Source organism: Musca domestica, unplaced genomic scaffold, assembly GCF_030504385.1.
Source record: "Musca domestica strain aabys unplaced genomic scaffold, Musca_domestica.polishedcontigs.V.1.1 35, whole genome shotgun sequence".
Taxonomy (NCBI): Eukaryota; Metazoa; Arthropoda; class Insecta; order Diptera; family Muscidae; genus Musca; species Musca domestica.
In genome coordinates, this window is record NW_026712315.1 from 1432176 (window position 1) to 1504264 (window position 72089).

Consider the following 72089-nt stretch of genomic DNA (forward strand, 5'->3'; position numbering starts at 1 on the left):
ATGTTAAGGTCTGCGGAGTGTTGTCATGTCCAAGGTCAAAATATTTGTGTGCCCAAGAGTTTAATACTTCCTCCAGAATATTTTCGCGATAATATTCGGCATTTATACTGTTGTTATGGTGGTCCACACCATCACCATGGTCGGCGCTTGAGTTTTGGTGGCCAAGCGAAGGTGCATATTTTCAGCTGACCTCTTTGGCAAGTAAACACGATAATTTTGTTTGTTTACAAACTGCTGGACAACGAATGTTTTCTCAACGGAGAAAACCAAATTCGGCAGCAACTCTTTAGCTCTTTTGAGTCTATTTTCTGGTACTTTTTTGGAATTACAATGGCTTTATACCGAGCACATTTTTCAATATTTGCCGAATGGAATATTGCGATATGTTCAGATCACGAGCCATTTTTCGGCCAGTGCGACGCGGGTTTCGATCAAGTCGCTTCTTTACTTTTCGAATCATTTCTGCTGATGTTGCTGTTTTCTTGCGTCCACTTCCTTGACGTCTGGCTTACGGTGTTACTAGACACAAAAGATTTATTTACATTTAAATGCTGGAGTGCTCTAACGATAGCCACTTTTGGTTTTCCAGCCAAATATAAAGAAATCACACTATCACGCTGGAATTGCATAACGAGTAACTTTTTTTCTGGAAAATTCTCACCAAAATGCTTTTGTACGCTTGTAAACAATATAATGATCTGTCACTGGAATAATTTTAACAGCTGTCGGATGAGTGGCTTAAAAATGACAGCATCTTTGTGAATTTTTGATAAATGATATTTTTTTTGAAATATTTGTAGAGTATCATCGGAGCTATAATCGTGGATATGTTAACAGAATTTTTTCAAAGGCAATAAGAAAATATTTTCCAATTGTTCTGGTAATCTTTATCGTGGATTTTTAAACAATATTTGTCGTAAGCCCTTGTTTTGGATTATTACTATTTTTTTTCTAGAACTGCCATAGCCAGAATCGTGATTATTGAGTAAAATAATAATCGCGGAATATTATTGATTTTTTTTTCCAAATTACCGCTTCGTCAAAGTAAGCCTCTACTGTCATGGTATTCTTGTTACTCTCTTAACATATTCTCCTAGGCTCCTTATCAGAGGGCTGCAATGAGTATGATTGAGTAGGCTTGATCACACACAGTGGAAATACAATCAAACTCAATCAGTCGGTCAGATGCAACATGTTCATTCGAGTTACTCAAGTCAAACGAAAAAGTTGTGATCAAACATGTATTGATCGAAGTTTTGTGATCGCAATCAAACAGCTCACATGAGTTATTTGTTTACGAACTTATGTTGAATTGTTCATAACGGGTCGATTATCTATGATGAGTCTGATCGGTTTTATTTATCCTAGTTAAGTGAGTGATTTGATTTGATTAAAACACAAATGTTCGAATTGGAGCGAAATCATGATTGTAATTTTACTAAGGATTTCATAACTAAAAGATGTCCCCATTAAAGAAATTGGTACAAATTATATATAATAAGCATACAATTTTTCATTTTATTTGGGTTTTTGGTATGCTAGACTTCAGTAACTTATTTGAAAAAAAATTAAATTTTTTAATAAAGAAACACATCATTGGTATTTAGAAAACTAAAAATGTTTAAATATTTTTTTTTTTACAATATTGGTCAAGATTTTTCACAAACTTCGACCTTTTCGTTTACCTACACCTGTGTAGTTTCTACTTGCAACAATTTCGGTCGCACTATGACAATATTCTTCCATTTCAAATATTAAAAAAGTCAAAATAAACTGTCCCAACTTGATTAAATGGTTGAATAAACAATGACGCTGAGCGAACTCGATTCAAAGAAGACAATCACGGTTGTGATTGCTCATTTACATTCATGTGTTCGATCAACTCATGTTGCTGAACACATCAAACCGTCTCGAACGCTCATGTTTAATTGTGAGTGAAGTGATTCAAACTGAGCGCTCGATTCGATCCGAAGCGAAAACGGTCATTTCATTCAGATCAAACTAAATGACTGCATCAACAAAAATCATGTAAGAAACCGAGTGTGCTTGAAATTTTGCATACTCGTTGCAGCCCTCTGCTCCTTATATTTAAAGAACAGGATTCACCACCTTTCTCATTCAAAATATGTGAAATGCCAAACGATTAGATGGACTTTTTTTTTAGAATAAAAACTTTTCTATTTCTGACTCTTGAAATCATTAATTATCTGGACCAAAAATTTACCAATCACATTGTTTCATTCTCCCTAGATAAGGCGATTTTTACGAATGAAGAGTATAAAAATTGTGTTAATTAACAAAAAAGAATTTAAAAGACAAATAAATAATACATCTCTTGATGGGGTTTCTGTTGCCAAAAATATCAACTAATTTCAGGGTATTAACTCGTCTGGGGTTGGTTGGTAAAAATGTTGTTGTTGGGTATTATTTCTAAAGAAATAATACGCAATTGAAATAAAATCGAAATAAATATATACATAGGCAGTTTTAAACAGGGACGTAGGCAGGGTGGTTCCCCTCAAAAATGATTACATTTATTCCTTTATTTTCTTGGATATTTTACATTGAACGTCCCTGGTTTTAAAACATATTAATGAATGCAATTAACTTGGCATTGTGATGGAATGATAAAGAATGTACCAGAATCATTTATATCTTGTCTCTTTTATTGCGGGCAAATTCCATCGAATATATTGTTAGATTTTTATATCCTACACCACAAGGTGGTCAGGGTATTATGTCTTTGTGCATTTGTTTGTAACAGGCAAAGGAAACGAAATAGACCCATAGTTTCTTTTGATGATCTGCATAGAATCACATTCTGAGTCGATTTATGCATGTCCGTCCGTCCATTTGTCTGTTTGTCCGTCTGTCCATGTATTTTTGGAAACAAAGTACAGTTCGCATTTATTGCCCTATCCAGATGAAATTTTGCACAAGGACGAACCCTATTGAAATTGGAGATAATCGGTCAAAAATTAGATATAGCTCCCATATATATCTTTGTCCGATTTGCATTTTATTGTACACCCAACGTGTAATATTAGCCCGAATAGTATGGAATTTTGCACATACAATTATATTAGGTCTGAAAATAAGTATGCCAAGTTTGATCGAAATCGGTTTGGATATAGCTATAGCTCCAATATATATTGTTCATCCGATTTGTTATTTTTGTTCTCCGCAGCCGTAATATGCCCTCCGTAACAACGATATTCAGGGAAATATATCAAATACAGCTCAGAAATAGATTTGCTAAATTTTATCGAGGTCGGTTCAGATATAGTTATAGCTCCCATATATATTGTTCATCCGATTTGTTATTTTTGTCCTCCGCAGCCATAATATACCCTTTTTTAACAACAATATTTGGGGAAATATATCAAATACAGCTCAGAAAGACATTTGCTAAATTTTATCGAGATAGGTTCAGATTTGGATATAGCTCCCACACATAACTTCGTCCGATTTACCTTTTATTGTGCACCAAACGTCTAATATTTGCCCAAATGGGATGGAATTTGGCACATACGACCGAATTGAGTCTAGAAGCTAGTATGCCAAATTTGTTGAAGATCGGTTCAGATATAGCTATAGCTCCCATATATATTCTGCTCATCCGATTTGTTATATTTGTTACCTACAGCCTTAATATGGACTCCGTAACAACGATATTCAGGGAAATATATGAAATACAGCTCAGAAATATCTTTGCCAAATTTTATCAAGATCGGTTCCGATTTGGATTAGCTCCCATATATATGTTTATCCGATTTCAAATTAATTGTGCACCAAATGGGCAATACAAGTCCGATTTTAAAAGATAGAAATGCTTCGGCGTATTTGGTCTTTTGAACTTTAAATTATAATTATAAGCATAGCGTGTATGATTGAATTCTCCCATACAAACTTTTAATTGTTAAGCGGAGCTCTACTAAATTGGCAAAGTGGTGTAGGGTATCATAAAGTCGGCCCCGCCCGACTTTAATACTTTCTTTACTGGTTTTTATTAAATAACCGATCCTATCCCGTGGCGAAATTCATTAATCAACGGAAAAGTCTTTTATTATTTTGTGTTTTTATACCCTCTATCATAGTATGGAGGGTATATAAGCCTTGTCATTCCGCTTGTAGCTCCTCGAAATACTCATGTTAGACCCACGAACGTTTATATATATTCTAGTTCAGTCGAAGTCGATTTAGCGTAGTAAAACCTATTAAAGGTCGAAGTCGATTTAGCGATGTCCGTCTGTTTGTCCGTTCGTCTGCCTATCACGCTATCTTTAGAACGAATTAAGATAGAAGGCTGAAGTTATGCACACATATGTATTTTGCCTGTGGCAAGGATAAGTTCGTAAATCGACCATGTCGGATAGCTGCCATACAATGACACTTCCCTATATTCGGTATTTTTATGATATTCGTATTTAAAGTTCGTAAGCGTATGACACCAAAAAAATTACGTATACAGGCCTACGTCTTCGTATTGACCCCATATAACGATACTTCCCGATATTCGGTGGTTTGATGTTTTTAACGATATTTTCACCGGAATTGTTTCAAAGATTATATTTGAAGTTCGTAATGGCTAATACAAGCTGTGGCAGAAAATCGTCTATGCAGGTGCATTTCTTGGTATCTCCTTTATTCGGTATTTTAATGATATTAGCAACATTATTTACCGGAATTTTTTCCAACATTGCATTTGAAGTACGGAATCGGTACTACAGTCTACAGTACAGACAAGTAAAAAAAGCAGTAAATTTGGCCGTGCCGAACTTTGAATACCCTTTGAATACCATTTGAAAATATTAAAAAAAAAAAATAAATAAATAAATAAAATCTGCTAAAAATTCTGTTAAAATCTTAAAAAATGCCGAATATAGCCGTAATATTGGAATCTATACGAAGATGTGGACCTGCATATGCAACTTTTGTCATAAGTCATTACAAAATATTTATATTCGAAACTTGAAAAAAAGATCCGGTTAATAATGTTGCTAAAATCATCATAATACCGAATATAGGGAGGTAGCCTATACGTTAAATGTAGCCTATACGGCAACCTGGACCTGCATTGGCGATTTTATGTCACAGGAAATTGAAATATTAAATTTCAAACAATTTCGATGAATATTGTTGGGAGGTACTGACATATGAGGCCTATACGAAGACCTGGACCTGCATAGACAATTTTCTGTCATAGGCTGTAGTTCCCATTACTACCATTTAATACGAAACGCTAAAATCATCAAAATAACGAATATTGGTAGGTACCGTCATATAGAGGCTACACGAAGACGTGGGCCTCCATACGCCATTCTTTGTCATAGACTGTAGTACCCATTACGGATTCTAAAGATGAAATTTAAAACAACTCCGTTGAATAATGTCCCTAGAATCGTCAAAATATCGAATATCGGGGTGTACCATTGTATGTGGGCTATACGATGTCGTGGACCTATAAAGACATTTCTCTTGCAGGTTGTAAAATGCTTAGAAAGAACTTCTGGTATGGGTTTTTAGACAAATCCATTTAAAAAAGTACCTCTCGAATATAGGGAGTTACCGTTATGTGAGGGATATACGATATTGTGGGCCTATATACAAAATTCTCTTCGAGTGGGTAAAGCACTCAGACGAAAGTCCTTTTGTGGATTTTAAAACAATTTCATCGAAAATTTGGCTACAATCATCAAAATATCAAATATGGGGGGGGAGCGTTATATGGGGTCTATACTATGAAGTGGGCCGATATAGTCCATCTTCAAATTTGACCTGCCTGTAGACAAAAAAAAAACTGATTTGTGCAAAATTTTAGATTTCTATCTCTATTTGTTTTGACTCTAGCTTGATTATAACAGACGGACGGATGGAAAGGGCTAAATCGCCTTGGAATTTTATGCTGATCAAGAATATATATACTTCGTTGGGTCTTATATGAGTATTTCGAGGAGTTACAAACGGAATGACAAACTCAATATAGCCTCCATACTATATATGGTAGAGGGTATAAAAATTAATTTTGCAGATTCAAGCCATCATATAGCCTCCATATAACTGTTTTCACTCAAAACAATATTTTTCAAAAAAAAAAAAAAAAAAAAAAATAGATTTTTTAAGTTCCTTTCAAATGATGGAGGGTATTGAAAATTAGGTCCGGCTAAAATTAGCAAATTTTTTAACTGTTCAACCATCGATTTAGATAATTTGTTCGTATATGATTTTGAATTTTAGTGCAGATATGCATGTCATTTCAAAACTTCTATAAAACATAAGACCGATATAAGAAAACTAATTTATGTGAACTGCCATAAAGATTTGAAAACTCTCCTATCGACAGATGTTCAATCGAACATCCTGGATTTTCTAGAAGACCTGTATAAAATCAATGGGGCAGGTAATATGTAGAGAAATATTTTAATTATGTTTCCAGTTAATTTATTTATAATTTGTTTATTTAAAAAAATATATATTTAATCTTCTCTCATTTGAATTTAAAGCCTTTCGAAAGGAATACATCTCAAGAATGTAAAAAAAAAACAATAAAATATCATAAAAAATTACATATTTTTTTACAAATTATTTATAAGTATAATTTCATATACATACGTTTTACTGGAAATTTTTCAATATTTTCATTATTTTTTTCATGATGCTCTAGGGTTGCATCATGACGCTATGTCCAATAATTTCTAAAACAAATTGATGATGTGCGTAAATCTTGTAGCCTGTTTTTTTTTTTTTTTTAATTTCACCAAATATTTTATTCCAGAAATTAAACAGATAATATAGAGAAACAGGTCAGGGCCACAAAACGAGTTGGTAAATATTTTGGATAAATTTAAAGCGTATTTAAATCTAACACAAACCGAGAACAGGCAGGTGGGAATAAAATGTAAATCGGACCGGTAATATTCAATCTCATAATACTCGAAATCTTTGCAAATGCATTTAATGAAATAAAATAATTTACTCTGCCTAGTATTTAATATTTTATGAGGAAAAGAGAAAAAAAGTAGGTTCTGAAACATTAAATAGAATTCGAATAGAATAGGAATAATCAGAAGAAGGTTAGAGTATCACAAAAAATGGTTATTTCAAATACACTTCATTAAAACATTCCTACAACGTCAAAAATTGAATATTTAAGAAGTTATGGTTATTTTAAAATATCCCCCCTTTCCTTATAATCATCATAGATCTGGAACCAATAAAAAATATAAAGACATTTCATCAGTTAATTATTATCCGAAAGCTGTCTAAAACTCTAACCTCATAAAAATCCCTGTATATTGGTCCTAAGCTGAAAAATGTATAGCGACTGCAAAATCTAGATCTATTCTGACATTAACCCCACCTTTATTAAAAATTTCATAAAGATCGGGCCATAATTGTGACCTGTAGCATGATTACAATCTAATATAGGCTAACGTACGGACGGACGGATGTATATGTCTAGATCGACTGAGCTTGACGAGATAGAAAGATCCATATATGGTTTCCTATGGCTAGGAATCAAACTTATAATACCGCCAACATATAGTGTTGTAGGGTATGAAAATCAAGGAGCATATGTCAAAATAACCTGGCTATTTTTAAAATTTTTCCAGCCAAATGTTTAGGACTTTCTGACCCAGAATCATGGAATATTTTTAAGATTTCTTACAAAAAATATTGAATTTTAAAGAAACCTTTTTAAACCAAAAATTGTGAAAATTGTGAATATTTTGGTATCACTTTTAAAATTTCTTACTCAAACATTGTTAAATATAACAAGTAAAAAAGCTGTAAGTTGAATACCCTCCACCAAAAAAAAAAAATCTGTTAAAAATTCTTGTAAATTCTTAAAAATACTGAATGTAGCCGTATATTAGAGTATATACGACGACTGGACCTGCATAGGCAACTTTTGTCACAAGCTAAAAAGCTGTTTATAATGTAGCTAAAATCAGCAAAATACCTAATATAGGGAGGTATCATGGGGGTTATAAATGGACCTGCCAAGAAGATTTTCTGTCATAGGCTGTAGTATCCATATCAAATACAAAATTTGAAATAATTCCGGTAAATAATGTCGCTAAAATCATCAAAATACCGAATATCAGGGGGTACCGTTATATGGGGGCTATACGAAGACGTGGACTTGTACAGACAATTTTCTGTCATAGGCTGTAGTATTCGTTACGAACTTCAAATACTAAATTTGAAATAATTCCGGTAAATAATGTCGCTAAAATTACAAAATACCGAATATCGGGAGGTACCGTTATATGGGGGCTATACGACGACGTGGACCTACATGGCTCATTTTTGGTCTTAGGATGTAGTATCTATTACGAACTTCAAATACGAAATTTAAATTAATTCCGGTAAATAATGTCGCTAAAATCATCAAAATATCGAATATCCGGGGTTACCGTTATATGGGGGCTATACGAAGACGTGGATCTGCACAGACAATTTTCTGTCATAGGCTGTAGTATTCATTACGAACTTCAAATACCAAATTTGAAATAATTCCGGTAAATAATGTCGCTAAAATTACAAAATACCGAATATCGGGAGGTACCGTTATATGGGGGCTATACGAAGACGTGGACCTACAAGTTCCATTTTCAATACCAAAAATCTTGCAGACTAATACATATTTAAGTAAAATTTTATCAACCTACTTCATTTTGTTCGGAAGCTAGAGTGATTTCCACAGACGGACAGACGGTCCGTCTAAATCGACATAGAATGTTATGCTGATCAAGAATATATATACTATGTGGGGTCTAAAATGTATATTTCGAGATGTTACAAACGGAATGACAAACTTAATATATCCTTCATACTATGGTGATTTGTATTTCAAGGACATCATGACAAAAAATCCTGGAATCTTTTATCTATATTTTTATACCCTCACGGCCATTTCCAGTCGATCTAACTATGCCTGTTCGTCCGTCTGACTGGCTGGTGTCACGATAACTCTCGAAGGGTGTATCCGATTTGGATCTAAACTTTGTACATGGTAAGATTATTTTCAAATGAGTTCGGAGATGGGCATTATTGGTCCCCTCTTTCGTGTACCTTCCCCGCAAAAGGTCAAAATTTTCAAAATATTGCTTTACTGCACAAAAATATAAAGGATAATCCGATTTGACTGCAATTTTGCAAATCCTAGTATTTGCATCAGTGCAAGGTCAGATGCGAACATAGACAACATCGGCCCACTCCATCAAATCCTCCCCCACAAAGGCTTAACATTTTAAATAATTATAACTCCCATAAAATGTGACATGGAAGTCCCATTGTCTTCAAATTACACAAATCACAATTTTTGTATTAACAGGTATGGTGTGAAGATCAAATTTATATATAGTCTATTCGGCAAATATTTAAAAATGAGCTCGGGGTAAAGCCATTGAATTTGCAAAAAGTGCAAGAACTAACACCGCAACAGAAAGAGAATAGACTCAAAAGAGCTAAAGAGTTGCTTAGCTTGGCCGAAAGTGGTGAACTGTCGAATATTCGTTGGCCAGCAGTTTGTAAACAAACAAAATGTTCGCGTTTACTTGCCTAAGAGGTCAGCTGAGAATGTACACCTTCGCTTGGCCAGTAGAACTCAAGCGCCGGCCATGATGATGGTGGTCGCTCTTTGCTCGCATTAATCGACCGTGGCATCAGAATAAATGACGAATTTTATCGCAACATTTTTTTTAATGGATTTCAAGGAATTCGTGGATTTTTTAGAAATATTTTTTTCAAATTTCTTTGCCAAAAACGAGTATTTAAAACAAGTAAGAAAAGGCTATAGCCGTGCGGGGCCGACCGTGTGATACCCTTCAACACTTCAATATGTTAGAATTCGAAAATCCATTTTACATTTTTAGTTGTTGGTACATCTCTTAATATATTGCGGACATCTTTGAAAACAATAGGCCTAGCCCTTGTAAAAAAAAAATTCGTGAGGATCGAACGATAATTGCATATTATACCCCAACCTGTATTGTAAGTTGAAAAAATATTACAAAATATACACTTCAATATTATAAGTCAAATTGAAAAAATAAAAAATTGTCACAAAATACTACAAAATCTTTATTAACATCATTATTGGCATCTTTTTAAGCGATTTTTGTAGATTTTATACTTTTATGACAAAAGGGCATTCCGGCTAACATCCCTTTCCTTTGTATATATACATTGTATATATTTCGCTATATATATTCGATATATTTACTATTGGCATCTATGTAACGGTCAGAATTGACCTGTTCGTCTATTTGTGTTTTCACCGGGATTAAAAATATTCGCGGTTTAATGGAAAATTTGATTTTTATTTAACACAAATGTTATGATCTATTTCACCCACTAAATATAACCCGATGACCATCAAAATTGGAAGGCTTCTGCCCAGCCATAAGCTATAGCCACATACTAATTTTCCCTTCGATTGGTCTATAATTGCGACCTGTAGAGCAAGTGTAAAATCCGGAAATTTTTCAGTTTTTGGTCCATTTCATCCCCTAAATATCATGCGATCATCTCCAAAAGCAATAGGAGATAGACCTCCATTCTAAATTTATTGAAGATCGGGCCAGACGGACGGACGGACATACATAGCTAGATCGACTCAGCTCGGCGAGATAGGAAGATCCATATATACTTTCCTATGTGTGAAACCAATATTTCGAGGTGTTACATAATTTTTGGCCCAATCAAAATTATAATATTCCCACATGGAGTTGTAGGGTATAAAAATGGTATTCTTATATAAATTCTTAATTCTGAATTCTTACTACTTCCTGGCAATTGTCTATTTTTTTTATTAAAAACATTTTTCAAAGACTTCCCGGTTAAAATTTGTGAATCTTTTCAAATACTCACTGCCTTTTGAGGTCCATAATGTGGGTGTGAACATACATTTAAGAATAATTGTACTGTAAATATTCGTAATTTGAATTGTCCTACAATAAAGGTACAAAAGTACTCAAAGGTACTAAATACTACAACAACTTTTACTTACTGTACATATATTTTCAATACGGAAAATGTGTAACTGGTAGCAAATAGTATTCTAAGCTTGGATGTGGGTTTGATAATGATTAGCTTGGATGATGGGTTTTTAGAAATCAAACTTTCTAGTACCAACAAGTAAAAAAGCTGTAAGTTCGGCCGGGCCGAACTTTGAATACCCTCCACCATTTGGTACAAATTTAACAATTTATAAAAAAATAAAATCCGCTAAAAATTCTGTTAAAATCTTGAAAATACCGAATGTAGCCTTATATTAGGTGCTACACAACGACTTGGATCTGCATAGGCAACTTTTGTCACAAGCCATTATAATATTCAAATGCGAAACTTCAAAAACAAAAAAAAAATCTGCTCGCAATGTAGCTAAAATCATCAAAATACCGAATACAGGGTATCATGGGGGTTATAAAACGGGGGTACCGTTATATGGGGGCTGTGCGAAGACGTGGACCTGCACAGACAATTTTCTGTCATAGGCTGTAGTATTCATTACGAACATCAAATATAAAATTTGTAATAGTTCCGGTAAATAATGTCTCTAAAATCGTTATATGGGGGCTATACGAAGACGTGGACCTACATGGCTCATTTTCTGTCTTAAAATGTAGTATCCATTACGAACTTCAAATATCAAAATTGAAACAATTCCGGTAAATAATGTCGCTAAAATCATCAAAATACCGAATATCGGGAGGTACAGTTATATGGGGGCTATACGAAGACGTGGACCTGTATAGACAATTTTCTGCCATAGGCTGTAGTATCCATTTCGAACTTCAAATGCCAAATATGAAACAATTCCGGTGAATAATGTCGCTAAAATTATCAAAATACCGCATACGGGGAGGTACCGTTATATGGGGGCTATACGAAGACGTGGCTGTAGTATCCTTTTCGAACTTCAAATGCCAAATATGAAACAATTCCGGTGAATAATGTCGCTAAAATCATAAAAACACCGAATATCGGGAGGTACCGTTATATGGGGGCTATATGGAAACGTGGACCTACAAGGACCATTTACGAACTTAACGTGCCTACTGGCAAAATAGACATGTGTGCAAAATTGTAGCCTTCTATCTCAATTCGTTCGAAAGATAGCGGACAGACGGACATCGTCTTAGAATTTTCCGCTGATCAAGAATATATATACTTTGTTGGGGCTAAGATCATTATTTCGATGAGTTCGTCAAAATGAGAATGACAAAATGAATATATGGTGGAGGGTATAAAAATGAACAATTTTGAAAAATGAAGCCTCGAAATATTTTTGTCTGGGTATTAAATGGAAAACGTAACTGTTATTAGTTTAAATGTTTGTTTTTAATTATTACTCCATTACAAAATTGTTTATTACTAATATTAAACAAAAAAATTTGCTTATATTTAACATTTATGTAAAACAACAATAAACAATAGCAAAATAACTTATATTACAAACAATTTATTATTACTTCTTCACATTGGGAAAATGATAATAAAAAAAGATATACTAAACAGGGAAATATATTTTTCAATTCCATTCAGTTGGGACTATGTGGAGCTACCAAAAAGGAAGTCAGCTATAAATTTCCGGTAAATAAAATAGCAAATACCGAAATAGCAGGTATATTTGAAGATCTTGTCCACCCACCACATCCTGAAAACATAGAGAGAGAGAGAGAGTGAGAGAGAAATTAATTGCCATGGCTCTGAGTAAATCCAACAATCAACTTACACTCTCATATGCCTCTTGGCAGCTGGAATTGTGTCATCGGTCTCCTTGAGTATCAGACGACGAGCACACAGCAGACAATTGGTGAAATATTCATACAAATCGACTTCCATCTTTTCAATACAATACGTCATCCGTTCTCGATTGTTCATAATCTGCCGTAGTTTTATCGCCTCCTGATTGTCGAAATTCCAAACGTTATTGGCATAATATTCGAAAACGGAGAAACCGTTCTGAATGCGTTTTTGGACCCGTATTAAACTGCGAAAGGTAAAAGCAAATAACAGACAATTAGTAAAAGTTTTCAGGACTCTGAGCACCTTGAAAATGTCATAAAGATGTCCTCTATAGGCAAAAGACTCTCAAGAGGAGATCTCTTGGAGAACTTCTTTCTATAGATTACCTATTATATGCATTTTATCTATAGAAGACCTCTAGGAGGCCTTCTTTCCTTAGAAGACCTCTTGGAGGTCTTCTTTCTATAAAAAACCTATTGGAGGACTTTTACCGACAGAATACCTATTGGAAGCCATCTATCTATAGAAAATATCTTGAAGGCCTTATATCTATAAAAGACTTCTAGAAGGCCCCTTGGATGCCTTCTATGTAAGGAAGACCTATTGGAGGCCTTATATCTTTAGGAGACCTCTAGGAGGCCTTCTATCTATGTAGACCTCTTGGCGCCTTTCTATCTCTAGTAGACCTCTTGGAGGCCTTCTATCTATAGAAGACCTCTTGGAGGTCTCCTTTCTCTAGGATACCTTCAGTCAATAGAAGACCTCTTGGATGCCTCCTATCTTTAGAAGACCTCTTGGAGGCCTCCTATTTTTAGAAGAGCTCTTGGAGGCCTTCTATCTATAGAAGACTTCTTGGAGGCCTCCTATCTTTAGAAGAGCTCTTGGAGGCCTTCTATCTTTAGAAAACCTCTTGGAGGTTTTCTTTTCTAGGAGACCTTCAGTCAATAGAAGACCCCTTGGAGGCCTTCTATTTAAAGAATACCTCTTGCAGGTCTTCTTTCTCTAGGAGACCTTCAGTCAATCTTGGAGGCCTTCTATCTATGTAGACCACTTGGCGCCTTTCTATCTCTAGTAGACCTCTTAAAGGCCTTCTATCTATAGAAGACCTCTTGGAGGTCTCATTTCTCTAGGATACCTTCAGTCAATAGAAGACCTCTTGGATGCCTCCTATCTTTAGAAGACCTCTTGGAGGCCTCCTATCTTTAGAAGAGCTCTTGGAGGCCTTCTATCTATAGAAGACCTCTTGGAGGCCTCTTATGTATATAAGACCTCTTTTAGGCCTTCTGTCTATAGAAGACCTCTTGGAGGTTGGAGAATCCTTTATCTATAAAAAAAACTCTTGCAAGCCTTATATCTGTAGAAGACCTCTTGGAGGCCTATTATCTATAGAGGGCCTCTTGGAGGCCTTCGAGATTTGGTGGTCTTCTATCTCTGGAAGATACTCTCAAGGTATTCTATCGATCAGCAAGTCCTCTCTGTCTCTTTTCTTTTACTTACACCGGCGGATAGCGAAGCAATACCAACAAGAAGTCCACCAACAATGCCGGTATCCAATGGAACAAGATCAGACATATCCAATGATGAATGTAATTTGATTTCATCGAACCACCCGGATACCATGCCACACCATTCAGAGGTACACGATTTTCAATAACCCAACGACCAATTTCAATAATTTCCGACCACGTGACCTTGATTTCATTCGAGCTGGTCATGTGGGCTACACGATTCTCTTTCAGGCCATATTCGGGTGTCAAGAAACGCCAGGTAGCAACGAGCATGGCATTCACCGCTATATCGACGGGCAGGAAATCACCATAACCACTCTCCTGACAATACATGGTGCGGATGACACCTTTACCGGCTCCGATTAGCAGACCGGTCGGTCCATTTATGTTGTCCGTCCAACCGGGCACCGGTTCACGCCAAATGGGTATGACAATCGATGGTCGGAGGATACAGGTCGGCAACTTGTCAAACGTCTCTGCCACCAATGCCTCGGCCAGGGATTTGGTGTAGGCATAGGTGTTCGGTATGTCACCCAAAATCCTCTTTTGCAGAGCATTGATATCGTCATCACTCAACCACTCACAGACGCTCAAAACGGAATGGGGATCGGCTGGCGGGTCATACGGTTTCTCGTAAAGGGTCTTGACATGCAAATGGCAATAGGCCGTGGAGACATGACAGAATGCGTCAAGCTTTTTAAATGTGGTTGCCAGTTCGAGCATATATTTGGTGCCACGGACATTCATTAAGACGGCACGACGCAAAGGTTCATCAAATCTACGGCGTGGGGAGGAGGAGCATGTTATTATATCGATTGTGAAAGATGGCGGTGAATTAGAACTTACCTTACTGTGGCGGCACAGTGCATTATCACACTAACCTCGTTGCGCAGCTTTTCGGCATCCTCATGCGAGATGCCCAGTTTCGGTAGCATCACATCGCCAGGTATGGCCTCAAGTTTAGTTAGTATCCAGTCCAAGCTACGCAGTTCTTTTAGTTTGTCGAATAGCTGAAAGAAAGGACAATGTAATGTATTTATTGATTGATATTAAGGACAATCAGAATCAGAGGCGTAGATTTTTTTATATTTTTTTCAAGGACTATCTAATCTATAAGCATGGATTTTATTCAAGAGTCTTTTTCAAGGATTATCCCAAAAATAAGCGTGGATTTTGTAAAGATGTTTTAAGGACTATCCCAAAAATAAGCGTGGATTTTTTAAAGATTTTTTAAGGACTATCCCAAAAATAAGCGTGGATTTTTTAAAGATTTTTTAAGGACTATTCCAAAAATAAGCGTGGATTTTTTAAAGATTTTTTAAGGACTATCCCAAAAATAAGCGTGGATTTTTTAAAGATTTTTTAAGGACTATTCCAAAAATAAGCGTGGATTTTTTTAAGATTTTTTAAGGACTATCCCAAAAATAAGCGTGGATTTTTTAAAGATTTTTTAAGGACAATCCCACAACAATGCCTCTTGATTTTAAAAAAAAAAAATTCAAGAACTATCCCAAAAATAAGCCTGGATTTTTTAAAGAACTTTTATTTAAGAACTATCTCAAAATTAAGTCTGGATTTGTTAAAGAATTTTTATTCAAGGACTATCCCAAATGTAAGCCTAGATTTCTTATAGAATTTTTTTCAAGGACTATCCCAAATTTAAGCCTAGATTTTGTATAGATTTTTTTCAAGGACTATCCCAAAAATAAATTTTAATTTTTAAAGAATTTCTTCTAAGGACTATCAGAAAAATAAACTTGAATTTAAAAAAAAAAAAATTTTAAGTCCTTCCCAAAAATAAGTTTGGATTATTAAAAGAATCAAGGACTATCTCGATAGTAAGCGTGGATTTTTGAAAGAATTTTTATTCAAGAGTTTTTTCAAGGACTATCCCAAAAATAAACGTGGATTTTTTTAATTTTTTTAAGGACTATTCCAAAAATATTCCTGGATTTTTTAAAGAACTATTTTTCAAGGACTATCCGAAAATTAGGTCTGGATTTTTTAAAGAATTTTTATTCAAGGACTATCCCAAAATTAAGTCTCGGTTTTTCACAGAATTTTTTCAAGGACTATCCCAAAGAGATATTGTTTTTTTTTAAAGAATTTTTTCGAGGACTAATATAGCTGAAGACGTGGATTTTTTAAATAATATTTTGAAGGACTTCAGGAACTATAAAAATGGATTTTTTAAGAATTTTTTTTAAAGACTATCAGAGTTGTAAGTTGGATTTTTATTTTCTTTTTAAGGACCACCAAAGCTCTAGACTTGAATTTTTATTTTTTTCAAGGACTACAAGAGCTCCAAGCTTGAATTTTTTAAGAATTTTTTCAAGGACTATCAGAGCTCATAGCTTGTGTTTTTAAAGACTTTTTTCTAGGACTATCAGAGTTCCAAGTACGGATTTTTAAAGGACTACCGGTCCTCCAAGCTTTTATTTTTAAAGAATTTTTTTCTCAAGAACTACCAGAGCTTTAGTCGTGAATTTTTTAAGATTTTTTCCAATAATTATAAGGGCTTTAAGCGTGGACTATCAGATCTATATTATTAAAGACTATTTTTTCATGGACTTCCTCAGCTATAATTTTCAAAGACTATTTTAAAGGACTAACAAAGGCTTGGATAACTAGGCTTGGATTTTTTTTTTTAATTTTTTTTGTATGGACTACCAGAGTTCCTAGCTTGTATTTTTAAAGATTTTTTTTTTCAAGAATTACCAGAGCTCTAATCCTAGATTTTTTTAAGTTTTTTTTTCCAGAAACTACCAGAGCTCCAAGTACGGATTTTTAAAGATTTTTTTAAGGACTGCCGGAGCTCGTAGCGTATATTTTTAAAGGACTACCTAGTCGTGAATTTTTAAGACTTTTTTCAATAATTATAAGAGCTTTAAGCGTGGGCTATCAGAGCTATATTATTAAAGACTATTTCTTCGTGGACTTCCTCAGCTATAATTTTCAAATACTATTTTAAAGGACTATCAAAGCTATAATGGATAACTTTAATGGAATATTTTTGCTAGGATTTTTTCAGAATTTATATTCATATAATTCAAAACTATAATTGCAAATTTTTTAAATAATATTTTTTTTTTAGGAATTTATTGTAGATTTTACATGGCATTTTTTAAGGAATATTATTTAAAGTTTTTTAAAAATATTTTTTAATGATTAAAATTGCGGATTTTTGAAAAATATTTTTTTTCAAGGATATTCAAAGCGATGATGAAGTGGAATTTTCAACGAATATTATTTTAGGGACTATCACAGCACTTTTAAAATAATGATCTTTCCTACTCCAAAGAAGATATCCTGCAATGTGTTACAATAACTTATGTACATGTGTTTGTCCAATGCACAGAGGTATACAAGATAATTCGCAATACATTCAGTTAATAAATAGTTTTGACAACATGTATTTATGCTATTTAACTTCATTTGTAATCCGAGACACTAATATCCCCCATAATTCTGCACATAATAATTCTGAAACACGTGTGCGTATAATTAATTTAAAAATTAACATTACTAATACGTAAAATACTCTTTGCGCACACAGACACAGACACACACACACACTTACCACATTATCCAACATCTGTGTGATGCGTTCGATTGGCTCCTTGCCTTTCTTTGGTCTAATCAAAAGATAAATTTTCTTTAAATCTCCACATGACCTAAAATAAGTTGCCATAAGAGAGAGAGAGAGAGAGAGAGGGAGAGAGAGAATAATAAAATTACTAATTTGTAAAGATAAACAATGCTAATGCCCACCTACCTCAAGAGCTTTTCAATCAACACCTTGCCCATGAAACCGGTGCCACCGGTTATGAAAAACGTACGCCCCGCATAACACTCGGCAATGCGATCGACTTCATTCTCATCGTAGGATTCGATTTTAACAAATCCTCCATCCTTTTCGAATTCTAATTTTGGTTTCGCTCTCATTTTGTGTTGGACTTTGCCTGTCTGCGTGTGTCTGTTGGCAGTAGTACTGAAAAAAATAATGAAATACAAAAAGTTATTAAGAATTCAACAAAGTTTTCAATTAATTCATTAAGAATACAATTAACACATGAATGGGCTAAAAGACATACTAATAAAAGAACGGAACAACCTTGGAGAACTGGGTTTTCTGTTCTTCTGTTTTTTTTTTTTTTTGTGTTATTTCCTAATTTGTTACAATTGTTGGTTTTGGTGAGTGCGAAACATGAGTGCAATAGCTTCTAGAATTAAATTTAACAATTGAATTTTAAATTGAAAAAAAAAAAAAAAAACAAACAAATAAAATCTTTACCAAGGGAATTTAATGATATTTCGTGAGTATTCTCGTTATGTGAGGGGTGGGGGCAAGGACGTCTTTTCCACTTTTTGTAAAATATTAGGATTACGATTTCTTGAAATCCTTTCATTTTAGGTTTTTTTTGCTTCTTTTTTTCAAGTCAAAAAATTCTACAAAAGTTTTTGTCATAACTACTACTATAGCTACTGTAGGTCTCGGAATACATCGGAACTCCAAGACTAAGCTGAACGCTATGGGGGATATATGATATCGTGGACAATTCTCCTCCAAAGAGGGGAAAAATACTCAGATGGAGATCCTTGTGTGGATTTTCAGACAATTCTATTGAAAAAATTAGCTATAATCATCTAAATACCGAATAACGGAAGGTATCGTTATATGGGGGATATACGATATCGTGGACCTATAAAGACAATTCTCCTCCAGGCGGTAAAATACTCAAAAGGAACTCCTTGTGTAGAATTTCAGAAAATTCCATTAAGAAATGTGGCTATAATCATCAAAACACCGAATATCTGAGGGTATAGTTTTATGGGGTGCATACGATATAGTGGATCTACATAGACAATTTTCTTCTAGAGGGTAAAGAATTCCTTGTGTAGAATTTCAGACCATACGGATTATCAGGGTACCGTTATATGGGGGCTATACAATATCGTGGACCGATATAATTCTTAATACGTTTTAACTCTAGCGGGATTACAACAGGCAGACAGACAGACAGACGGACAGACAGGGCTAAATCGCCTTAGAATTGTACGATGATCATGAATATATATATTTTGCTAGGTCTAAAATTATTATTTCGATGAGTTACCAACGGAATGAGGAACTTAATATTACTCCCATACCATGTACGGTGGAGGGTATAAAAACAAATTTTAGGCTTAAAACCGTGGCATTATTTATGTAATTTCACTATAGGTCACCGAAGAGAAGGTATTTATATTTTCATCATATAACAAGAAAATAATTCCATCAATGTTGCAAAAAAAGGACCCGAAAATATTACCTAATTTTTTGATCGATTTTTCTTCGGCCTTTTTTCGAGTGGACACCTGAAAGTAGCATAAATCTTTATTTTAGGCAGCTAGTGCCGAAGGAGGAAATATTCTATATTCAAATTTCACTATAAATCTCGGATTAAACTATAGAGGGTGAGATGTAAAAAACTGCAACCAATTTCAGACTGCTGTCATTTTAAAGTCACTCGTCCGACAGTTGTTAGAATTATTCCAGTGACAGCTCATTATATTGTTTACAGGCGTACAAAATCATTTTGGTGAGAATTTTCCAGAAAAAAAGTTATTCGTGATGGAATTCAAGCGTGATAGTGTGATTCCTTTATATTTGGCTGGAAGCCCACAAGTGGCTATCGTTAGAGCACTTCAGCATTTAAATGTGAATAAATCTTTTGTGTCTCGCACTATCGCTCGTTACCGTGATTGGTTACTGGTAGCGTAGCCCGACGTCAAGGAATTGGATGGAAGAAAACAGCAAATCAGTAGGAATGGTTCGAAAAGTAAAGAAGTGACTTAATCGAAACACGCATCGCAGTGGTCGAAAACTGGCTCGTGAGGTGAACATATCGCAATATTCCATTCGGCAAATATTGAAAATTGAGCTCGGGGAAATCCATTGAAATTCCAAAAAGTGCAAGAACTTACACCGCAACAGATAGAAAATAGACTCAAAAGAGCTGCTTCGCTTGGCCGAAAGTGGTGAACTGGCGAATTTGGTTTTCCCCGTCTCCGATGAGAAAACATTCGTTGTCCAGCAGTTTGTATACATACAAAATGATCGTGTTTACTTGCCAAAGAGGCACCTTCGGTTGGCCACTAGAACTCAGGCGCCGCCCATGGTGATGGTGTGGGCTGCCATAATAGCCGATGGTCGTTCTCCGCTCGTATTAATCGACCGTGGCATCAGAATAAACGCTTAATATTATCCCAAAAATATTCGGCACGCAAACATTTTGAACGCAGACCTTGGACATTGCAACGGGACTCCGCATCATCGCACTCAGAACGCGCCACCCAAGAATAGTTACAAAAGGAGGTCCCTCGCTTTATTTCCAGCGCACAATGCCAACCAAAATCTCCGGATACCAATCCGTTGCACTATTGTGTCTGGAGTATTTTGGCAAGGAAGGTTGGCACTAAAAAATACCAAAGTGTTAATCAACTCAAGCAAGCGCTTCGCCGGGAACGGGCCAAAATACCGCAGAGCAACATTCGGTCGGCGTGTGACAGTTTCATTGGCCGTTTGAAGGCCATAATTTGTGCCAAAGATGACCATTTCGAAGAAATCTAAAGTTTTTCTAAAATTTGATGCTATTTCCGACATTTTTACTTTTATTCAATAAAATTAAAAAAAAGAATGTTTTTTTTTAATCTCACCCTGTATGTCCCATATTTTGGAAATTTTTTCATAACCTCAACCATTGTGCTAGACAAATATTTCCAATAAGAATATGTAACACAAAACGTTATTTTGGTATTCGAAACTGATTTTTTTTTCAATCCAGGTTGAATAATAATTGCATTCCCGTTGATTGAATTTAAAAAAAAACGTATTCATTTTCAATTCAGAGCAACAGATATTTAAATTCACACCACTTTAAAAGGTATTAACACTTTAGAACAAACCCGATTTTATCCCATATTTTTGTATTCTTAATCACAACCAATGAAATTAAATATTTTAATTTCTTTTCCAAAACTTTTTCCAATTAATTCGTTCGCATTCATTTCAAATCCAGGCCACAAAACAAAACGGGTTCCATAAAAAGAATAAATTAAAAATTCTTTCAAAATTGTGTCAATTTTCGAATTGATTTAACAAGCCCCGACGGCGGCACGCCGTCATACAAAAACTGAAAGTGATTTGAGCTTGATCTCAGAATATCGTAAAAATTGGCTGCAAAAATATGGAGAAAGAGGGAACAAAACAAAGAAGAAGAAGAAATACTGAACAACAATAATAGTTATGAACATGCGGGTTAACCTGTTGGACCAGTTGATAATATGCCAGTTAGTCAGCCAGCTAGCCAGCCGAACAACCTGGCCATTTAGTTAGACTGTCTGTCAGTCAGTGAAGCGCAGCGTGCCATGCTTCAACGCACATACCCCCATGTGTTTTGATATTATTCTTTGTTGTTGTTGTTGTTGTTTGTTGTCTTAAAAAACAATAAAAAGCGAAAAATGTTTATTTTTTGCTTTCAAGTACTTGTTGCGCAGGCGCAACATGGCTTTGATAGTGGCAACGCCAGCAGCGGCAGCAGCAGCATGGTGGCGGTGGCACATATTTTGGAATTGCATCGAAATATGTTGTTGTTGTTGGTGGTGGCTGGATTGCTAAATATTTGTTCATACCTCAGTTCAGTTACAAGCTCACTATCATGGAACTAGGTCAAATCTTGCGCAGAGCCAAAAGCGGAAAGAGATAAAACGGCAGCAAATGGGTTTGGAACGAAACTTGTAGTCCCCTTCTTCGAGGTAGAAATTTTAGCTGCATGGACGACCTTTGGAAGCAAGACCTGTAAAAGGTCCACTTACTTCTGACAATCTTTAAATGGTCTTCTAACAATTAATGGTATCTGGAGAGTAGACCATATCTAAAAGACCTCTAGATGATTTTGCAACAATGGAAAGTCTCTAGAAGTAATTCCAATTATAGCAATTTTTTTAAGCACCCAGATATATTTTTATTCCCCTACACCATATGGAGGGTATATTAAGTTCGCCATTCAGTTTGTTACTCATCGAAATAATCATTTTAGACCCAATAAAGTATATATATTCTTGATCAGCGTTAAAATCTAAGACGATTAAGCCATGCGCGTTCGTCCGTCTGCATATCCTTGTAAACACACTAACTTCAAAACAAATTAAGATAGGAGGCTAAAACTTTGGATAGATCTGTCTGTGCCTTCAAAAAATTAAAGCCCTGAAAAATTACAAAAGTTTTTAAAATAAAAAAATTAAAATAAAAAATCTATTTTGCGTGCAGGTAGGTAAAGTTCGAAGATGGACTATATCGGCCCAGGAATGCGTATCGGGGAGGGTACCTTATAACGGTACCCTCCCCGATATTCGATATTTTGATGGCTTTAGTCACATTTTCCAATGGAATTGACTGAAATTCTACGCGAGGAGTTCCTTCTGAATACTTTACACCTTGTAAGAGAATTGTCTATATGGGTCCACGATATCGTATATCCCCCATGTAACGTTATTCAGTATTTTCATGATTTTTGTCAAATTTTTCAATAGAATTGTCTGAAAAACAACACCAGGTGTTCTTTCTGAATACCTTACCCTGGTAAAGAATTGTCTATGTATATAGGTCCACTATATCGTATATCTCCCATATAATGGTACCCCCTTTAATCGATTTTTTTCATGATATTAGCGACATTATTTCACTGAATTGTTTTAAATGTCGTATTTGAAAGTTGGAATCGCTACTATAGCCTATGCAGGTTTACGTCTTTGTATAGCCCCCATGTAACGGCTGTCATTTAAGCAGTATTTTCGACGGATTTTTTTTTTTGAAAATTTTCAAGATCCTTCAAAATGGTGGAAAGCTGCTCTTTTATTTATTAAAGAAATATGTAACGGTTTTAGACCTTAGGTCTCTTTGCACCAAATTTGTTTCAGGACATTTGGAGTCGATCTAGGGATGTCCGTCCGTCCGTCCGTCCGTCTGGCTGTTGCGCACGATAACTCTCGAAGAGAGTATCCGATTTGCTCTGAACTTGGAACATCGTAATATTATTGTCCAACTTAGATCGAGTTCAGAGATGGGCAACATCGTTCAACTTCTTCTAGTACCTCCATTTCAACATTTTCAAGAAAAATAATTCACCTCAATGAAAGAGAAAGGATCATCCAATTTTATGCAAACTTTGCAAATATAAATATGCTTATCAGTACTGGGTGAAGTGCGGAAAAGGAACAATATCGACCCAATCCATCCAGTACCTTTTCCATAAAGGGTCAAAATTTGGAATAATTGTAATTCTTATAAAATGTGAAATTAGACTCCAATTGTCTTGAAATTTCGTACATCCCAATATTTCTACCAACACAAGATTTGGTACGAATACGGAATATATCGGACCACTCCATTAAGTACCTCCCCCACAAAGGGTCAAAATTTGGAATAATTATAATTTTTATAAAATGTGAAATGAGATTAGGATTGTCTGCAAAGGTCACACATTCCAATATTTTTTAATAACACACGATCTGGTGTGAAGGTAGGATATGTCGGTTTACTCCTTCAGATACCTCCCTACAACGAATAATAATTTTGAATAACCATGAAGTTTGTAAAACGCGAAATGATCATCCAATTTTTTCAAATTCCAAAAAAAAAAAATAAATAAATAAATAAAAATAAGCTTAAGATTCTCTTCTCTTCCGATATTTATGCTAAAGCAAGTTCCGATAAGAAAATGATAGATATTAACCAAAAAATCTGTGAATAATGTAGCTAAAATCATAAATATAGGGAGATACTATTATATGGGGGCTGTACCAAAATGTGGACCTGCACAGATAATTTTCTCCCTTAGGCTGCAGTACTTCAAATACCAAATTCCGGTTAATAATGTCGCTAAAATCTTCAAAATACCGAATATCGGGAGGTACCGTTATATTTTGTCTATACGAAGAATTGGACATACAATTTTTTGTCTTAGGCTGTAGTATTCATTTCGAACTTTAAATACCAAATTCGAAACAATTCTGGTTAATATTGTCGCTAAAATCAACAAAGTATCTAAAGGGGGGGGGGGTACCGTTATATGGGGGCTATACGAAGACGTGGACTTGCACCGACAATTTTTTGTCTTAGGCTGTATTATTCATTTCGAACTTTAAATGCCAAATTTGAAACAATTTCGGTGAATTATGTCGCTAAAATGATCAAAATACCGAATATCGGGAGGTACCGTTATATAGGGGCTACACCAAAACGTGTAACTACATGGCCCATTTTCAATACCAAAAGTTCTGCAGACATAATATACATTTGGGTAAAATTTTTTCAATCTACTTTATTTCCTTCGGAAGCTAGAGTGATTTCCACCGACGGACAGACGGACGGACATCGCTAAATCGACATAAAATTTTATGCAGATCAATATATGCTTTGTGGGGTATAAAATGTATATTTCGAGGTGTTACAAACGGAATGACCAACTTAATATACCCTCCACACTACGGTGGAGGGTATAACAATTATTCCCAAAATATTAGTCATAGATGTCTGATTTGTTTTCCGAATAAACAAATCACATATCTCATAACGTGATATTCGATATCGTTTAAATCCGGCACGTGGTAATATATATATCATACAAACGGTATGACAAACCTAACACACTCCTGCAGGCTATACCGTCTGCCACGACGGAAATATCACACACACTGTCTGCCAATCGGATCATTGAAGTGAACAATCTAGACTTGACCAAAAATCAACGCCACAACAACAATGGAGTTGCAGTTGCTGGCATGAGAATGCCATGATTGATGTTGCAACATCATTTGCGCTTACAACTGCAGTTTATCGGCTTCTAGCATTTGCGCCTCGGATTTGTTTTGCTCAAAATGCCGAAGCGATGCAACATTATTTTTCAAAATGGACATGCCTTTGCCAAAACCGCAACGAAACTTGACGGCCACAATACTAGCCGCAGCATTTGCGATACGATGGTTGACCACTAAACGGGCGGAATGACGTTGAGGAAAAATTTTGCACAATCAGCATAGATTGTGGTTTGGAAACAAAACAGAAAGTGAATGTGTGTGGTGGTGGCTACTTGCGTGGTAGAAATACCCTACAGCCTGTCGTTAATTAGATAGAACAGTGATATTAGAGGAAAGCGGATCCAGCGAGACTAAGTGAATATTTTTCAAGGACCCAGGGAGGCATAAGCGTGGATTTTTAAAGAATATTTTTCAAGGACCCAGGGAGGCATAAGCGTGGATTTTTAAAGAATATTTTTCAAGGACCCAGGGAGACAAAAACGTGGATTTTTAAAGAATTATTTTCAAGGACCCAGGGTGGATTTTTGAAGAATATTTTTCAAGGACCCAGGGAGGCATAAGCGTGGACTTTTAAAGAATATTTTTCAAGGACCCAGGGAGGCATAAGCGTGGATTTTTAAAGAATATTTTTCAAGGACCCAGGGAGGCATAAGCGTGGATTTTTAAAGAATATTTTTCAAGGACCCAGGGAGACATAAGCGTGAATTTTTAAAGAATATTTTTCAAGGACCCAGGGAGACATAGGCGTGGATTTTTAAAGAATATTTTTCAAGGACCCAGGGAGACATAAGCGTGGATTTTTAAAGAATATTTTTCAAGGACCCAGGGAGGCAAGCGTGGATTTTTAAAGAATATTTTTCAAGGACCCAGGGAGGCAAGCGTGGATTTTTAAAGAATATTTTTTAAGGACCCAGGGAGGCAAGCGTGGATTTTTAAAGAATATTTTTTAAGGACCCAGGGAGGCATAAGCGTGGATTTTTAAAGAATATTTTTCAAGGACCCAGGCGTGGATTTTTAAAGAATATTTTTCAAGGACCCAGGCGTGGATTTTTAAAGAATATTTTTCAAGGATCCAGGGAGGCATAAGCGTGGATTTGTAAAGAATATTTTTCAAGGACCCAGGGAGGCAAGCGTGGATTTTTAAAGAATATGTTTCAAGGACCCAGGAAGGGAAGCGTGGATTTTTAAAAGAATATTTTTTAAGGACCCAGGGAGGCATAAGCGTGGATTTTTAAAGAATATTTTTCAAGGACCCAGGGAGACAAAAACGTGGATTTTTAAAGAATTATTTTCAAGGACCCAGGGTGGATATTTGAAGAATATTTTTCAAGGACCCAGGGAGACAAAAACGTGGATTTTTAAAGAATTATTTTCAAGGACCCAGGGTGGATATTTGAAGAATATTTTTCAAGGACCCAGGGAGACATAAGCGTGGATTTTTAAAGAATATTTTTCAAGGACCCAGGGAGACATAAGCGTGGATTTTTAAAAAATATTTTTCAAGGACCTAGGGAGACATAAGCGTGGATTTTTAAAAAATATTTTTCAAGGACCCAGGGAGACATAAGCGTGGATTTTTAAAGAATATTTTTCAAGGACCCAGGGAGACATAAGCGTGGATTTTTAAAGAATATTTTTCAAGGACCCAGGGAGACATAAGCGTGGATTTTTAAAAAATATTTTTCAAGGACCCAGGGAGACATAAGCGTGGATTTTTAAAAAATATTTTTCAAGGACCCAGGGAGACATAAGCGTGGATTTTTAAAAAATATTTTTCAAGGACCCAGGGAGACATAAGAGTGGATTTTTAAAAAATATTTTTCAAGGACCCAGGGAGACATAGGCGTGGATTTTTAAAAAATATTTTTCAAGGATCCAGGGAGACATAAGCGTGGATTTTTAAAAAATATTTTTCAAGGACCCAGGGAGACATAAGAGTGGATTTTTAAAAAATATTTTTCAAGGACCTAGGGAGGCATAAGCGTGGATTTTTAAAGAATATTTTTCAAGGACCCAGGGAGGCATAAGCGTGGATTTTTAAAGAATATTTTTCAAGGACCCAGGGAGGCATAAGCGTGGATTTTTAAAGAATATTTTTCAAGGACCCAGGGAGACAAAAACGTGGATTTTTAAAGAATTATTTTCAAGGACCCAGGGTGGATTTTTGAAGAATATTTTTCAAGGACCCAGGGAGGCATAAGCGTGGACTTTTAAAGAATATTTTTCAAGGACCCAGGGAGGTATAAGCGTGGATTTTTAAAGAATATTTTTCAAGGACCCAGGGAGGCATAAGCGTGGATTATTAAAGAATATTTTTCAAGGACCCAGGGAGACATAAGCGTGAATTTTTAAAGAATATTTTTCAAGGACCCAGGGAGACATAGGCGTGGATTTTTAAAGAATATTTTTCAAGGACCCAGGCGTGGATTTTTAAAGAATATTTTTCAAGGACCCAGGCGTGGATTTTTAAAGAATATTTTTCAAGGACCCAGGCGTGGATTTTTAAAGAATATTTTTCAAGGACCCAGGCGTGGATTTTTAAAGAATATTTTTCAAGGATCCAGGGAGGCATAAGCGTGGATTTGTAAAGAATATTTTTCAAGGACCCAGGGAGGCAAGCGTGGATTTTTAAAGAATATTTTTCAAGGACCCAGGGAGGCAAGCGTGGATTTTTAAAGAATATTTTTTAAGGACCCAGGGAGGCATAAGCGTGGATTTTTAAAGAATATTTTTCAAGGACCCAGGGAGACAAAAACGTGGATTTTTAAAGAATTATTTTCAAGGACCCAGGGTGGATTTTTGAAGAAAATTTTTCAAGGACCCAGGGAGACATAAGCGTGGATTTTTAAAGAATATTTTTCAAGGACCCAGGGAGACATAAGCGTGGATTTTTAAAAAAATATTTTTCAAGGACCTAGGGAGACATAAGCGTGGATTTTTAAAAAATATTTTTCAAGGACCCAGGGAGACATAAGCGTGGATTTTTAAAGAATATTTTTCAAGGACCCAGGGAGACATAAGCGTGGATTTTTAAAGAATATTTTTCAAGGACCCAGGGAGACATAAGCGTGGATTTTTAAAAAATATTTTTCAAGGACCCAGGGAGACATAAGCGTGGATTTTTAAAAAATATTTTTCAAGGACCCAGGGAGACGTAAGCGTGGATTTTTAAAAAATATTTTTCAAGGACCCAGGGAGACATAGGCGTGGATTTTTAAAAAATATTTTCAAGGACCCAGGGAGACATAAGCGTGGATTTTTAAAAAATATTTTTCAAGGACCCAGGGAGACATAAGCCTGGATTTTTAAAAAATATTTTTCAAGGACCCAGGGAGACATAAGCCTGGATTTTTAAAAAATATTTTTCAAGGACCCAGGGAGACATAAGCCTGGATTTTTAAAAAATATTTTCAAGGACCCAGGGAGACATAAGCCTGGATTTTTAAAAAATATTTTTCAAGGACCCAGGGAGACATAAGCCTGGATTTTTAAAAATATTTTTCAAGGACCCAGGGAGACATAAGCCTGGATTTTTAAAAAATATTTTTCAAGGACCCAGGGAGACATAAGCCTGGATTTTTAAAAAATATTTTTCAAGGACCCAGGGAGACATAAGCCTGGATTTTTAAAAAATATTTTTCAAGAACCCAGGGAGAAGTAATTGTGGATTTTTAAAGAATATTTTTCAAGGACTCAAGGAGAATATTTTTCAAGAACCCAGGGAGTAGTAATTGTGGATTTTTAAAGAATATTTTTCAAGGACCCAAAGACATAAGCGTGGATTTTTAAAGAATATTTTTTCCTCTCTCTTTCTGTGCAGTCCAATATTTTCTTTGAATAGTTCGACCTTTTTGGGGGGACGTACCAGAAGGAGTGGACCGATATTGGCCTAATTGTTAATTTTTGAAGATATTGTAAGGACTATCAATTTTTTTTTAGAAGTACCATCTAATTTTAATAATTATGTATTTGAAGGACTACCAGTCTACCAATTCTGTTCTGTGTAGAGTAGTTTCAAAACGACCAAAGCCACTCTCCTTAATTTTCAAACTCAATCACTGTAATTGGCTCAGCTAGAAACGGCAACCCATAAATTTGTGTTGTTTTCATTTTATGTCGAAACCGAGTGACTTTGGAATTCCTAAATGAGGGGGGATTTTCCTAAGCACCAATTTCAAATGTTTGCCGTGTTTGTTTGTCGCTTTTGGTTTTTCTTTTTGCAAACCCGCAACATGGCAAAATTGATTTAATTGTGGTTTTCTCGATGTATGCAATTGGAGTTTGGTTTTTTTCTTTTGCCATTAAAAGTCAAGATAATTACAGGAGTTATGATGTAACAACCCCATCGCACCAGCTATACACTTGGGCTGGGGAGGTACACACATGGAGACATGTCTTTGGTTGTCGGGAACTGAACACTCTCGGGGGCCAAGATCACCATCAAAATTTTATGGAATTAAACTTGATGTTGTTATTATTGTTGTTGTTGTAGTTATTGCTGCTGATGATGATGGCTGTGACGTGTTTGTTGGGGGGATTTCATAATTTCTGTTGCCCATTTCCACGGAAACGGGTTAATGTGTTAAGTGTTTACAATGTACTTATAGTCGTATGGATGTATATCTGTAGGTTTATGCGCATGTGCAGCTGCGTCATCATAACCTACTAAGGAGTTTGTTGGTCTCTGATCAAGTGGTTGGTAGCTGAACTAAGTCTACATAATATCTGGCTACATTTTTTGTGTCAAAATACTTGAAAAAAAAGGTTGGCAAAGTGATATCAAATGTTTACTCTGACTTGAGTTTAATTGAGGTTGTATGACATACAAACATATGCACGAGTTTGAGTCGTTGTTATGATAATTGTACGTGAATTCAGAGGCGGAGAATACTGTCTGTATTTTATGATGTTAATTAAGTCATTATATTTTTTATTAACATACATTGTTATGAAAAAAAAATTTATATTTTTTTCTTTAATAAATTTAGAAAATGTAATTCATGTAGAGGTTAAGGTTGACTACAGCCAATTTTATTTTAAAGACCTTTGTAACATGGGTATTGGTTTAGAGCAAAATGTTCATGTACACATGTCTATGACTTAATTTTTTCGGAATGGATTTTATGAAGTAGCTGAATTTAGTCTTTTACGAGTTTGAAAGTTTCAGACGGATTCAGGCTACCATTTGTATGCAAGCATGCCCACGTTTATGTTATGAGGTAATAATTTGGAAAAAAATCTAAATTTTTGCCCAGAAGTTTTTAAAAATATATTTTTTCATAAGAAAAGAGTTTTTGAAAAGAATTTCAAAAGAAAATGTTTTTGCAAGGGAATAATACATTTGTTAAAAAAATATGAAAATAGGTTTTTTAAAAATTTCTAACAAAATATTATTTTGTGTCCAGTTTGTCCTGAAGAGTTAATACGATGGTTTTGGCACGGAACGGAATTTGGTACAATTCCGTTTTGTGTGCTACAAGTATACGAAAAGTACTAAAGGGTGAGATAAAAAAAACTGCAACAAAGTCAAACGTCAGAATTTTTACATTTTTTTTTTTTTTAATTTTATTGAATGAAAGCAATATTTGTCGGAAATAGCATCACATTTTAGAATAACTTTAGATTTGTTCGAATTGGTCACCTTTGGCACGGATTATGGCCTTCAAACGGCCACGCTGCCCGAATGTTGCTCTGCGGTATTTTGGCCCATTTCTGGCGAAGCGCTTGCTTGAGGTGATCGATACATTGATATTTTTTAGTCCAACGGATTGGTATCCACAGATTTTGGTGGCCATTGTGCGCTGGAAACCTCATTTTGTAACCATTCTTGGGTGCCGCGTGCTAAGTGCGATGGTGCTGAGTCCTGTTGGAATGTCCAAGGTCTGCGGACAAAATGTTTCCGTGCCTCCAGAATATTTTCGCAATAATATTCGGAAACTATTCTGATGCCACAGTCGATTAATACGAGCGGAGAGCGACTGTTATAGCGGCCCACACCATCACGATGGCCGGCGCTTGAGTTCTGGTGGCCAACCGAAGGTGCACATTTTCATCTGACCTTTTTTATTTACAAACTGCTGGACTACAAATGTTTTATCATCAAAGAAAACCAAATTCGGCAGTTCTCTTTTGAGTCTATTTTCTTTCTGTTGCGGTGTAAGTTCTTGCACTTTTTGGAATTTCAAAGTCTCATGACTACACCGAGCTCATTTTTCAATATTTGCCGAATGGAATATTACAATAAGTTCAGCTCACGAGCCATTTTTCAGCCACTGCGACGCAATCGATCAAGTCGCTTCTTTACTTTTCGAATCATTTCTGCTGATGTTTATGTTTTCTTCCCTCCACTTGACGTTGGGCTACGCTACCAGTATCATGGTTACGAGCGATGGTACGAGACACAAAAGATTTATTCACATTTAAATGCTGGAGTGCTCCAACAATAGCCACTTGTGGTTTTCCAGCCAAATATAAAGAAATCACACTATCACGCTTGAATTCCATCACGAATAACTTCTTTTCTAGGAAATTCCCACCAAAATGCTTTTGTACGCTTGTAAACAATATAATGAGCTGTCACTGGAATAATTTTAACAGCTGTCGGGCGAGTGGCTTAGAAATGACAGCAGTCTGAAGTTGGTTGCAATTTTTTCATCTCGCCCTGTATATTTGGTACAATTTGATATGGGGTGAACAGATAATGCTTGAAATCTGAAATTTTGCATTTGGATCGTTGATCAGGTGTAACCTTTACATATGGAGGTGGTATTCGAAAAGTACTAAATGGTACTAAATTTGATATTGCGTAAAAAGGTAGCGATACAATTCTGAAATTTGATATTTAGATTAGCGAGGGTAGCTGTGTTTGAGACTTGGCGATGCTTTGGATATGCTTCCATAATTTGTACGAAAAGTACTAAATGGATCTAAATTTGGTATTGACTGAAGAGCTAAGGCTGGAATCCCCGAAACTGATATTGTGGTATAGGTAAAATTATAAGAAAATCGAATATGAAATTTAAAGAGAGTTGAACGCTTATTTCGCTTTCTTATAGCGTTTTGTTTTTCAAAATCTTGAATCCTATGTGGAGGAGGTACCAGAATAAATGGTCCGACCTCTACTATCTTTATAACAGGTCCTGTGTTGAAGGGAATATTGAGATGTACCAAGTCTGGAATGGAATCGGATGTTAAATTCACGTGTTACGACCTTCGTTGATATTCAAAAATCATATCCTTTGTGGGTGAGGTACTAGAAGGAGTGGACCGATATATTCCACCTTCACACCAGAACTTAGTTTAATAAAAGTATTGTGATTTGTGTAGAACGTGGATATATATGGCCATTTTCAATGCCAAAAATCCTGCGGTTTCATATACTCCCGCCTGTCTGACCATCCGTCAGTCTGTTGTAATTACGCTAAAGTAAAAACGAAAGAAGACAGGAAGCTAAAATGTTGCACAGGTCAATCTTTTGTTTATAGGCAGGTCAAGTTCACGATATCGTGTAGCCCCCATAAAACGGAACCCCTCCCCAAAGTACCTACATTTTCAATGGAATTGCCTGAAATTCTACACAAGGACTTCTTTATGAGTACTTTACCCTCTGAAAGAGAATTGTCTATATGGGTCTACGATGTAGTATAGCCACCATATTGCCGAATTTTTCAAATGTATTGTCTGAAAATCCACACAAGGAGTTCCTTCTGAGTACTTTACACCCTTTAAGAGATTTGTCCATATATGTCCACGATATCGAATAGCCCCCATACAACGATACTCCCATTATTAGCAATTTAGATTTTTAGCGGCATTTTTTTATCGAAATTGTTTCAAATTTCAAATCTAAAGTTGGTAATCGGAACTAAAATGTATAAGGGAAAATTGTCTATGTAGGTCCACGTCCTCATATAGCCGGGCATACCACTTTTTTCGGTATTTTGATGAATTGTTTCAAATTTCGTATTTAAAGTTCGTAATGGGTACTACAGCCTTTAACAAACAAAAAAAAAAAAAAAAAAAAAAAAAAGTAAAAAAACATTAATTTCGGCCGGGCCAAACTTTTAATACCCTCCACCTTAGGGTAAAAGAAACATTAGAAGAAATGTGGCAAAAACCATTAAAATTTCGAATATCGGGAGGTACCGTTATATGGGGACTACACCAAAAGGTGGACCTATAATTACAATGTTTTGCCACACGAACTAGAACCCATTATGACCCACAAATACCAATACAAAGACAAATCAGTGAAAAAATGTGGCAAAAACCATCAAAATACCGAATATCGGGAGGTACCGTTATATGGGGGCTATATCAAATCATGGACCCATGCATGCAATATTTCGCCACCGCTGGAACCCATTATGACCAACAAATACCAATTTTCAGACAAATCCGTGAAAAAATGTGGCAAAAATTATCCAATTACCGAATATCGGGAGGTACCGTTATAAGGGGGCTTTACCAAAATGTGGACCTACACATGCAATGTTTTGCCACACGCTCAGGGACCCATTATGACCCACAAATACCAATTTTTAGACAAATCAGTGAACAAATGTGGCAAAAACCATCAAAATACCGAATATCGGGAGGTACCGTTATATGGGGGCTATACCAAATCATGGGCCCATACATGCAATGTTTCGCCACCGGAGCTGGAAACCATTATGACCCACATATACCAATTTTTAGACAAATCCGTGAAAAAATGTGGCAAAAAAAAAATAAAATACCGAATATCGGGAGGTACCTTTATATGGGGGCTATACCACAACGTGGACCTATACATGCAATGTTTTGCCACACGCTCAGGGACCCGTTATGACCTACAAATACCAATTTTCAGACAAATCCGTGAAAAAATGTGGCATAAATCATCAAAATACCGAATATCGGAAGGTACCGTTATATGGGGACTATACCAGAACGTGGACCGATATATCTCATTTTCAATACCAACCATCCTAGACACAATGCAAATAGCTCTGCTAAATTTTGGCCCTCTACGTCAAATAATGTGGGCTGTATCGTGATTTCAACAGACAGACAGACGGACAGACAGACAGACAGACGGACATCGTTAAATCGACTTAGAATTTTATGCTGATTATGAATATATATACTTTATGGGGTCTACGACGAATATTTAAGGATGTTACAAACGGAATGACAAAGTTAATATACCCTCCTTTCCAAGGTGGAGGGTATAAAAATACTTATGCAGGACCACGTCGTTGTATAGCTCGTAATATGGGTTTATTTGAGCGGAATTTGTTGACGGGATTTTTTTTTTTTGAAAATTTTTCATGTCCCTTCAAAATGGTGGAGGATATTAAAATTTCTGCCCGGCCGAACACATCTGTTTTTTTACTTGTTCTATATAAGAGTCCTGTAGGCACCAAAGAGGAGCATCCATAATTTAATGAAACTTTTACTTATCGAAGACTTATTTGTCTTCTTCTTTCTATAAAAGATCTGCAAAACTATTACCATTAATAAAATTTAAAAAAATGTTAGAGTAACATTAAAACCAAAACCCCTCAACCCACTTACTGTAGGATACACCCTGTTTATACCCTTAGCAGTATGACCACAGAGGGTATATATCATTAAATTCGGCCAAAACGTGCCTCAACGAAATAAGGGTTTTACACCCAAGACCTCTTTGGACCAAATCCATTTCAGGACATTTGGAGTCGATCTAAGGGTCTCTATTTTTAATAATTATATGTTTCCTAACTTCGAAACAAATCAGCAATGGTATTGAAACATGATATATCTAAATATTTCTCTCCACAAGAGATCTGATGATAATCTGGAATTCATCGGCCCACTCCTACCTGTGCCTCCCTTACAAAAATTTTTAAAAATCTAATTTTGAACCATTTCCATTAAATAGGAAATAAGTGATTGCTTTTATTTAGATTTACACATCCCAACATTTTGATCAGTGCAGGATGAAGTGTGAAAAGGGGAATACTTCGATCCACTATATCTGGTAACCTAACGCACATTTCAACATTTTCCAAAAATTATCACATATCTCACACAAAGAAAGTGGTCAATATGGCCCAAGTGTGGCACGATGTGCACGATGTACATCTGGTCAAACACCATACAGACAACATTGGCTCACTCCTCTCATAAAAGGTCAATATTTGAATAATCAAAACGCAAATCGAAATATATTTAAATTAACGGATATTGGCTGAGGGTATACATCGGTCGGCAACGGCAACGATCCACACGTTTTAACTTGTTTCCTTCACAATTAAAACATAACAAATAAATTAATTTGTCAGCAGAGAGCAGAACTGTGTTTTTTTTTTTTCTTTTTTCTCCTCCCTAAGTTACATACAAATCATTACGTTTACATGGCCCGTTTCATGTATTGTTTCGCTTCACTATCTTCATATATTCTCCCCTTCCTTATTCCCTTCCTTAACAACTGTAGCTCGTTAGTACTTCGTGTATGATTCGTGATGTAGCTATTAAACGATTTATGTAAAAGCGGTAGCATTTTTAATGGGAAATCCGATTAACACTTAACAATCGTTGTTAACTACACTCAGCTACGGCTATAGGAAATAGTGTTTATAAGAACTTATATTTATTTTTGCGGAGATTTTGAAATAGAAATAACAAGTAAGAAAAGGCTATAGTCGTGCGGGGCCTACTATGTTATATCCTACAACACAACAATACGTTAGAAGCCCCCTTATGTCCACATCCATATTGGAAGATTTCGATTTCGAAATTAGGATTTTGACTAGGGACATTTGCCCAATATTTTTGCACTCCGCCGAGCTGTTAGTTGTTGTAGTCCATTTTACAGCTAAATATAATCCAATGGTCATCCAAAATGCTAGAATTCTTCCCTGTCCTTACCTCTCTTCTCAAGCGTGTCGATTGGCTTCAAATGTGTAATCAGAAAATTGTTTCTGTTGTTTGCAATCATCTGTATTTTGTAATCATCTCCAAAAGCAAGAAGTCCCTTTGTATCTCCAAATTTAGACCCTTTATATGATTTGCCTACGATATTTGGCTAAAATCGTCAACGAAGTCAGCATAAAAACCTAGAAATCAGCTTTTATGTATTTCGGATATCGCCTGTAAGTAATGCTGGTATTTTTTTTTACACAAAATTAGTGTTCCATTGTACCCGTTGTCCTCTACTCTAACTTTATGCGAGATTTCGTGTCCTTTAGTTTCTATTTGTGACTTTTATAACAGCTGCAAAATCAGGAAAATTTTTAGTTGTTGGCCCATTTCAACCCCCTAATATATTGCGGACATCTTTGAAAACAATAGGCCTAGCCCATTTGAACCCAACCCTTGTGAAAATGTTCGTAAGGATCGGACGATATTTGCAATACTTATATAATATCCCCAACTTGTGTTGTGAGGTGAAAAAATATTACAAAATATACACTTCAATATCATGAGCCAAATTGAAAAAATCGCATGCGATAAAAAGATATGGAAAAATAAAAAAAAAATCACAAAATACTACAAAATCTATATTAACATCTTTATTGGCTTATTTTTCTGAGATTTTTTTAGATTTTATACTTTTATGTCAAGAGGGCATTCTGAATTGACAAAATTTGTCAAAATCGGTCCAGCCATTCTAACTAACATCCCCTTCCTTTGTATATACACATAGTATATATTCCGCTATATATAACCGATATATTTTTGCTATCGGCATGCACGTAACGGTCAGAATTGACCTGTTCGTCTATTTGTGATTTCGCCGGGATTAAAAATATTCGCGATTTAATGGAAAATTTGACTTTTATTTAACACAATTGTTGTGGCCTATTTCACCCACTAAATATTACCCGATGACCATCAAAATTGGAAGGCTTCTGCCAGCCCTAAGCTTTAGCCCCATGCTAACTTCCGCTTTGATTGGTCTATAATTGCGACCTGTAGAGCAACTGCAAAATCAGGAATTTTTTCAGTTTTTGGTCCATTTCAGTCCCTAAATATCATGCGATCATCTCCAAAAGACATAGGGTTCTATTCTGACCCTAGCCCCACCTCCATTCTAAATTTCGTGAAGATCGGGCCATAATTGCGACCTGTGGAGTGATTACAAATTAACATGGACAGTAAAGTACTCTATGGGGTAAAGTACTCAGATGGAACTCCTTGTGTGGATTTTCAGACTAATCCATTGGAAAAATGTGTCTAAAATCATCAAAATACGGAATATCGAGGGACACCATTGTATGGGGGCTATACGTTATCGTGGACCTTTATAGAAAATTCTCTTTCAGGGGTTAAAGTACTCACAGAGAACACCGTTTGTAGAATTTCAGACAAAGCCATTGAAAAATATGACTAAAATCATCAAAACATCGAATGTCGGGAGCCACAGTTATATGGGGGATATACGAAATCGTGGATCTATATGGACAATTCTTTTTAAGGTGGCAAAATATGCAGAAGGATCTCCTGTGTAAGCCAATTCCATTGAAAAATGTGGCTATAATCATCAAAATACCCAATATCGGGGGACATCCCTGTATGTGGGCGATACGACAACGTGGACCTATATAGATAATTGTTTTTTGGAGAGTAAAGTAGTCACGAAGAATTCCTTAGTAGAATATCAGACAATTCCCTTGAAAAATGTGGCAAAATCTCAGCATCAAAGAATATAATTTTAGAATATTTTTAGATTTGTTCGAATTGGTCACCTTTGGCACGAATTATGGCCTTCAAACGGCAAATGAAACTGTCACACGTTGCCCGAATGTTGATCTGCGGCATTTTGACCCATTCCCGGCGAAGCACTTGCTTGGGGTGATCGACACTTTGATATTTTTTGCTTTCCAAAATACTCCAGACATAATAGTCCGACGGATTGGTATCCGGAGATTTTGGTGGTCATTGTGTGCTGTAATTGAAGCGAGCAACCTCATTTTGTAAGCATTTTTGGGTGGCGCGTGCTGAGTGCTATGGTGCTGTGTCCTGTTGGAATGTTCAAGAACTACGGCCAAAACGTTTGCGTGCCCAAAGCTTTAATACACCCTCCAGAATATTTTTGCCATAATATTCGGCATTTTACTGATGCCACGGTCGATTGGCTGTTATGGCGGCCCACACTATCACCATGGCCGCCGCTTGAGTTCTGGTGGCCAACCGAAGATACACATTTTCAGCTGACCTCTTTGGCAAATAAACACGATCATTTTGTTTGTTTACAAACTGCTGGACAATGTTTGCGTGCCCAAAGCAGTTCACCACTTTCGGCCAAGCGAAGCAACTCTTTAGCTCTTTTGAGTCTATTTTCTTTCTGTTGCGGTGTAAGTTCTTGCACTTTTTGGAATTTCAGCGGCTTTACCCCGAGCCCATTTTTCAAAATTATCCGAATGGAATATTGCGATATGTTCAGTTCACAAGCCATTTTTCGGCCACTGCGACGCAGGTTTCGATCAATTCGCTTCTTTACTTTTCGAACCATTTCTGCTGATGTTGCTGTTTTCTTCTGTTCACTTCCTGAACGTCTGGCTAGCGGTGTTACGGGACATAAAATATTTATTCACATTTAAATGCTGGAGTGCTCTAACGAAAGCCACTCGTGGCTTTCCAACCAAATATAAAGATATCACACTATCACGCTTGAATTCCATCACCAATAACTTCTTTTGTGGAAAATTCTCACCAAAATGCTTTTGTACGCTTGTAAACAATATTATGGAATAATTTTAATAGCTGTCGGACGAGTGGCTTAAAAATGACAGCAGTCTGACGATGGTTGCAGTTTTTTCATCTCACCATGTATATACTTTGTTAGGACTACAATTTTTATTTTGATGAGTTACAAACGATATGGCGAACTTAATATAACCTCCATACTATGTGTGATGGAGGGTATGAAAATTGGAGACGAAAAAAAAAAAAGATTTGGTATTAACTGTTTTAATTCCCATTTTTTTTAATGCACCTATAATTGCTAATCAGTTTTAAAAAATAGTGTCGATTTAAATATTTTGAAATATTAATTTTTTGTTTGCTATTCTGTTAGGAACGTTTTAAATTAGCCGTATAATATTCCAGTTACCGTGCTGTTTTCTGGATGATTGATACTATGTGTTATAATTTAAAACAATAATAGAATAATTAATTTTTGATTGTCTATTTACAACGGAACTCTATGGGGTATGGAAATATATGTTTTTTTTTTCTCAGTTGTAATGCGAAAACAAGGTCATAAGTTATTATTAGATAGTATTTTGTGATATAATCTATAATTATTTTGTATATTATCGTATTCTTTAAAGTACATACACATGTATGTATGTCAGGTCTCGTCTACCTTGGCTGAAACGATTCATGTATGGAAATCGAAATTAAACGGTAAATACCCTTGGTGAAAATAGATTGTAAATGAAATCGTCATATACGACGACCCATTATTTGGTCCAATATGTTAAGAAAATATTATTAAAACTTAGTGAAAGGGACTTGATTTTTCTCAATTCAAAAAATGTATATATATATATATGTGTGTCTAGGATATCGTAAGCCCCCCATAAAACGGTACCTCCCGATATTTGGTATTTCGATGATTTTAGTCACAATTTTTAATAGCATTGTCTGAAATTCTACACCAGGAGTTTTTTCTGCGTTCCCCTTGGCCCCATATAACGGTACCCCCCGATTTTTGGTACTGATGATGATTTTAGCGACATTTTTTACCGGAATTATCTTAAATTTTGTATTAAAAGTTTGAAGCTCGTTATGAGTAATACAACCTATGAAGGAAAATTATCTATGCAGGTCCACGTCTTCGTATAGCCTACAAAAAAAATTGGTATTTGTAGGTCCGGTTTTGTATAGCCCCCATATAACGGTACCTCCCGATATTCGGTGTTTTGTTGATTTTTGCCTCATTTTCCCATGGATTTTTACTTTTACATAAAAATGTTTTCTTTTCCTAAGGGTGGGGGGTAGTGAAAGTTCGGCCCTGCCGAATTGATGTTTTTTTTTTTTTTGAAGGCAAATTCGAATTTTTTTTAATATCACTTAGTAGCCACACAAGCTCGATTGAACTTTTTTTCAACAGATTGCATAATCGAAGTTAGAGAGATGTAAATCTTTAGTACTTGTAAATGCACCTGTAATACACATTTCTATACCCACCTCTATATAACGAGCCTATCACCAAAAGGGACCCCAATACATAATTTTGAAATGCCAACTTCATCCGTTCGCCCTAAACCAAACTGTACCAAATTTAGTGCACTTAGTAGCATTTAGTACTTTTCGTCCACATAAGTACAAATTTCGAAATATTCCTCCGTATATCTATCCTCCACACTCTGCCAGTACTAAATTTCAGGATTCCAGCTCCCCTCCTACAAGTTAAATTTGTACTAAACTTCTATTCTACATCGACTCTACTCCTCAACCTTGATTTCCATTCCAAATTCCAAATCTTTATCTCTAACATGATACGAAATGATACCAAATGTAGTACATTTTAGTACTTTTTGTACATTTACATTGTGGATTTCCATATTTCTGAATACTTTTCGTACATTTCCAAAAATGCTACCTTATCTGAGCTTTTCAAACCAAGAGTGAACCTCACCCATAATTTCAAGATTCTAGCTTTAGTCGTTTCGTCTGGGCATTGTCAAAGGATCAGGGGTTAAAATTGTGAACATTCATGAAGCTCATAAAACAGACAATTAACATGCGATTCCATTCAGAATGAGTACTTCTCAATATTTCTATCAACACAAGATCTGTTATAAAAATTATAGAGATCGGATCATTCCTTGTGTTACCTCACCCACAGATGGTCAAAATTGTTAATAACCAAAATGATTATCAAATCCAAAATAAGTATCCGGTTCTCTTCAAATTACTCATATCACAAAATTTTTACTAACTTAAGGTCTGGTGTGAAGATGGGATATATCGGTCCACTAATTCTGGTATCTCTCCCACAAAGGGTCAACATTTTTAATATCCATGAAGCACATAAAACGCGAAATTACCATACAATACCATTCAGACTTGACACATTTTAATATTTTTTATCAACACAAGCTCTGTTTTAAAGATGTTAGAGATCGGACCATTCCTTCTGGTATCTCCCTTGCAAAGGGTCGAGGTTTTTGAATAACCAAAACGATCATAAAATCCGAAATAAGCATCTGGCTTTATTCGAATTACACACGTCACATCTCAATATTTCCCTCAACACCTATAAAGATGATACAGATCGGATCATTTGTTCTGGTACCTCCCCCACATAGGGTTCAAGATTTTTAAAAAATAAAACGCTCAAAGAAAGCGAACTAAGAGTCCGACTCTTTTCACATTTCACACACACACAAACATTTTTGTTAACACAAGATCTGTTGTGAAGATGCTATATATCTGCCAACCCCTTCTAGTACCTCACCCACAAAAGGCTCACAATTCCAATACTTATATCTGTCATAGCTTGCGAAACAAGATGGCGATTCTTCACAACTTGCTATATCTAAATATTACTCTTACCCAGAAATCTGATATGAATATAGAATTTATAATTTCGCATAAAATTAATATTTTTTCGGTGTTGAATGAAGTACGAAAGTAGAATACTTTGGTCGACACATATCTCGTATAAAGTGAAGGAAGTAACCAATATTGTCCGAACCTGGCATGTCGCAATATTTTAATCGCATTTATTTAGGTTCGATGCGAAATTGACAATATTGGCCCATTCCTTCGGAACCTACTCCATAGAGGGTCAACAATTTGAATAATCATAATAGAAGTCAAAACATTGTTCTGTTCCCAAACCTGCGCGAATTTACTTTGATTTTGCAATTTTTTCGATGTCATAAAGTTCCATATTCTTGTAGTTCGGAAATAGAGCACATATTTAAATAATCGAACATTGGCTCAGGGTATATATCTGTCGGAAAACCCGACTGATACTTTTTATACCCTCCACCATACTATGGAGGGTATATTAACTTTGTCATTCCGTTTGTAACTCCCCGAAATACTCATGTCAGACCCAACAAAGTATATACGGGGTTGCCCATATTCGACGGACCCATCTGGCAACGCCATAACTTTTGACAGAGATGTCACATCGCTTAATGACATACCGCGTTTGAAGCGTCAGTTCAAGCAGATTTTTACCATGAACCAATACACGCGAGCGCTCTGAAATAGTTGAAATTTACATTCAACAGAAGAAGTCAATTGTGAGAACTCAACGAGCTTTTAAAACATTAAAAAATGTGAGAAGTGCGCCTTCTAAGAACACCATTAAGCGTTTATGCGAAAAATTTTCGACTGGTAAGGCTCTTTCTAATCCGAAGAGGCCATATAAAAGTCGACCAAGGCGATCGGCCGAGAATATCGCTGCCGTACGAGCCAGTGTTGAGAGGTCCCCAAGAACATCCCAAAAACGCCGTTCTCAGTAGTTGGGCATGGCTCGGTCAACTTTACAACAGATTATTCGCATTGATTTGCATTTTTTCCCGTACAAAATTCAATTGACGCAAAGAATGTTGCCTGCGGCAAGCCTCGTCGATTGGAATGAACATGGGTCCGTTGAATATGGGCAACCCTGTATATTCTTGATCAGCGTAAAATTCTAAGACGATTTAGCCCTGTCCGTCTGTCTGTTGTAATCTCGCTATCTTTCGAACGAATTGAGATAGAAGGCTAAAATTTTGCACACATGTTTATATTTCCAGTAGGCAGGTTAAATTCGTAAATGGGCTATATAGGTCCACGTTTTCATATAGCCCCCATATAACAGTACCTCCCTATATTCGATATTTTGATGATTTTAGCGACATTATTAACCGGAATTGTTTCAAATTTTCTATTTGAAGTTCGTAATAGATACTACAGTCTATAACAGAAAATTGTCTGTGCAGGTCCACGTCTTCGTATAGGCCCCACATATCAGTACCTCCCTATATACGATATTTTGATGATTTTAGCGTCATTATTCGCCGGAGTAGTTTTAAATTACATATTTAGAGTTCGTAATGGGAACTACAGACTGTGAAAGAAAATTGGCAATGCAGGTCCAGGTCTTCGTATAGGCCTCATATATCAGTACCTCCCTATATTCGGTATTTTGACGATTTTAGATACAATACAAACCGAAATTGATGTGGTATTTGAAGTTCGTAATGAATGCTACGTATAGGCCCCATATACAGGACCTCCCTTTATTCGGTAGGTACAATACCCACCGAAATTTTTGAGATGTCGTATTTGAAGTTCGTATTGGATGCTACAGCCTATGACAGAAAACTATCTATGCTGGTCCAGGTCTTCGCACAGCTCCGATATAACGGTACCTCCCTATATACGTTTATTTCAAGTTTCTAATTTGAATATGGTAATGGCTTATGATAAACAATGTCTATGTAGGTCCACGTCGTATAGACCCCAATAGAACGGCTATATTTGGTATTTTTAAAATTTTAAAGGAATTTTTTTAAGATTTTATTTTTTCCAAAATTCCAAATTCGTTCCAAATGGTGGAGGGTATTCAAACTGCTTTTTACTTGTTAACTTGTTCAAATAGATTTTTGGCCAAAGAGTAACGCCTTTAATAGAGTGGAACGCCCTTGTAAAAATAATGGCTTATTAATCCAATTTGAAATGGGTTTTTTCTGGGCCATTACACACTAACTCAAAAGATATACTGGCGGACATGAAAGATCAACTCCAAATGTTGTGAAATTTAAATTTTATGTGAGATTTAAAAATATTTTTGATAACATTATTTGACAGACTGTAGTCCTTAGACTAAGGGGTGAACAAATTGTCCAGCTCAAACCCGGTTTGTTTTACATCAGCTGATTTACAAATGGAAAAATCAGGTTTACGAATTTTATGCGATGGCCATTTGACCGAAATATTGCACTGCATATCAAATGTTAATAACTTGTTTACTTTTGTAAAATAATCAACTTTAAAAACGATTTTTTCACAAATTTACAATGAAAACTGAAAATTTTTAATAAAACACTTTTTTTTTGTTTTCAACACTCAATTAACTTGTTCACTGTTTTTTTTTTTTTAATTTTTAAAATATTTTTATAACACACACATACTTTTTCTTTTATGGCCTGAAAATTTCGCACTCCTTGTGTAATCCAAAATCGATCGATCCTTTACGAATTGAATTCAATGTAACTTGAATTTTTTTCAAACACCTGTATTTGTTTGTTAATGTAATTCTAATAATTGCCGTTATTTTTTTTTTAATTTACTTCTGTTCTGAACCGTACTCGAAGAGTGCTAGACACGAACTGCTTTATTGGAATTATTTAATTTTGGCTATATCTGATCGGAGGCCAAATGGAAAAAAAAAAAAATTGTGAAAAAACGACTTACATCGAATTAAACGTTGGGGCAAGTGCAGCAGCTGAAGTTGCCGTTTTGCTGCTGCGGTTTTTAGTGACTAACAATAACAAGCTTTAGTGAATACTTAGCTACATGTGCACATATCTCGACTCAAAGATACGTACTTACCCACTCACACACACACACTCGTTCGCACATTCATCTAAGCTCAGCCCAGACAAAGTAATTGAATTGAGCCATACATAGATACCCGAACTAAGTTTAAAACAATTTAGTCTTAGATTTTTATAAAAATATATATTTCCGTATGTCTAGGTGTCGCAGTGTCTGTGTGTGTGTGTGTTTTGTTGTTGGTGACGGCGTTGTTATTGCCGTTGCTGCTGCAAAGACAAGTCTTAACATTTACGTCGAGTCCAAGAGGTTACACTAAAGTTGAATTATTTTGCAATTCATTCAAAACTAATTTAGAGAATTAAAAATAGTTGGCACTCTCGTTTTGAACGCCAACGAGAATATGGTGAAATAAATTTGAAAACCTTTTTGAGGTACAGTCCAAGTTTGAGGTTGGAGAGAAAACAAGTAAAAAAGCTGTAAGTTCGGTCAGGCCGAACTTTGAATACTCTCCACCATTTGGTACGAATTTAACAATTTTCAAAAAAAAAAAAATAAATAAATAAAAGGATTTTAAAATTCTGTTAAAATCATGTAGCCTTATATTAGAGTCTATATGGCGACGTGGACCTGCATAGGGAGGTATCATGGTGGTTATAAAACGTGGATCTGCACAGAAAATTTTTTGCTATAGGCTGTTATATCGAACTTCACGAACTTCAAATGCGAAATTTGAAACAATTCCGATAAAAATTGTCGCTAAAATCATCAAAATACCGAATATCGAGGGGTACCGTTATATGGGGGCTATACGAAGACGTGGACCTGCACAGCCAATTTTCTGTCATAGGCTGTAGCATCCATTACGAACTTCAAATACTAAATTTGAAATAGTTCCGGTAAATAATGCCGCTAAAATCATCAAAATACTGAATATTGGGGGGTACCGTTATATGGGGGCTATACGAAGACGTAGACCTACATGGCTTATTTTCTGTCTTAGGATGTAGTATCCATTACGAACTTCAAATACCAAAATTGAAGCAATTCTGGTAAATAATGTAGCTAAAATGATCAAAATACCGAATATCGGGGGGTACCGTTACATGGGGGGTATACGAAGACGTGGACCTACATTGCCCATTTTCTGTTTTATGCTGTAGTATCTATTAAAAACTTTAAATACCAAATTTGAAACAATTCCGGTAAATAATGTAGCTAAAATCATCAAAATACCTAATATCGGCAGGTACAGTTATATGGGAGCTATCCGAAGACGTGGACCTATATGGCCCATTTTCAATACCAAAAGTCCTACAGACATAGTACACATTTGAGTAAAATTTTATTTCGTTCGAAAGCTACAGTGATTTCCACAGACGGACAGACGGACGGACATTGATAAATCGTCATTGAATTTTATGCTGATCAAGCATATATATACTTTGTGGGGTCTAAAATGTATATTTCGAGGTGTTACAAACGGAATGACAAACTTAATATACCCTCCATACTATGGTGGAGGGTATAAAAAATTTAAAAATATTTGGAGTTGGTAAAATTAAGTTCATTCGCCCTCTGTATGGCGGCTGAGTTAAGTAATCGACCATTTTTGAAGCGCGAATCCTATTTGACCAACTTTGATATTTTATAAAATCTCCACTCCATATCATCGAAGATCGTAAATTATATCTATAGTAATAAAAAAGTAAAGTAATACACTGACTGGCTGACCTAACGATTCATCATCAACGGCCAGACGAAACGGCTGAATCTTGAAATTTTGGGTGAAGGTCACTCTTGATCCGAAGGGGTCAAATAAGGCTGGTTTTTTTGAAAATTCTCACAAGAACGGTACGAAAAGTATTAAAAGGTAACAAATACAGGGTGATATAAAAAAACTGCAGCAAAGTCAAACGCCATAATTTTTAATTCTTTTTTTTTTGGAATTTTTTTGAATGAAACCAAAAAAAATATCGGAAATAGCATGAAAATTTAGAATAAGTTTAGATTTGTTCGAATTGGTCACCTCTGACATGAATTATGGCCTTCAAATGGCCAATAGAACCGTCACAAGCTGCCTGAATGTTGCTCTGTCGGTATTTTTGCCCATTTCCGGCGAAGCGCTTGCTCGAGGTGATCGACACTTTGGTATTTTTAACTGCCAACCTTTCTTTCCAAAACTCTCCAGATACAATAGTCCAACGGATTGGTATCCGGAGATTTTGATGGCCATTGTGCGCTGGAAATAAAGTGAGGAATATCATTTTGTAACCATTCTTGGGTGGCGCGTTCTGTGCGCGTTTTGTGCTGAGTCCTGTTGGAATGTCCAAGGTCAGTGGTCAAAATGTTTGCGTGCCCAAGGCTTTAATACACCCTCCAGAATATTTTCGCGATAATATTGGGCATTTACTATGATTGGGCATTTTATATGATCGATTAATACGAGCGGAGAGCGATCATCGGCTGTTATGGCTGCCCACATCATCACCATTGCCGGCGCTTGAGTCCTGGTGGCCGACCGAAGGTGCACATTTTCAGCTAATCTCTTTGGCAAATAATCACGATCATTTTGTTTGTTTACCATCTGCTGGACAACGAATGTTTTCTGATCGGAGAAAACCAAATTCGACAGTTCACCATTTTCGGCCAAGCGAAGCGAAGCAACTCCTTAGCGCTTTTGAGTCTATTTTCTTTCTGTTGCGGTGTGAGTTTTTGCACTTTTTGGAATTTCAATGGCTTACCCCGAGCTCATTTTTCAATATTTACCGAATGGAATATTGCGATATGTTCAGCTCACGAGCCATTTTTCGGCCACTGCGATGCGGGTTTCGAACAAGTCTCTTGTTTTCTTTTTGAATCATCTCTGCTGATGTTGCTGTTTTCTTCCGTCCACTTCCTTGATGTCGAGCTTCGCTACCAGTAACCAATCACGGTAACGAGCGATGGTACGAGACACAAAAAATTTATTCACATTTAAAGCCTGGAGTGCTCAAACGATAGTCACTTGTGGTTTTCCAGCCAATCACACTTGAATTCCATCACGAATAACTTTTTTTCTGGAAAATTCTCACCAAAATGCTTTTGTACCCTTGTAAAGACTATAATGAGCTGTCACTGGAATAATTTTAACAGCTGTCGGATTAGTGGCTTAGAAATGACAGCATTCTGAAATTGGCCGACCATGGTGATGGTGTGGGCCGCCATAACAGCCGATGATCACTCTCCGTTTGTATTAATCGACCGTGGCATCAGAACAAATGCTGAATATAATCGGGAAAATATTTTGGAGCGTGTATTAAAGCCTTTTGGACGCAGACCTTGGACATTCCAACAGGAGCACCCGCCATTCAAGAATGGTTATAAAATGAAGTTCCTCGCTTCGGTCTCGGTTTCGTTCGCCGTTAGAGAGCCATAATTCGCGCCAAAGGTGACCAATTCGAACAAATCTGATACTATTTTCGAAATCTTTGCTTTCATTCAATAATATCTAAAAATAAGTAAGCGAAGGCTATAGTCGTGCGGGGCCGACCATGTGATACCCTACAACACTACAATATGTTAGAAGCACCCCTATGTCCAAATCCATTTTGAAAGATTTCACTTTTGAAATTACGTCACAGAACACTGCCTAGATATTACCCTTAGCATTTTGACTAGGGATATTTGCCCAATATTTACGCACTCCGTCGTGCTGTTAGTTGTTGTGTTCTTCCCTGTCATTAAATCTCTTCTCAGGCGTGTCGATTGGCTTCAACTGTGTGATCTGGAATTTATTCTGTTTTTGGGTCATATCTTGCGATCATCTCCAAAAGCAAGAGGCCTCTCTGTGTCTCTAAATTTTGGACTCATCTATATGAGTTCGTATCCTTAAGTTTATATTCGTGACCTTTATAATGGCTGAAGAATCAGGGAAATTCTTAGATTTCAACCCCTAAATATATTGCGAACATCTTAGAAAACAATAGGCCTAGCCCTTCTGAGCCTAACCCTACCCTTGTGAAAATTTTCATAAGGATCGGACGATAATTGCAATCTGTACATATTATCCCAACCTGTGTTGTAAGGTGAACAAATATTACAAGATGTATATTTTAATATTGAAGTTAAACTGAAAAAACCGCATGCGATAAAAAATATAAAAACAAGTTAAAAAGTTCGGTCGGTTTTGCCGACAAATGTATACCCTCAGCCAATGTTCGATTATTTTTAAAATCTTTTGACTTCTAGTTTGATTGATCAAAAGTTTAAACCTTCATGCAGTTGGTTCCGAAGGAATTGGCCAATATTGGCCATCTCGTGTCGGACTGTGTTGTGTTAATGGAAATTTTCGGATGTACCAAGTCATGAATAGAATCGGATGTCAATTTCGCTTTTTATGAGCTTCATGGATCTTCAAAATTTTGAGCTTTTGTGGGGGAGGTACCGCAATGAGTGGACCGATATATCCCATCTTCACAACGGATCTTTTGTTAGTGGAAACAATGGGATGTGTGAAATATAAAGAGAACCAGATTTCGGGTTTTATAAATGTGTTGGTTATTCAAATCTTTGACCCCTTGTGGGGGAGATACCAGAAGGAGTGGACTGATATATTTCATCTTAACGTCAGATCTTGGATTTAGGAAAATATTGGAATGTGTGAAATTTTAAGACAGTCGGATTCTAACATCACATTATAATTATTCAAAATGTTTACCCTTTTATGGGGAGGTACTTGATGGGGTAGAACGATATTGTCCATTTTCACACCTGATCTAGCACTGACGTAAATATTAGGATTTGCAAAGTTGGAACAAAATCGGATTATCCTTTCTCTTTCTGTGCATAAAAAATATATTTTTTGAAAATTTCGACCTTTTGTGGGGGAGGTACCAGAAGGAGTGGACCGATTTTGCCCATCTCCGAAATCGATCTAAGTTTGACAAAAATATTACGATGTAGTAAGTTTAGACAAAATCGGATACTCCCTTCGAGAATTATGGTGCGCACCAACCAGACAGACGGATGGACGTACGGACGGACATCGCTAGATCTATTCCAAATGTCCTGGAACGGATTTGGTCTAAAGAAACCTAAGGTTTAAAACTGTTATTTCGATGAAGCACGTTTTGACCGTATCAAATGATATATACCCTCTGTAGCCATATGGCTGAGGGTATAAAAATAAAAGAAATGTCACAAAATACTAAAAAATCTAATTAATATCATTGTTGGCATCTTTTTATGCGATTTTTGTAGATTTTATGCTTTTATGCTAAGAGGGCATTTTGAATTGATTAAATTTGTCAAAAATCGGTCCAGCTATTCTTGAGATATAAATATTCTAGCTAATATCCCCTTCCTTTGTATATATACATTGTATATATTTCGCTATATATATTCGATATATTTACTATCGCCATCTATGTAACGGTCCGAATTGACCTGTTCGTCTATTTGTGATTTCGCCGGGACTAAAAATATTCGCGGTTTAATGGAAAATTTGACTTTTGTTTAACACAAATGTTAAGGTCTACTTCACCTACTAAATATTACCCGATGACCATCAAAATTGGAAGGCTTCTGCCCAGCCCTAAGCCCTAGCCCCATGCTAACTAACGTCCATAATTGCGACCTGTAGAGCAACTGTAAAAATAAGAAAATTTTTGAGTTTTTGATCCATTTCAACCCCTAAATATTATTCGATCATCTCCAAAAGAAATAGGGGTCTATTCTGACCCTAACCCCACCTCCATTTTCAAATTCGTGAAGATCGAGCCATAGTTGGGACCCGTAGAGTGTTTACAAAATTACATGATCAGACGGACGGACATACATAGCTATATCGACTCAGCTCGGCGAGATAGGGAGATCCATATATACTGTCCTATGTGGGAAACCAATATTTCGTGGTGTTACATAATTTTTGCCCAAATCAAACTTATAATACCCCCAACACACATTGTTGTAGGGTATAAAAATGTAAAAAATGTGGCGATTGATTTTGTTTCGTTTTTGTAAATACGAAATTTGATACATCTCCGGCGAATAATATCCCTAAAATCGTTCAAATATCGAATATCGGGGGATCATATTTTCCAATAAAGTTCGCCAAATTTCTGGCATTTAAAATTCTCATTATGTAGAAATCATAAATAGAAAAATATTTCCATATAGTTTTCGATTTTATTTTAACTTGGTTTCTAAAGGCCTAGATTACCTGTTCACAGCCCATTTCAGTGTGCGCCCATGTTTCGGAGTAGTGTTCATGTATCGAATCCTCCTGATTTATGTTATTCAGAGGATCCTTGCTATATTTTCCAATTGAAAAACAGGCAATGTTGATCCACTCCTTTTCATAATTCACCAAAAAATTCAATATTTTTTGAGTTGAATGCTAATAACTTTGAATTAGAAAATTTACAGATCATACAACTGACTTCAAACCGACAAAAACCTGATTTATTTCAACAAACATCACATTTGACCTCAAAAAAACCCGGGTAGAAATTCCTATTGCAAATATCATTGCGATTCAAATTTTAATCTCCGGTCTAATTTTTCAATATTTCAAGGTAACCCCAAGATACAAAGTTCATTTTTAGGTACATATCGGTGTCCTTGAAAATAAATTCGAACTTATCCCCCCAAAAAAGTCTCATTATTATTGTTTGTGCTGAAATCGCTGAGACCGGTTATCTTGAGATCATTACACTCATTTTTGCGGTTGCTGGCCGTAGCGGAAATTTGAAAATTTATTTAACTGGTATTCTATTTGAAATAATTTAGAATTTACAAATCTATTAAACATTAAAATTTTTGACATTAATGGAGGAACGTATTGACGTAGTTCTAAAAATAAAATTTTGAATTTTAATTTAGAGGAGTTTTAGGGTATTGACATTACTGATTGAAGATATTTTTTTTTTGTTTATTCACTTTTGAGACGGGCTTGGAGGTATGTAATATCGATTTATTGTTTATATGCCAACTAATTTTCGTCCCCACTGTATATTTTCAAGTTTGAACTTTGCAACTTTTCACGTTTCGCTTTTTATTTATTTTTTGGGTTTTGTTTGAGAAAAAAACCATAACTTCCACCACTTTGTATGGAACTCATCGTGTCCGAAGAAAAGCTAACATTTTCTTTAAACTACACTTTGGCGGTTCTGCCAGCTGAAAGCTGAAGACTGAAATTTGTTTATATGTTATTCAAAAAAAAAAAAAAAACTAAAAAAAAACAAGTAAAAAAGCTGTAAGTTCGGCCGAACTTTAAATATCCTCCACCATTTGGTACAAATTTGGCAATTTTCAAAAAAAAAAAAAATAAATAAATAAATAAAATCCGTTAAAAATTTTGTTAAAATCTTAATAATACCGAATGTAGCCGTATTTTAGGATCTATACGACGACGTGGATCTGCATAGGCAACTTTGTCACAAGCTATTACAATATTCAAATGTGAAACTTGAAAACAAAATCTGTTTATAATGTAGCTAAAATAATCAAAATCAAAAAAAATACCCAATATCGGGAGGTGCCGTTACATGGTGGCTATACGAAGATGTGGACCTGCACAGACAATGTTCTGTCATAGTCTGTAGCATTCATTACGAACGTCAAATTCTAAATTTGAAATAGTTCCCGTAAATAATGTCGCTAAAATCTTCAAAATACCGAATATCGGGGGGTACCGTTATATGGGGGCTATACGAAGACGTGGACCTGCACAGACAATGTTCTGTCATAGGCTGAAGCATTCATTACGAATGTCAAATTCAAAATTTGAAATAGTTCCGGCAAATAATGTCTCTAAAATTATCAAAATACCGAATATCAGGAGGTACCGTTATATGGGGGCTATACGAAGACCTGGACCCACATGTCCCATTTTCTGTTTTCTGTTGTAGTATCTATTACGAACTTCAAATACCAAATTTGAAACAATTTCGATGAATAATGTCGCAAAAATCATCAAAAAACCGAATATCGGGAGGTACCGTTACATGGGGGCTATAACAAATCGTGTAACCACATAGGGGTCCATTTTCTGACGTGGATCTACATGGCCCATTTTCAGTACCTAAAGTCCTGCAGACATAATACACATTTGAGTAAAATTTCATCAACCTACTTCATTTCGTTCGGAAGCTAGAGTGATTTCCACAGACGGACAGACCGATAGACGGACAGACGGACGGACATTGCTAAATCAACATAGAATTTTGTGCTGATCAAAAATATATATACTGTGGGGTCTAAAATATATATTTCGAGGTGTTACAAACGGAATGACAAACTTAATATACCCTCCATACTATGGTGCAGGGTATAAAAAAGAAAACAGATTTGGCATGTTTCGAATTGCTATGCCTCCAAAGCGAATATCTTTCTCTCAAATCTCATAACAAAAAAAACATGATCTCTCCTTTGGCTGTTCGTTGTCGTGACGTCGACGACAGTATAATGAGGGTCGTTGAATGAGATTTTTGGCAAGTTGTTGGTTGCTGCTGCCTCTAAGCGTCGGAGTAGTAGCAGAGTTGACGTCAATGACGATTTTTACAAAACAAAAACGTTCAACGGTAATTCAACTGTTCCATGGCATAGCGGAAAACGAATGAGAAATTGCGGAAAATACTTTAGGAATATTTTCCGAAATTTCAAGTGGCAATACAACTGTTGTTATTGTTGGCATCGTATCCAAGATAAGAATTATTCCGGATATTCTATAGCAAAAATCGACTTTCATTGGTCCTTGAAAAAAAAAATCACGTTTATTGGCCCTTTAAAAATATCTTTGAAAAATCCACGTTATACGGCTTCGGTGAAATAGACCATAATTTTTGGGTGTGGTACCAGATGGGGTTGGCTTATCTTGTGTTAGCATAAATATTTGGATTTGTGAAATTTGAAGAGAGCTGGATGCTTATTTTGCTTTCTTTGAGTGTTTTGTTTTTTTTTTTTTTCAAAATCTCGAACCCTATGTGGGTGAGGTACCAGAAGAAACAGTCCGATCTCTACCATATTTATAACAGATCTTGTGTTATGTAAATATTGAGATGCGCCAAGTCTGAATGGACTCAGATGTTATTTTCGTATTTTATGAGATTCATGGATATTCAAAATGTTAACCCTTTGTGAGGGAGGTACCAGAAGTAGTGGACCGATATATTCCGTCCTCACATCAAGCATTGGGTTAGTAAAAATATTATTGTGTATGTCATTTGAAGAGAACCGGATGCTTATTTCGGATTTTATGATTGTTGTGGTTGTTCCAAAATTAAACCCTTTGTGGGGGAGGTACCAGAAGGAGGTACCATTTTTTTTTAAAAAATTGATGGAAATATTGAGATGTGCGAAGTCTTAATAGAATCGCATGTCAATTTCGAGTTTTGTGAGCTTCGTGGATATTCAAAATGTTGACCCTTTGTGGGAGAGGTAATTGATGGAGTGGACCAACATTGGCCTAGCACTGATGAAAATATCATGATTTACAAAGTTGGAGCAAAATCGGATTATACTCTCTCTTTCTGTGCAGTAAATTATTTTCTTCGAAAATATTGACATTTTGTGGGGAAGGTACCAAAAGGAATGTACCGTCAATGTCCATATTCGAACTCGATCTAAGTTTGATAATAATCTTACGTTGTACCAAGTTTGAATAAAATCGGATACTCCCTTCGAGAATTATCGTGCGCACCAACCAGACAGACGTATGGACGTACGGACGGATATCGCTAGATCTATTCCAAATGTCCTGAAACGGATTTGGTCCAAAGAAACCTAGGGTTTAAAGCTGTTATTTCGATGAAGCACGTTTTGGTCATCTCAAATGATATATACCCTCTCTAGTCATATGAATGAGGGTATAAAAATGGCTGACTGACTGAACGAATTTAGATCTACCTCCCAATATTCGGTATTTTGACGATTTTAGCGACATTATTCACCGGAATGGTTTCACATTTGGTATTTAAAGTTCGTAATGGATACTACTGCCTACTGCAGAAAATTGACTGTGCAAGTCCACGTCCCTGTATAGCCCCATATAACGGTACCTCCCGATATTCACCAGAATTGTTTCAAATTTGATATTTGAAGTTCCAAGGGGATAGTACAGTCTAAGACAGAAAATTGTCTGCGCAGGTCCATGCCTTCGTGTAGCCCCATTTATCGGTACCTCCCGATATTCGGTATTTTAATGATTTTAGCTACATTATTCAAAATAATAGTTTCAAATTTGGTATTTGAAGTTCGTAATGGATACTACAGCCTATGACAGAAAGTTGTCTATGGATTTCCAGGACTTTGTACAGGTCCCACACATCATTACCTCCCCATATATATATACCATATTCGGTATTTTGACGATTTTAGATACTATACTCACCGAAATTGTTTGAGATGTCGTATTTGAAGTTCGTAATGGATGCTACAGGCTGTAACACAAAATTGTTTATGCAAGTCCAGGCCTTCGTATGGCTCCGATGTAACGGTACCTCCCTATGTACGGTATTTTGATGATTTTAGCTACATTATTCATCTTTTATTTCAAGTTTCGAATTTGAATACGGTAATGGCTTATGACAACAATGTAGGTCCACGTCATATAGACCCCAATGTAACGGCTATATTGGGTATTTTTAGCGGTTTTTATTTTTTGAAAATTTCCAAGTTCGTTGAAATGGTGTAGGGTATTCAAAGTTCGACCCGGCTGAACTTACTGCTTTTTAACTTGTTATACCCTCCACTTTGGAAAGGAGGGTATATTAATTTTGTAATTCCGTTTCTAACATCTTTAAATATTTGTCGTAGACCCCATAAAGTATTTATATTCATAATCAGCATAAAATTCTAAGTCGATGTCCGTCTGTCTGTCTTTTGAAATCACGATACAGCCCACATTATTTGAGGTAGAACATCAAAATTTAGCAGAGCAATTTGTATTGTGTCTAGGCATAGACAAATTAAGATATAGACAACGAAAAGTTAGTTTGGTCTTTTTTTCCAGGTGGCTCTCATCATGTTTTGCATAGTCAACATGCTCATTTACGCGTTCAAGCCACTCGACTTCGAAAACATATTTCATCGTTTTTCAAGAATTTCACCTGATTATTCCGGAATTTTTTGATGTCATCTCGTAATTTTCACATTTATTTTATTATGGAACAATTTCCAGCTGACAAATATCCTACAGTTTTTGTTATTTTTAACGTTTTAGAATTGAGTGACTTCAATATTACCACTCAAACCCCTGAAACGATATAGACGACATCTGCTGATTCGATTTTTTTCGAAGATAAACGGTGAGAGCATTTCGTTGTCTGTATTTTCATTTGTCTATGGTCTAGGATGGTTGGTAGTGAAAATGAGATATATCGGTCCACGTTTTGGTATAGTCCCAATATAACGGTACCTCCCGATATTCTGTATTTTCATGATTTATGTCACATTTTCTCACGGATTTGTCTGAAAATTGGTATTTGTAGGTCATAACGGATCCCAGTTCGTGTAGCGAGACATTGCATGTGTAGGTCCACGCTTTGGTATAGCCCCCGATATTGGACATTTTGATTATTTTTGCCACATTTTTTCACGGATTTGTCTAAAAACTGGTATTTATGGGTCATAATGGGTTCGAGCTCCTTTGGCGAAATATTGAATGTTTAGGTCCACGATCTGGTATAGCCCCCATTTAACGGTACCTCCCGATATTCGGTATTTTGATGATTTTTGGCACATTTTTCAATGAATATGTCTAAAAATCGGTATATGTGGATCATAATGGGCTCTAATGTTTCCTGTACCCTAAGGTGGAGGGTATTAAAAGTTTGGTCCGACCGAACTTAATGTTTTTATACCCCACAACACTATGTGTTGGGGGTATTATAAGTTTGATTGGGACAGAATTTATGTTACACCTCGAAATATTGGTTTCCCATATAGAAAAGTATATATGGATCTTCCTAGGTCGCCGAGCTGAGTCGATCTAGCTATGTATGTCCGTCCGTCCGTCTGTCCGTCTGTCCATGTTAATTTGTAATCACGCTACAGGTCGCAATTATAGCCCGATCCTAACGAAATTTTGCATGAAAGTGGGGTTAGGGTCAGAATAGAAGCCTATTTCTTTTGGAGATGATCGCCAAATGTTTAGGGGTTGAAATGGACCAAATACTGAAAAAATGTCGGATTTTGCAGTAGCTATACAGGTCGCAATTATAGACCAATCGACGCGGAATTTCGTATGTAGCTAGAGTTTAGGGCGGGGATGAAGCCTACCAATTAGGGTGGTCATCGGATAATATTTAGCGGGTGAAATAGACCATATCTTTTGTGTTGAAAAAATTCAACATTTTTCATATCACGAAGCCATGACAAGGTTACTTCTGACCTTTACATTGATGTTAACATCAAACAAATCGGTTATATAGCAAAATATGTGCGACATATATGTCTATCAAGGAAAGATATGCTTGAAAGATCTCTTATATGTCGAGAACGGCTGAACTGATTTCGCCAGTTCTCATTAATTCAGAATGGCCTCTTGGCAGGAAAAAAAAAACGTCTAAAAAAATCGCATAAAAATATCTCTCTAAAGATGAAAATATTGATTTTGTAAAATTTTCTCATATTTTTTCAAATTTGTCATATTTTTGGCATATTTTCATTTCGAATTAAACATTTGGCAATATTTCTACGGCTAACAAAACTAAGTAGTTGAGATGTCAGGACATCATATACAGATCGCATTTATGGCCCGATCCTTACGAAATTTTGCATGGGTATAAGATGAGGGTCAGAATAGAAGCCTACTCTTTTTGGAGATGATCGCAATACATTTAGGGGTTGAAATGGACCAAAAAACTGCAAAATAGTCGGCAGGTCGTAATCATCGCCCGATCCTAACGCACATTTGAATGGGGGTTACCGGACATTGCAAAAGACAAGCAGTTTTGGATGGCCACCCAAAAATATTCAATGTGTGAAGGAGTTTGCCAACTTTTGTAGACAAAATACGAAAATGTCCATTCCAGTGACTTTTTAGAGAATTCACAAATACAGGAAAGACACACTTCTGACTATTTCGTTAACGCTGATTTCGTTGAAGAATATAGTCAAATGTCTGTATCTCATATAGATGCGTTTCAGTCAAAAACCAATAATAAATGTTAATCTTTTGCCACTTCTGAGAGATTATAGGTCTTTGGGAAATATTGGGTTCAAGATCTAGGAAGACCATTTACGTGCAACGTCTACCAATAAATTGGAAATGAGCAAACTAGTTTAAGTTGCTATTATTCGAAAATTAGAGATCGAAACCTGATGGTTTTCTTTTATTAATTGTCACAATATCTTGTGGAATTCTTTCGAGTATCTCGTCTATATAAACTGTATCGTTTATTATAGTGTTGTAGGGTATTCAACGGTCGGCCCCGCTCGACTGTAGCCTTTGCTTACTTGTTTTTTTTTTTTGTATTTCCTCTTTGTAATAGGTTTTACCATCTGTGCCTTATCATTGTCTCTATAGTTCTGCGTTTTCTTATAGCCCTCATACTGCTATGTTTGGGGCATACGGTATTTTGACGACTTGGGCACATTTTCTGCCAGATTTGTTTTAAATTCGGTATTTGTTGTTCAAAATGGGTTCTACGAGCGGTTCTTCTGCGGTCTAATTGAACTGGTTGGTTTGTTGGCATAACCCTTCATTTATAACTATGCCACTTGTTAGCACACAACACGTCCTCCACATTTCCTTGCCAACTATTTTGCATTACTTAACTACTAAACGCACGCCAAAAAAAATCGCAAAATGTGCTCTTGTCCGATAAACCTTAATCCAAGATGCTAAAAAACATCTATGGCAGTAATAAAGAAAAAAACGAACTCCAGCTAAGTTTAGTTTTACAAAACTTTACACGCCTGCTCAGACACTTTGTCACCAGAGGCAACAAAATACGACAGAGACGAAACCAGAGAGTAAAACAACCACGGTTGGCCATATACCATTGTCGAAGTCTAAGGAAAAAGGACAATGGAAAACCCGGCCATTGTAATTTGTAGATCATAAAAACAATTTAAACGGCGTCATTGTGTATCCGATTTCCCACAATGCCTGCCTGGCCATAATAAAAAAAAAACGTCATAAATGTTAAAGAGTCGTCTGTCAAAATGCAAAGAGGAATGGAGTGAGGAAGAGAGCGGGAGATGCCCATGTTACTGGAGGGGTGTAAGGATAAAGACCTTTGTGGTTAGGATTCTGTGTGGGTGTGCTTGTGTGTGTGGGTGATGGAATGATGAGATGAAGGCGAAATGTTGGCCAACATTTGCCAGCCCCCCCATATGTTTATAAAAGAAAACCACAAATTATGTGTTACAACAACAACAATGATAACTATTTTATTTGTCCGACAATGTCACAGGACACGTAGACCAAACATTTTTATCCAAATCCAAATGAGAAAGGAGGAGAGAGAGAGAGAGGAAGAGAGGGAGATTATTTTCAACAAAGCAGCTAATTTGCCACATAATCGTCGATTTTTGTTAAGGAATATCTGTTTGAAGGACTATCAGATTCTTACATAAAAATATGAAACTCTTCAAGGAAACTCGTGGGTTTTTAAACATAATTTTTAAGGACAATCCAAGCTATTATTGTGAAGTTTTAGAAATAATTTCTAAAGAAATATCAGATCCTGTTTTCTGGATTTTTGCCGGAGTATTTCAGAAGTGACTTTCACAAATCTCGGAGTTTTTAAAAAAAGTAAAGGGTTTTCAGAGATATATTTTTGAGTTTTTAAGAATAATTTAGCTGAAGAACTGTCAGAGCTACAATTTGAGTTTGTAACTAAGTTTTAAGGACTTTCGGAGCCATGATCGTGGTTTCTTTAACTAAACCTTTTAAAGAGCTAAATTTGAAATATTTTTTAAGGTTTAATGGAGTTATGGAACAATAAGTTCTGAAGGACTTTTATGGCTATATTATTGGAATTTTAAACCAATTTTGTGAAGGACTCTCAAAGCTATAATCCTAGATCTTTTTACTCTTTTTACCAACCATAGTATGGAGGGTATGTTAAGTTTGACATTCCGTTTGTAACACCTGGAAATTCCGAACGAATTGAAGTGAGTTGAAAAAAATTTATTCAGATGTTTCTGATGTTCTGCAGGACTTTTGGTATTGAATATGGGCTATATAGGTCCAGGTGTTCGTATAACGAACGGTAACTTCCTGTATTTGGTATTTTGATGATTTTAGTAAAAATAAAATTATTAATGACCGGAAATGTTTCAAATTTCGTATTTAAAGTTCCTAATGAGCTCTATAACAGAAATTTGACAATGCAGGTACACGTCTTATTATGGCCCCCATATATAAAGGTAGCTTCCCAAGTTCGGTTAATATATGATTTTAGCGGCATAATTTGCATATTGCTTATTTGAACTGAAACTGGCTATGCAGGTCCATGTCTTCGTAAAGAATCCAATATAGCAGTAATTCCCTATATTCGGTATTTTGATGATTTTACTTTCCAACCTATTTTATTTTTAATTTCAAAATTCCTTCCAAATGGTGGAGGGTATTCAAAGTTCAGTCCCGTCGAACTTACTGATTTTTTATTTGTTACTCTTTTTTTTTTTTTTTTGAAAATGTAATAGAGGGGTAATCTGAAGAACTGTCGGGGCAATATTCGTGTTTTTTTTTTTTTAATTTTTTTTCTTCCAAAGGACTACCAGGACAACCATTGTGGTTATTTAAAACGATTTTCTGATGCAATTTCAGGACAGTAATAGTGTATTTTTTAAGAGATTTTCTAAAGGACTATCAGGATTATATTTGTGGATTTGAAAAGAATTTTTCCAAAGGACTATCGTGGATTTTTTCCAAGATGAACTGTTTGGACTATAAGGGCCATAATCATGCATTTTTAAGATACTTATATAGTAGCAATTATATACTTGAATATTTAAGGAATCTTTCCCAAGGTCTACAATTATTGTGGATATTAAAATAATTTTCCTGATGGACTGCCAAGACAATGTTCGTGGATTTTTAAAAGAATTTTTCAAAAGGAATATCAGGACAAAAAGTCGTGGATTTTTAAAGAACTTCTCTGATGGACTTCAAGACAATAGTCCTGAATTTTTACAAGAACTTTTCAAAAGGGATATCAGGACAAAAATTGTGAAGCTTTTCCGAACTGATAACTCTACTTTGATTTGCATGGGTGATTTTAATCTTCCTAATGTTTCTTGGGTCTCGGGTGATAATAAATTAGATTATATACCCTCCTCTTACCCAGTTGTATTCGACGCTTTTTGGGATAAGATTTATGATCTTTGTTTATACCAAGTAAATTTTATACTCAATGATAAGGAACGACTCCTAGATTTAATTTTCTCATCTTCCCTAAATATTTCGCTTTGTAGAAATCCTCCATTTGTAATTCCTGAGGATACTTAAGTTATTTTGTAATTCCGTACCCAAAAAGTTATTTTCAATGATTCGCTTTCAAAAAATATAGTTGTTTCTTCTGGCGTACCTCAGGGTAGTCATATGGGCCCTTTACTTTTTGTTCTGTATCTTAATGATCTCCCGGATCACATTCGATTCTCTAAAATACTAATGTATGCTGATGATGTGAAGCTTTACATGCATATAAATTCCCTTGACGATTCGACTTTCTTACAGTACGATTTACATTCCCTTGTGAACTGGTGCAGTGCCAACGGTATGTCCCTTAATCTTAAGAAATGCAAAAAATTTTCCTTGTCAAGATCTCAGCCAATACATTCTAACTACTTTATTGGTTCATACAAATTAGAAAATGTTGATTCCTTTACTGACCTCGGTGTTATTCTAGACCCTAAACTACGTTTTCATTTACATATTGACTCATGTGTTAATAAAGCCAAATCTTTACTAGGTTTTATAAAACGCTGGTCTAAAGAGTTCGATGATCCATATGTCACCAAAAGACTATTTGTAAGTTTAGTTCGCCCAATATTAGAGTACGGATGTATTCTGTGGAGTCCTTTTTATAAATGCTACTCAGATAAAATCGAATCAGTTCAAGTTCAATTCCTGATTTTTGCTCTGCGGGGCCTTAACTGGAACCCGTCAGAATTACTTCCACCTTACGAAAATCGTTTACTGTTAATTGATCTCCCAACACTTGAAAGGAGACGGTTTATGCTAAGAGCGTTATTTATTATTAAATTAACACGCGGTTTGATTGATTCTCATTTTTTAACTGGGGAAGTAACTTATAATATTCCTTCTCGTAGAACTCGTTATTTCGAACCTTTAAAGTTATCTCTCGCAAGAACTAATTTCGCAATCAGTAACCCATTGAGATCCTTATGTGTAATTTACAATAGTCTATGTAATAGTATTTGTTTAAGTAATTCGTTGAACGCTATTAAAAAATCTATTCTCCATATGTGATTGTTTATGTTCACTTACCTATTTTTTAATTTAAAAAGCTCATTTTTGCGGCACCAGATCTACATCTCCCTTTGCGGAACCAGTAGACCCAGCCTTTGAGCACTACCTGCCAGAATCTTTAAGTTCATTTTAACGGCACCTAGTCTACAATTCCCTTTGCGGAAACAATAGACTCCAGCCTTTGAACAGTAGTATTTGTTTAACATATTATTTTCACTGTTATTTGTTTATATTTGTTATAATTGTTATATGTGTTGCTCTAATTCCTTTCTCAGTAATGTATTTTTACCTATTTCTTTGCCGGCTGATGTACTAGACTGTAGCTGGCACCACTAACTCTCAACTAACCCACCATTCCCGGTCTTTGGTGTGTACGCGCTCCCTACGTATGGGGAGGTCGCCCCCGCGGTCGGTAGGGGTGGGAGTGAGAGGCGTGGGAACGAACGCAAAAAAAAAAAAAAAATAAAAAGGACTACCAGGACAATTATCGTGTATATTCAAAGAATTTTCCTAAAGAGGCAAAAATCCCAAATTTTAAAGCATTTTTCAGATTTTTTTCTAACAGGACAGGACAAAAATGAATGAATTAATGATGAATTAATGAATTTTTGAAAAGGATAATCATTGTGGATATTTAAAGAATTGTTCAGATCGACTGTCAGGAAAATAATCCTAGACTTTTTAAAGATTTTCTGAAGGACTATTAAGGCAAGAATAGTAAATATGTGAATATTTTTGAAGCACTTTTTGATCCAGCAATCGTGAAGTTTTAAAACAGTTTTTTTGAAGAACTACCAGGACCCGGATTTTTTAAAAGTTCTCCAAGGTCTATTAGCAGAATATTCCTGTATTTTTCAAGACGTACTAGTACAGCTATAATCCGAAGAAGTGCCATTAAAATAATCATTTATTTTTTAAGATGAAAAAATAGGAGTATAATCTGATTATACTAGTAGTCCTGGTAGTCCAATAATCCTGCGTTTTAACGCATTTTTCCAAAAGACTGCCAGAACTATAGAATATGTAGTTATTTATCAAATGGTGGCGGACTTTTGGACCAAAACTCTACATTCTATAGTTCTGGCAGTCCTTTGGAAAAATGCGTTAAAATCCAGGATTATTGTACTGGTAGCCCTACAGGTTAATTTTACATATATCGTCAGCAAAAAGTCCAATTTGTAGATTCGTTCCAACAGTTCGTGCTAGGCTTTCTAAATTCTCAAAATTCACAGTCTGTTCAGTTTGACAAGGTTTGACAATCAGAACTTCATGTATCGTAATAAATTTTAAGATTTTCAAAATTATTATTCAAATTTTGGTAACACTTATTACGCATGCCCAAAACAATCCACATCTCGCCATCCTAGACACCAACAGTGATCCAAAATTAGTACTATTTAGTATTTTTGTACAATTCTTGTACACATTTGAAAAACCACCTCCATTTCTCAACACCGGTTACCAACTGCGACCACAATATCAAATTTCGGGGTTTAAGCTCTTTACATTCACCCAATAACCAATTCGGAAACATTTACAACTTTTCGTACAAAATTCAAAATTCTAGCTTCAGGCGTTTTATCGGGGTGTTGTTCCTCCATCAGTCAGTTATTTCAGTACTCTTTTACAAATAGATCTTAATTCTTTAACTATTTTTTAAACGTCCCATGTTGTTAACGTGTTTATACCCTACAACACTATGTGTTGGGGGTATTATAAGTTTGATTGGGCCAAAAATTATGTAACACCTCGAAATATTGGTTTCCCACATAGGAAAGTGTATATGGATCTTCCCATCTCGCCAAGCTGAGTCGATCTAGCTATGTATGTCCGTCCGTCTGTCCATGTTAATTTGTAATCACTCTACAGGTCGCAATTATGGTCCGATCCTCACGAAATTGAAAATGGAGGTGGGTTTACGGTCAGAATAGAACCCTATTGCTTTTGAAGATGATCGCATAATATTTATACCAATCGAAGCGGAAGTTAGCATGGGGCTAGAGCTTAGGGGTGGCTAGAAGTCTTCCAATTTTGATGGTCATTGGGTAATATTTAGTAGGTGAAATATACCATAACATTTGTGTTAAATAAAAGTCGAATTTTCCATTAAAACGCGAATATTTTTAATCTCGACAAAATCACAAATAGACGAACAGGTCAATTCCGACCATTACGTAGATGCCGATAGTAAATATATCGGTTATATATAGCGAAATATATACAATGTATATATACAAAGGAAGGGGATGTTAGTTAGAATGCTTATATCTCAAGAATGGCTGGACCGATTTTGACAAATTTTTTCAATTCAGAATGCCCTCTTGGCATAAAAGTATAAAATCTAAAGAAAATCGCATAAAAATATGGCAATAATGATGTTAATATAGGTTTTGTAGTATTTTGTGTAATTTTTTTATTTTTCCATATTTTTATCGCATTCGATTTTTTCAGTTTGACTTATAATATTGAAGTGTATATTTTGTAATATTTTTTCAACTTACAACACCTGTAGGGGCTGTTATATACAGATTGCAATTATTATCCGATCCTCACGGAAATTTTCACACGGGTAAGGCTCAGAAGGGATAGGTCTATTGGTTTTAAAGATGTCCGCAAAATATTTAGGGGATGAAATGGACCAACAACTAAAAATGTTCCTGATTTTGCAGCCGATATAGAAACCAAAGGACACGAAATTTTGCATGAAGCTAGAATTTAGGACAGCGAGTGGAATGGACCACTACTTTTGTGTGAGAAAATACCAGTATTACTTACAGGCGATATCCGAAATACACAAATGCCGAACTTCTGGCTTTTTTATGCTGAATTCGTTGACGAATATAGCCAAATATCGTAGACAAGCAAATCATATAGATGAGTCTAAATTTGGAGATTCGGAGATGTCTCTTGTTTTTGGAGATGATGGCAAAATATTTAGGGGCTCAAATAAAACAAAAACCGAAAAAATTCCTGATCACACAATTGAAGCTAATCGACACACCTCGCATGACGGGGTGCGTTAATATTAGGCAAAATGCTAAGAGTAATATCTGGGCAATGCTCAGTGATTTAATTTCAAAAGCGAAATCTTCCAAAATGGTTTTCGACATAAGGGGGATTCTCACATATTGTAGTGTTGTAGGGTATCACATGGTCGGCTCCGCACGACTATAACCTTTGCTTACTTGTTTCTTAATTTCATTAAAAAAAACAAAAAAAAAAAAAAACAAGTAAAAAAAGCGGTAAGTTCGGCCGAGCCGAACTTTGAATACCCTCCACCATTTGGAACGAATTTGGCAATTCCAAAAAAAATTAAAATTCGTAAAAAATTTTGTTAAAATCTTGAAAATACCGAATGTAACTGTTACATTAGGGTCTATACGATGACATGGGCATGCATAGGTAACTTTTGTCATAACCCATTGCAATATTCAAATGCGAAACTTAAAAAAATCTGTGAATAATGTATTTAAAATCATTAAAATACCGAATATCGGGAGGTACCGTTATATGGGGACCTGCACAGACAACTTTCTGTCGTAGGCTGTAGTATACATTACGAACTTCAAATACCAAATATGAAATAATTCCGGTTAATAATGTCGCTAAAATTATCAAAATACCGAATATCGGAAGGTACCGTTATATGGGGTATATACGATACCGTGGACCTGCACAGACAATCTTCTATCATACCGCTGCAGAATCCATTACGAACTTCAAATAACAAATTTGAAACAATTCCGGTGAGTAATGTTGCTAAAATCATTAAAATACAGAATATCGGGAGGTACCGTTATATGGGGTATACGTGGACGTGGACCTGCACAGACAATTTTCTGTCATAGGCTCTAGTATCCACTACAAAATTCAAATACCAAATTTGAAGCAATTCCGGTGAAGAACGTCGCTAAAATCATCAAAATACCCAATATCGGGAGGTACCGTTATATGGGGGCTATACGAAGATGTGGACCTACATAGGCAATTTTCTGTCGTAGGCTGTAGTATACATTACGAACTTCAAATACCAAATATGAAATAATTCCTGTTAATAATGTCGCTAAAATTATCAAAATACCGAATATCGGAAGGTACCGTTATATGGGGTATATACGATACCGTGGACCTGCACAGACAATCTTCTATCATACCACTGCAGAATCCACTACAAACTTCAAATACCAAATTTGAAACAATTCCGGTGAGTAATGTCGCTAAAATCAACAAAGTACCGAATATCGGGAGGTACCGTTATTTGGGGGCTCTACGAAGACGTAGACCTGCACAGACAATTTTCTGTCATAGGCTGTAACATATATTACGAATGTCAAATACCAAATTTGAAACAATTCCGGTGAATAATGTTGCTAAAATCATCAAAATACAGAATATCGGGAGGTACCGTTATATGGGGTATATACGATACCGTGGACCTGCACAGACAATCTCCTGTCATAGACTCTAGTATCCACTACAAAATTCAAATACCAAATTTGAAGCAATTCCGGTGAAGAACGTCGCTAAAATCATCAAAATACCCAATAGCGGGAGGTACCGTTATATGGGGGCTATACTAAAACGTGGACCTACATGGCCCATTTTCAATACCAAAAGTCCTGCATACATAATATACATGTAGGTAAAATTTTATCAATTTACTTCAATACGTTCGGAAGCTAGAGTGCTTTCCACAGACGGACAAACGGACAGACGGACCGACGGACGGACATTGCTAAATCGACATAGAATTTTATGCTGATCAATAATATATACTTTGTGGGGTCTAAAATGTATATTTCGAGATGTTACAAACGGAATGATAAACTTAATATAACCTCCATACCATGGTGAGGGTATAAAAACAATTAAATATAAAGTCTAAAAATGAAATAGGAAAATATCTGAAAAGTCATAATTTTTTTACAAACATTTTTTTCTCCGTCCATGGCCATTTTACATTGTAAATACAACTCAATGTCATTTACATTAGCCATTTTTTTAGTAACCGAATGAACTCCAGACTTTTTATTAACTTACAATGGCTGAATGGTCAGAAGCAACCAACGTTTGCTTCAAGTTACAATAGTTTTATAACTGATCTCAATGGTCACAATGGGTCATTTTCAAGTCTGCTGGAACATTTTAATGGATCTCCATATTTTACATATGACAAATGTACTCAAATGTGGTCTTACATACATGCATACATACATACATATATATACATAAGTTAGTGGTTGGTTGGGCAAAATGATTTATGGCCATGCGCATGCTTGAATGACTTCAGCAATGCCCTTTTAAAAAATATTTTTATTAAAATGGCAATAAAATATAACTATGTGTTTAGACATAGACAGGGTGAGATCAAAAAAAAAACTACAACAAAGTCAAAAGCCATAATTTCTACATTTTTTTAAATTTTATTGAATGAAAGCAAAAACTGTCGGAAACAGCATCAAATTTTAGAATAAGTTTAGATGTGTTCGAATTAGTCATCTTTGGCACGAATTGTGGCCTTTAAACGGCCAATGAAACCGTCACACGCTGCCCGAATGTTGCTCTGTCGGTATTTTGGCCCATTCCCGGCGAAGCGCTTGCTTGAGGTGATCGATACTTTGGTATTTTTTAGTATCAACCTTGCTTTCCAAATGACTCCAGACACAATAGTCCAACAGATTGGTATCCGGAGATTTTGGTGGCCATTGTGAGCTGGAAATGAAGCAAGGAACCTCATTTTGTAACCATTCTTGGTTGGCGCGTACTGAGTGCGATGAGATGCTGAGTCCTGTTGAAAAGTCCAAGGTCTGCGGCCAAGATGTTTGCGTGCCCAAGGTATTAACACACCCTCCAGAATATTTTCGACATAATATTCGGCATTTATTCTGATGCTACGGTCGATTAATACAAGCGGAGAGCAACCATCGGCTGTTATGGCGGCCCACACCATCACCATGGCCGGCTCGAGGCTTGAGTTCTGGTGGCCAACCGAAGGTTCACATTTTCAGCTAACCTCTTTGGCAAGTAAACATTTTGTTTGTTTACAAACTGCTGGACAACGAATGTTTTCTCATCGGAGAAAACCAAATTCGGCAGTTCTTCAGCTTCGGCCAAGCGAAGCAACTCTTTAGCTCTTTTGAGTCTATTTTCTTTCTGATGCGGTGTCCTTGCATTTTTAATGCCCCCCCCCCATTCTATGGAGGGTATATTAACTTTGTTATTCCGTTTGTAACTCCTCCAAATATTTATAATAGACCCTACAAAGTATATAAGACCTACAGGTCTTTCATGAGAAACCTTCGGATTTTCAATGATAAAACCTTGTGATTTTCTATGAGAAGACCTTTGGATTTTTTATGAGAAGGCCTTACGGTCTTCTGTGAGAAGACTTTTGGGTCTTTTTTGAGAAGATCTGAGGGTCTTCTTTTAGAAGACTTTGGTGTTTTATATGAAAAAATCTTCGGGTCTTTAAAGGAAAAAACTTCGGCCCTCGACGAGAAGGCCCTTTTGTAAGAAGACCTTTGGATTTAGTATAACAAAACCATCGTATCTTGACTGAGAAGATATTCGGGTCTTATATTGGAGGAGTTAAGAATCTTATATGTGAAGATCTTCAGGTTTTCAATGAGAAGACATTTTGGTATTCTGTGAGAAAATTGCTGCCCCCTTGTAAGGACCTTTCGCCAAGAGAATATCGATGGAAGACTCTTTGCTTTTTGGAGGGAATTCGCAGGACTTCTGTCTAAAAAAAGAAGCGAATACCCTCCACCATTTGGAACGAATTTGGCAATTCTCAAAAACAGTAAAATCCGTTAAAATTAAATAAAATTCTGTTAAATCTTAAAAATATCGAATGTAGCTATTATATTAGGGTCTATACGACGACATGAACTTGCGTAGGTAACATTTGTCATAAGCCATTACAATATTCAAATGCGAAACTTAAAAAAATCGGTTATAATGTCGATAAAATCAAAATACCAAATATCGTGAGGTACCTTTATATGGGGCTATACGAAGACGTGAACCTGCACTGACAATTTTCTGTCGTAGGCTGTAGTATCCATTACGAACTTTAAATACTAAATTTGGAACCATTCCGGTGAATAAATTCGCTAAAATCATAAAAATACCGTATAGCGGGAGGTACCGCTAAATGGGGGCTCTACGAAGACGTGAACCCGCACAAACAATTTTCTGTCTTTGGCTGTAGTATCCATTACGAACTTCAAATATTGAAATGTTCTTTCTCTTTCTTTCCCCAAGTGTTCTGTCTCTGTGGAAGGCCTACAAATACCTGTTTAAAAGAGAGTTTTATTTTTAGAAGACCGCTTCGAAGAATTGTCTCTATAATTGTGTTCTTGAGTGATTTTGGAGGGACGTCTGTCCCTTTATCGTCATTAGTAGGGCCTCTGTTGTCCTCCAAGCGCCTATGTAAAGGAATCTGTAGTTCGACCCATAAGATAAGAGGAATTATCCATGAAAAATAGCACAAGAAAGTTATATATAAAGGCTTTCTAGCTTTGGTGCTTCCATATGTCTTTAGAAGGAATTTTGTAACTTTAATAGAGGTATATTGTCCAGGACCACCAGGTGCTTACGTGCTGGGCTTTGACTAGGAATACCTCAATAGAATGTCTGTTATTAGGATTTTTTTTATAGTTGAAAGATATGTATTGTTAGGTTATTTTGGGGTTAATATGCTTTTTAACGCCTATTGCAGTGACAAGATTTTTTCGAGCATAGCAGACCTTTAACAGTTTTTCTGCTCATAAAAAAAAAAACCTTTCTATTCAGAGAATAACTTGCCTGAGGATCATTCTCTTCTCGAAACATGTTTCATAGATTTACAACAAATATTTCATCCTTAATCTCTTTTTTTGTTTCTCTTATTACTTTTCTCTTTTCGGCATCCCTTTTGAGAAATCAAATCTCTCTTCCGCATTTTTCTTTGAGCAACTCGTTTATAAAATGCTGTTAATTCTATAACCGAACCGAACCAATGAATTCCATATTGTTTCAAAAATAAATCCTTTTTTTCCATTCTTTGCACTCAATGAATGACTTTTGTCCGTTGCCTCCCTCGCGGTACCAAATCACTTAGGTGCCACTTGAGGAAATTCTTTATTTGGCTGCAGATTTTTCTTTATTCACTTTCAGCCAGGTACTACTGCTGCTTAGCGGCTTTGTTCGAATATGAAAATTTGTGTATTATTATTTTATATTGCTCTGAGATATGTCGAGGTACATATGGACGGAGATCTGTTGCAACACCAGCAACATCATTTGCTTTATGTATGCAGAATTCCATGGCAATTGACTGCTCGTGAGCTGGCTCGCGGCTCATCTGCTGGCCAAGGGTAGCGAGTGGGGAAGGGTGTACATGTCGATAAAAGTAACAATTTGCTCCATTGTGAGGGTGGATTAAAATAAATACCGATCGGAATATATTCATTAATGATTGTGTACACATGATTGGGCAAACGGATTGGTATCCAAAGATTTTGGTGGCCATTGTGCGCTAGAAATGTAGTGAGGAACATCATTTTGTAACCATTCTTGGATGGTGCGTGTTGAGTGCAATGGTGCTGAACCCTGTTCGAATGTCCAAGGTCTGCGGCCAAAATTTTTGCGTGCCCAAGGCATTAATACACCCTCCAGAATATTTTGATGCCACTGATGCCACGGCCGATTAATACAAGCGGAGAGCGACCATCGGCTGTTATGGTGGCCCGCACCATCACCATGGCCGGCGCTCGAGTTCAGTAGGCAGGTTAAGTTCGTAAGCGACATTATTCACCGGAATTGTTTCAAATTTGCTATTTGAAATTCGTAATGGATACTGCAGCCCATGACAGAAAATTGTCTGTGCAGGTCCACCTCTTCGTATAGCCTCCATATAACGTACCTCCCAAAATTCGGTATTTTGATGATTTTAGCGACATTTTTCACCAGAATTGTTTCAAATTTGATACTTGAGATTCGTAATGGATACTGCAGCCTAAGACAGAAAATTGTCTGTGCAGGTCCACGTCTTCGTATAGCCCCCATTTAACGGTACCTCCCAAAATTCGATATTTTGATGATTTTAGCGTCATTATTCACCGGAATTGTTTCAAATTTGGTATTTGAGATTCGTAATGGATACTGCAGCCTATGACAGAAAATTGTCAGTGCAGGTCCACGTCTTCGTATAGCCCCCATATAACGGTACCTTCCAAAATTCGATATTTTGATGATTTTAGCGTCATTATTCACCGGAATTGTTTCAAATTACGAATTAAGAGTTCGTAATGAGGACTACAGTCTGTGTCAGAAAAATGTCTATGCAAGTCCAGGTCTTCGTATAGGCCCCATATATCAGTACCTCCCTATATTCGGTATTTTGACGAGTTTAGGTACAATACCCACCGAAATTGTTTGAGATATCGAATTTTACGTTAGTAATGGATGCTATAGCCTGTGACAGAGAATTGTCTATGCTGGTCCAGGTCTTCACACAGCTCCGATATAATAGTACCTCCCTATTTACGATATTTTGATAATTTTAGCGTCATTATTCACCGTTTATTTCAAGTTTCGAATTTGAATATGGTAATGGCTTATGAGAAACAATGCCGATGTAGATCTAAGTCGTATAGACCCCAATATAACGGCTATATTCGGTATTTTTAAAATTTTAACAGAATTTTTTTAAGGATTTTATTTTTTGAAAATGTCCAAATTCGTCCCCAATGGTGGAGGGTATTCAAAGTTCGGCCCGGCCGAACTTACTGCTTTTTAACTTGTTGACTTTTCGAATCGTTTCTGCTGATGTTACTGTCTTCCTCCGTCCACTTCCTTGACATATGTCGGGCTACGCTACCAGTCACCAATCACGGTAACGAGCTATGGTATGAGATACAAAAGATTTATTCACATTTAAATGCTGGAACACTCTAACGATAGCCACTTGTGTAGTACCATTTAGTTCTTTTCGTGCACATAAGTACTCATTCGGCATATCCCAATTCGGCACTCCGCCATCAATGGTAATTTCAAATTTTAGCTCCATCCGT

At 36.0% G+C, this 72089-nt stretch overlaps 1 protein-coding gene across 1 annotated transcript; it reads right to left on the reverse strand.

The window, feature by feature from the left end:
• Positions 1–12452: 12452 nt before the first annotated feature.
• On the reverse strand, positions 12453–44447 carry LOC101900725 (putative fatty acyl-CoA reductase CG5065). The gene is made up of 7 exons (XM_005182153.4): positions 44240–44447; positions 18043–18258; positions 17848–17941; positions 15114–15277; positions 14257–15045; positions 12746–13003; positions 12453–12667 (listed from the first exon to the last, which is right to left on the reverse strand). The coding sequence occupies exons 2-7, from the start codon at positions 18210–18212 to the stop codon at positions 12562–12564; spliced, it is 1581 nt and encodes a 526-aa protein (XP_005182210.1). The 5' UTR covers positions 18213–18258; positions 44240–44447; the 3' UTR covers positions 12453–12561.
• Between the last annotated feature and the right edge of the window lie 27642 nt (positions 44448–72089).

What these genes read in the sequence shown, in the direction of transcription:
- LOC101900725 (XM_005182153.4), bottom strand. Translation starts at nt 18,212, where the DNA reads ATGAGAGCGAAACCAAAATTAGAATTCGAAAAGGATGGAGGATTTGTT. An exon ending in TTGATTGAAAAGCTCTTGAG is followed by an intron (nt 17,942 to 18,042) that starts GTAGGTGGGCAT and finishes AACTTATTTTAG; the next exon opens with GTCATGTGGAGATTTAAAGA. An exon ending in TTGCTTCGCTATCCGCCGGT is followed by an intron (nt 13,004 to 14,256) that starts GTAAGTAAAAGA and finishes TACCTTTCGCAG; the next exon opens with TTTAATACGGGTCCAAAAAC.